General features: G+C 33.6%; 7 protein-coding genes across 8 annotated transcripts; 2 read left to right on the top strand and 5 right to left on the bottom strand.

Annotated features, from left to right (window-relative positions):
• Window positions 1–329: 329 nt before the first annotated feature.
• LOC125202369 (protein LIKE EARLY STARVATION, chloroplastic) lies at window positions 330–3,629 on the bottom strand. The gene is made up of 4 exons (XM_048100752.2): window positions 2,923–3,629; window positions 1,535–2,142; window positions 1,093–1,280; window positions 330–971 (listed from the first exon to the last, which is right to left on the bottom strand). Exons 1-4 carry the CDS (start codon window positions 3,443–3,445, stop codon window positions 587–589), a joined length of 1,704 nt encoding a protein of 567 aa, XP_047956709.1. The 5' UTR covers window positions 3,446–3,629; the 3' UTR covers window positions 330–586.
• Window positions 3,630–6,274: 2,645 nt separating this feature from the next.
• On the bottom strand, window positions 6,275–8,995 carry LOC125201845 (guanine nucleotide-binding protein subunit gamma 2-like). Of its 2 annotated transcripts, none has more exons than XM_048100110.2 (4): window positions 8,544–8,995; window positions 6,818–6,870; window positions 6,697–6,741; window positions 6,275–6,609 (listed from the first exon to the last, which is right to left on the bottom strand). In XM_048100110.2, exons 1-4 carry the CDS (start codon window positions 8,658–8,660, stop codon window positions 6,525–6,527), a joined length of 300 nt encoding a protein of 99 aa, XP_047956067.1. In that variant the 5' UTR covers window positions 8,661–8,995; the 3' UTR covers window positions 6,275–6,524. The 2 variants fall into 2 exon arrangements, with proteins under 2 accessions (XP_047956067.1, XP_088922304.1); XM_089066178.1 differs by lacking the exon at window positions 8,544–8,995 and adding an exon at window positions 7,707–8,517.
• Window positions 8,996–15,845: 6,850 nt separating this feature from the next.
• On the top strand, window positions 15,846–20,840 carry PKP-ALPHA (Pyruvate kinase family protein). The gene is made up of 6 exons (XM_048126426.2): window positions 15,846–16,523; window positions 17,764–17,854; window positions 18,200–18,393; window positions 18,863–18,984; window positions 19,334–19,812; window positions 20,215–20,840. Exons 1-6 carry the CDS (start codon window positions 15,999–16,001, stop codon window positions 20,514–20,516), a joined length of 1,713 nt encoding a protein of 570 aa, XP_047982383.1. The 5' UTR covers window positions 15,846–15,998; the 3' UTR covers window positions 20,517–20,840.
• A 15,160-nt stretch (window positions 20,841–36,000) lies between these two features.
• LOC125200835 (uncharacterized) lies at window positions 36,001–38,128 on the top strand. Its single transcript, XM_048098630.2, has 3 exons — window positions 36,001–36,891; window positions 36,978–37,170; window positions 37,294–38,128. Exons 1-3 carry the CDS (start codon window positions 36,514–36,516, stop codon window positions 37,782–37,784), a joined length of 1,062 nt encoding a protein of 353 aa, XP_047954587.1. The 5' UTR covers window positions 36,001–36,513; the 3' UTR covers window positions 37,785–38,128.
• An 8,827-nt stretch (window positions 38,129–46,955) lies between these two features.
• Window positions 46,956–50,119, bottom strand: LOC125202055 (GDP-mannose 3,5-epimerase 2). Its single transcript, XM_048100373.2, has 7 exons — window positions 49,962–50,119; window positions 48,749–49,159; window positions 48,402–48,495; window positions 48,188–48,317; window positions 47,935–48,067; window positions 47,406–47,613; window positions 46,956–47,329 (listed from the first exon to the last, which is right to left on the bottom strand). Exons 2-7 carry the CDS (start codon window positions 49,156–49,158, stop codon window positions 47,174–47,176), a joined length of 1,131 nt encoding a protein of 376 aa, XP_047956330.1. The 5' UTR covers window position 49,159; window positions 49,962–50,119; the 3' UTR covers window positions 46,956–47,173.
• Window positions 50,120–53,264: 3,145 nt separating this feature from the next.
• Window positions 53,265–56,500, bottom strand: LOC125200143 (GDP-mannose 3,5-epimerase 2-like). The gene is made up of 7 exons (XM_048097891.2): window positions 56,352–56,500; window positions 55,081–55,491; window positions 54,738–54,831; window positions 54,523–54,652; window positions 54,266–54,398; window positions 53,777–53,984; window positions 53,265–53,693 (listed from the first exon to the last, which is right to left on the bottom strand). The coding sequence occupies exons 2-7, from the start codon at window positions 55,488–55,490 to the stop codon at window positions 53,538–53,540; spliced, it is 1,131 nt and encodes a 376-aa protein (XP_047953848.1). The 5' UTR covers window position 55,491; window positions 56,352–56,500; the 3' UTR covers window positions 53,265–53,537.
• A 7,120-nt stretch (window positions 56,501–63,620) lies between these two features.
• LOC125201687 (3-ketoacyl-CoA synthase 11-like) lies at window positions 63,621–66,282 on the bottom strand. Its single transcript, XM_048099901.2, has 3 exons — window positions 65,840–66,282; window positions 65,374–65,745; window positions 63,621–64,665 (listed from the first exon to the last, which is right to left on the bottom strand). The coding sequence occupies exons 1-3, from the start codon at window positions 66,188–66,190 to the stop codon at window positions 63,883–63,885; spliced, it is 1,506 nt and encodes a 501-aa protein (XP_047955858.2). The 5' UTR covers window positions 66,191–66,282; the 3' UTR covers window positions 63,621–63,882.
• Window positions 66,283–71,679: the final 5,397 nt, after the last annotated feature.

Genomic DNA, 71,679 nt, shown 5'->3' with positions numbered 1-71,679 from the left:
CGAAATCGAAACCATAACTGCGAAACACCCTCGCAGCTCAGATCCGATTCAGCAGTTTCCAAAACCGAAACTGGCAGTTTCAGAACTGTGGGCATTTTCCAACTCAGTTTCCTTGGAATGAAAGGATTATTTATTAACTAATTTTTGGGGATAATAGCTAAATGTGAGTGGTAAAAGTTAGAGAAACGTAAGTGCTATTTTTTTTATGTAGTATTAGTTTTATTGTAATAAAATGTGAAAAATCTACCTACCACATATGTTAATAGTGAACCATAACTAGTAGTAACGGATGTACCAAAATAGCTAAATGAAGCATGTAATCGCAGGGCTAGAAAGTAAATATCTACTCTCACTCTATTATAAGCTGAGACCTGAGAAACAGGATGATCATATATCATATTACATGTATATATACGTAGGGTCCATTTGGTAGCTATATTTTACTAGGATAGAGGACTTATTCAGTTTTACTTGGGAATTGAAAATCTCAACCTAGGAATACTACCCATGAGATTGTTTATAAACTAACATGGCAAATCCCAAACTCAGCTACCAAATGGGGCCTAGTAAGGTAATAATAATGGCATCAACTGTTCTCCGGCCACTCGGATGGCTTCTTAACGCTGCGTAGCTGAGTTGAGTTCTCAAAGCAATGGTAGAAACCGTAATGTGGAAACCTCTCGTACCACGTATCTTGTTGAACATGAGTGTCCCAATGCTCACCACAGCTGCTCTTTCCATACTTGTGCACCCACCCCGAACCATTGTGGCCTTCACCCCATGTTCGGTTCCAACGGTCTCCATATTTCCCTTCCCACCAGCTCTCCCCTTGCTTCACCCCCTGGCTGTTTGCGTCAAAATTCTCATCCCATTTATCGCCCCATTTAGCCCATCCATCGCCCTCAAAGCGCTCAGCCCATTTGTCTGTGTATTTCGTGCTCCCTCCGTGTCCATCATACTTCTCACCCCACCTATCATGAACAAGAAGAGTCAATGAACTAAACATGTTATGTATATAGATAATCACACACATATGTCTCATGTCAGTTTCATTTAGTTGTTTCATGGAAGCATTTAGCCTGATTTAGGTACCTTTCGTGCCAGACGTGTGCATGACCAGCTTCTAAAGGAGTGTTTGGATCGATGCTGCACCACTTGTGAGCCCACTTCTCGGCTTGGCCTGCACCATAGTGCTCAAACCATTTCTCCTGCCACTCAGTCCCTTGCATATTGACTCCCCACTTTTCTGCTGTTTTCTCAAGATGGACAGAACCATCAATCTGCACGGTTTCACCTCTATTAGACTCATCAAAGACGCCATTAGGAACATGCATTTATCGATTCTTGAACCAAAAACTTATCCCTTAGAAAGAAGTAATGTGTGTTTCGTTTAAGTAATTGTGTACATTTTGAACGAATTAGTTTTGGTTCGTTTTCGGTTTCATATGGCTGTTATATAGTGTACTACGCAGTTTCAGAAGATATGGAGCTTCACAGATGATAATGGAATCACATAGATAATATAATGCCTAACCTCCATCATCGATTCCCTCCAGAATTCACGCCACACATTTCCTGCAGCATCCCGACCAGATTTCTCAGAACCAAGCTCCTTATAAGCAAGCTCATCAGCAGCTTCCCAGTATTTGTTTTCCCACTCAACACTTTTATCAGCACTAACGCCTCTGATCAGCGTCCACTTACAAACCACCCCATCGGGCCTTTGTTCTATGCCCGTCTCCTTCCACCACCTCGTTCCATCAGGGTTTACTCCCTGGTTGGATGCTTCATTCATTTCACTCAGCGCCTCAGCTGCCTCAGTTGCATTGGTCGAGAATTCAACATCCCGTTTCTCTACCTCCACAAAAGACTGAAGAGGGGGTATGGGGATAAGATTCTGACTTTGAAGCATTTCAGTCTCAAATGGAATCGACAGAGATTCCATGCTTCGCTCCTGTTCCAGTACAGGACTGCTTGGAGCTGAAAATGGAGACGCTGGCTTGAGTTTAGCACTGCCGAAAGAATCATCACCTTCACCGCCATCATCTTGTAGAGGAGGTGCCCAAGCCCAGAAACTTGGACCTGGCGTTCCGCTGGTCGAGTTACTAGACTGTGGCACCGAAATGCTGGCAATTTCCCTCCCTGGCCAAGTTAAAATATCAGAGCAAATCCATGCTACACCAAGAATAAGCAACAATTTCAAACTATTGAGAAACGCAAAGACAGAACGGCCATTTAGGTTTCCAGTGGTCCTATTGAGATAATGATTTTGCCAAGATTTTAACGATCAGCCATCTATCAGTAGACATTAATAACATCCTCGAGGACAAGAAGCCGTAACTGTAAAATGGTAACATATGACATCTAGGATCGACAGACGAAGAAAGAAGGAGCAATGTGTTATCATACAATTTGACATTAGGCGAAACAGAAGCTAGAAAACATAATTTGTCGACAAACTAAAAGGCAAGTTCTTGGATCAGAATCATACAATAATCATTAAAAACCACATAGAACTAAGTTAACGAGGAGTTCTTCACAATCACAATCAATACTCAATGATCAGAAGCTGGTCTAAGTGAGCAATCTCAACCACATTTTCAACTAAAATCTTGAACATATAATAACCTTTTTCAACTAAAATCTCGAACATATAATAAAATTGGAAGCTTGAAAAGAGTAATTAACGGATTAATTAGAATAGTACAACAAGTATTACATAAATCTTGAAATGAAATAGAATGATGCCAAAAATCAACAAAGTTGCAAGATACTATCTCATGCCTAATTTGTCTGAGCTTTCTCATCCATAAACAAAAAATACTGTACACTTATCAAATAAAATTGCAAGATGAGAAAATAAAATTGAGTTTTTTAATAAATAAAATAAATTAGAAATAAAATTGGGGATAAATCAATTACCCTCATCGAGATCGCCCTCCTCACCACCACTGAGAATGTCCAGCTCTCCGGTCTCCGGCTGCGGAGGCGCGCTGTCCTTGATCAACGCTCTGGTGGCCGCAATCGCCGCGGCGGCACGATCGATCACCTGCATTCTCTGCACCTTATCCCTCTCCTCCGGCGGAACCTCTAGAAGCTTCTCGAACTCTCGGCTCCTTTTCTCCAAATCCTCCGCGCTCTCCTCCCCCGAATCCTCCGCCGTTTTATCCGCCATTATCTCGAACTGCAGCGAGCTTCTCTCGCGCTCCCTCGCCTTCTTCCACATGTCCAAGTACGAGTCCGCGCTCTCATTCGCAGCCTTCACTCTGGAAAATCCCGCGATTCTCGAAATGCTCATCGCACTGTGCTGATTCCCTAAAATATGCACGGAGCGCCATGGAAGTGTTTTCTCTGAGATGGTGAAAAAATTACTCCCTCCGTTACGGCGGCGGAGGGCGGTTGCGGCGGTGGCGAGTGAGTGAGGTGGGTGGAAATGAGTGGCCATTTCTGCGGATTAACTGCAATTGGTGTTGATTTGGAGTGAAATTGAGGGTGGTGAAGGAGATTTGATTCGTTTTTCACCTTGTTTGGGGGGAATTGAAGGAGATTTTCGTGGAATTGAAGGAAGGTTTAAGATGCCTTGCTTCAAGGTTCGATAAAAAAGTTGCAGGATTTAACGGAAAATACCTGCCCATTCACGTGTGCTGTTGCTTTTCGATGAGTCACGTGGGAAGTGCGATTTTGCGAGGAATTGCAGGGAACTGTATGTGAAGTCGTGTAGGGAACTTTTCCGAGGTGAAGTTGTTTGCCTATTGAATTGACCTCAGTTTTTTTCATTAATCAAGACGACGTTACTTTATTTGTAAACCAATGTCTTTTTACGGAAATTGAGAATATTGTAGTTCCAAAAAAGAAAATATTTCAAGTGGGTGTGAAATGTAAAAAATTTCAGTGGACCATATGTAGATATGATGAGTTGGTGTGCCCAACAAATAATTATTTGACAAGTAGAACTCTATAAAAGTTAATATTCCAACTGTACATAATTATACATGGAAACTGTAAATCAACGTTCAATGAGTATTACAATAAATTATAGAAAATTTTCCAAAATATTTTGAACCTTTTTAAATATTCTCAACTACATATTGAATCTAATGGGAATAATATTTGCATACACATAATAATACATGTGTTTTGCAATTTTATTTTATAGTTTTAAAATATTCTTACATTTTTATATGCTATTAAAAAATTAAAAAAAAAAGTTGAAATTAATACATTAGTATGTTAACAAAATTGAAGTTAATAGCCACACTTCATTATTTATGTACTCAGTAGAACACACGTGATATTATATACACAAACGTATATTAACCTAAAATAAAAATTTTGGCTATTAATTTAAATCTTATTGATATATTATTAATTATTTCAACTTTTATCTATTTTTTGATAGAATATAAAAATTTAAGATTTTTTTTAAATTATAAAATAAAATAACAAAAAACATGTAAAATTGTATAAATATATTACTCCCACTAAATTCGGAGTATATATATGACATAAATACAAAATATTTAGATTTTTTCCCATAATTTAAAGTAATAATTGACTTTTAGAATTACATCTATTAATTTCTATATATAATCATATATAGTTGGAATATAACTTTTATAGAATTTCACTTGTCAAATGATTATTTGTTGGACATACCAACTCATTGTGCCAAATAGTATGTCTAGACTAGGGAATTTTTTCTCGTGAAACGTAAATATAAGTTAAAAAGACTATGAGAAAAAGTTGTTTATGTTGCTAGTATTTCTTGTAGAGAAATTATTTACCAAACTTAATTAACACAAATTCTTTACTAGCATGTTGTCATGCATGATATGATGAGACATACAACATCAAAAGTAAATTGACATATATGAAATGACAGATAAATTAGTTTGTCCCTCTGTAATATTCGTGGACGAATAAATACATCCTCTATTATTCAATAATTGTGTTAAGCCATGTCGGGGGAAAGACAAAAACGTCAAAACAAAAATATTGCTCTAATTTATTTTACTACTATCATTTTTGTAATTTCGTGACTATTTTTAACAACTTTCATTTTTTTTTCCCTTTTATCATGATTCACTGTTTGAGTATTTACTACTTCTATTTCTTGCAAAAACTTAATTAGTTAATTTTATTATTTTAACCGTAGTAAAAACTTCACGTTCTGAATTTGGGAAATTGCTGAATTTTGCAAAATTAATTTCACTACCTTGCCGGACAATGATTGGATGAAAAAAACAAATTCTATTCTATAATCATTCATGTTGCTGTCTTGTACCAAATCAATACTGTCGACTTCTTTTTCTCCTATTTTTCCTTGCATTTGATTTTCTTAGCCACATAAACTCGAGCAATTATCAACATCACTTTTGATGATCTTAATTATTGTTAACCTCTTGAGGGAATTAACTAATTGCATTCACAAAATTAGCACTTTCCATGTAATTTACCCCGAATTAGCAAATTTAAATATACATATAACAAAACTTAATAAATAAACATCAATTACAATACACACCATCTTTTATTAGTAAAAAGCAAGCCCATTTGAGCCCATGATGGGAGGTGGAATATCGGGCCGGGTCGGCTGTGGCGGGCCGGGCTCCGGGGGTGTGATTTCGGGCCCATGAGGGGGGACCACCTCGGGCTCCCCCGGTGGCGGTGGCACTTCGGGCTTCGGGGAACCGGGCCCGGACGGGACGGGTTCTTCCTGAGGGGAATTTGGGACGAAATCGGGAACGTCGTGGCGGCGTGGCACCTCGGACGGGAAGCCGGGATCGTGCGTCGGCGGGGCCGTGGGGATCTCCGGCGGTGAAGTTCCGGGTATGTATGTCGGGTCATGAGCAACCCGGAGTAAAGGTAAAGGGAAATTTTGCTTTGGAAATGCATGGAATTGTAGAGTGTTATTTGAGATTGAAGCATAGAGTGGGATGCTTTTCTTGAAGAAATTTGATGAGATTGAACCCAAAATTGTAGACATTTTATTTTTTTGAGTAGCTTAGGGTGATGGATTTTGGTTTAGGTTTTGCAAAGAGAAAAATAGATATAGATAGTGTGTGTGAAGGTGGCAATTAGGGAAAACACGTGGAGTTCATGCAGAGAAGAGTGGAGTTCAAGAATTCGTGGCTCTGAGATTTTTATAAGCAAACAAATGTAATAATTAAAATTAAATATGATTAATTGCATGTAAATGTAATTATATAGTACTCAACAAATTATGACCTAATTAATTTAGGTTGCAAGATAAGCTGAAGCTGAACACACAGAATGAAGTAAAACAGAAACAAGGCAATAAATACAGTGAGGCTAACATTCGATCAAATAGAGCTTTGGGAAATGAATTGAGGTTGAAAAATTGCATCTTTGTCTGTTTCATACATTTTTAAACATGTCAGTCGGAGGGCATTGCTGTTTTGGGGGTAATCGGTCACTCTGCATCGAACGAACGGTCTGGTGTTGATGTCGTTGCTGGTTATAAGACGAAGCTCATGTTTAGGGCTCGATTTCGTGGCAAGATATCACAGTATCCAGCACCTGCAGCCGGAAGACTCCTGTGGACCTTCAAACCATCTGTCCCAGGTCGGATTTATTGGCCCGATGGTCCTGAAACGAGAGCAAAGACGAGAAATGAGTCAGTAAGAGAAGTCGATTTGAGCAACTACCAAGGGGAAACAAGCAGAAGCTTCTTACTCTGGGAGTAAAGGATCTGGTCTTGTTTCGATGTTGATTAGCATCCTGGACAAGTACATTTCATGTTAGAGGATGATAACATACGAAACGAACGTGGAATCTAGTGTATCATCTTGCTTACTCTTTGCAAGCAGCCGAGGCGTTCTCCATTTTCTCAAGTTGTTCCAGTTCTTCCTGTTGAGCAATCATCAGTCATGAAATATCTTTTTATTTCGTTGAAGTTGCTTACTTAATAGAACAACATGGTTGTAGCAGAATCATGAATCATATAATAAAAATGTACTTCGAAATACAAGTTTTGACCAAGGAAACACGAAACCGAAGTTACTCCAGCAACAAGCATTCGTAAACATCATTTGACTATCAAACTGTAGAAAGTCCTTGAAAAATGAAGACTGCACCATATCTGTACAAGCTCATTTAAGAATATCCTCGATTCGACCAAGTTCTTGGAAAGACCGATGAAGCACATAATCTATAATTACTTATATCATAATCTTGAAATCCATGGTTGCATAGGACAGATTTTATGAATAAAATTTTACATGTTCCTCCATTTCTAACTTTATAAAAGCCCAGGTTTATGCAAATCAAAGATGTCGTGGCTGGTTTATGGTATTTGTGGTGGAAGGGAAAAACAGCAAGTGACATCCACTAATTTGGGACCAATGTATATAAGCAAAAATAAATGCAGCACCAAACTACTCTTAATGGCTATATTCACAACCTACCTCTAAATCGAACAAGGGAATTTTTAGTATACAAAACTAGCGTTGATAAGTTCCTGAAGCATATTAGTCTCATTTTATAGGGCAGCAAGTATGTAAAATCAACTTCATATCCTGTAAAGCACAACTCTTTATCATGTTACATGGAATTGGAAAAGGGAAGAACTAATAAACATGTGCGCTCTAAAAATGCTATGCTAAAACCTTGTCGGCCTAATAACTCAATTTCTAACTTCCTTTTTCTCGTTTCATACGACCCATCGCATAACGGTAGAGGCTAACCTGCAGTGTGCATGACACGGGGGATCTTAAAATAGCCTGTGTGTATCCGTCTAGAATAGTTTCAATAGCCACAAAATAATCAAGGTTGCATTCATAAAGCAACAAAAGACTCTTTTTTTCCCTCGGTAACATTAATTTCACAAGTGAAGAAACTTTAAGGTAGAAGAATTTCAGAAAGATCTTTTCCCCTTTTCATGTACTCAGCAACAAAATTTCAACAACAATGCCAACCACATCAAAAACACTCCAATTCCCTAAAAGGAGACCAAAGAAGTACTTTCCTAGTATCCATCTTATAATCATCAAAATGTAAAACAAAGACACACACACTGAGGAAGATATTCCTCCACACAAACACACACTGACACACACCCAACTTCGGTGTGAATTCACAGTCCACCCCCTTTCACACCGTATCACACACACTGAGGCAGATATTACTAGTAAGTAATAAGTGTTTAGATACAAAATTCAAAGCCAGTAAGAATCACAAGACAAGTCTTCAGATTCCACAGATGTCCCTTGGCTGAAAATTACCAGCTGTTGAGGTATTAAATTGACTAAGTTTAACGAACTAAGGTAGCCCCAATGTGAAGCTAAGCAAGAAAAAGACAACTGCACAACGAAAAGTCCACTGCCCAACAAATTAGGGCAGCAATTTTGTTCTCTTCCCCACAAACTAACAAGAAAGAACCAAAGACCAACCAAAACAGAGCTCAATCCCAATGCACCATTAGCATCAATTTTTCACAAATACACAAACAGGGCCTCAATAAAATCACAAAAACAAACAGTGAATGAAAAAGCTAAAATTTATGGAAGTCAACCGAAACATACCTCCAAGAAACGAATTTCTTGCTCGAGCCTCTTCAATTCAGCAGATATCCTGTGCTTCCCTCGAGTATCTGCTGCTCCAACGCCCGATCGCACTTCACCGGAATTCCCTGTTTGCATTTTGCTTCCGAATTGACGAATTTGGGGAAAGGGAGAAATAAAGGCCTCCGCAATTGTGGTTGCAGATTTATGCTAGAAAGGCATTCTGAGAAAGGGGAAATGCCAGCTTCGTGATCAGTTGAACTAGCATCTGAATCTGAGAGATTAATTGCAATCGTGAAAAAGGGATTGGGCTTTAGTGTTTGGATTTATGCGGGCGTTGTTTAAGGTTCGTAAAAGGAAAGCAAAAGGCAAGAAAGAAAGAAGCTTTGCTTTGGTTTCTTTTTAATTTGATTTTGTCAAGAATCAAATAATGAGAATGAAGGGAAAGGAGCTGCACTTTGTTACTGCTGTGGTCAAATGGATTTGTGTCTTTTTCTTGTCTTATTCTCTTCCCCATTGCTTTTTGGTGTTATAATAGTGTAGGATAATAGTTAAGGAATTATTGCTTGCCCCACTAATTTTCATGTTTTATTGGTGTGCTAATGATTTTTTTTTCTTTTTATTACTCCCTCCGGTCTAAGGAAGATGACCCATTTCTTGGACGGCACGAGATTTTATGCAAATTTATTTTGTATGTTGAGAGGATAGAGTGAAGTAAGAGAGAAAGAATAAAATAGAGATAAAAGTGTTTCCATTTTAAGTAATGAGTCACCTTTGTTGGGACAAACTAAAAAGGAAAGTGGGTCATCTTCAATGGGACGGAGGGAGTATTATTTAGGTACTATTACCCGATATTTTACTCGCGGATATATAGCTCAACTGGTCGATAAAGAGGTGATTGAGTATAAGGTTACGGATCTAAATCCCGATAAGGTTACAATGTGGGATTTTCACGTCTGATGCCGAGGGAATTGTCTTTTAAGTTAAGAATAAAGTTGAAGAAAAAACAAGAGTTAATATAGTTAAAACAGAAAATTAGTCATATAATTTTAAACGTCTCAAAAGAAATGTGAATGGAAAGAGTATTTTTAGAGAGGATTGTTTTAGAGGAGATCAAAGCGAAATGAAATTGGCATCATCGGAAACTAAGCTATTTTGAAATAGTACTACATTTGATCATAATTAAAATAATATTTACTTTTAGCATGAGTTTTGATAAATTGGTTGAATATATTATAAGTGAAATAAGTGGATATAAAGTGAATTCCACTTCTGATAATATTAGAGTGGAATGTTAATAAATTGGTTGAATATATATATTAGAATTGATACCTAAAAATGATTACAGTGGAGGTAGTATTATGGACCTTAGATATATATAAATTCTAATGAAGTGGATAATAACCCTTATCAAAAGTAAGGAGTAATAATTATGTGTAAGATATCAATTGTCAGCTGGTGGTGAGTGACAGTGTCATTTTCAAATGAAGATAAGATCTACTTTTCATTTTATAGGTTAGGCATGATTACTAAAATTAATTTAAAATATTGAACTTTTTAAAATATAATAAGTACTATAATTTTTAATGTTTGATTCGTTTACATTATTTTTTGGAAAGAAATGCTAAAATGGAGCTCGGAATAATGTCTTCTTTAAAAGTTTATAGAATAACAAATACTACTATTAAATAAGTCAAAAAAAATTATCATAGCAAATTCTACTTAATATAGACATGAAATACAAATCGAGCATCTAAATAAAAGTTTAGGTATTACTCTAGTGTAGGAATCCATTTATGAAATTCACTCTTCTAAATAAATTTAATAAATTATAAATTAGACACAATACTAAAACATGACAGCTATGGTTATTAGTATTTTGTTGTAAATGGCTTTTTAAAACTGGAACACCCTTTTGGTATTCATTTTAATTAAGTAAATTCGAGAAATTGTGATTCGGATTCTAGTGGAGGCCGACAGTTTGAAGGAAGATGAGTTGTGAAGAGGAAAACAATTAGTAAGTTGAAGTTTAATAAATTCTAGCCAGAATATTATAATCGCGAGATGATATAAAATTGAAAAATATAAAAAATTATAGTACTATTATAAATGAAAATGATGCAAAGTTGGTGAATTCTCCAGTGATAAACCATTCAATTCGAAATTTCGAATGATGCGTATGTCACAACTCCCCGTGGAGGTCAAGAAGAATTCTAAAACAACTTCACTTTTTGGATATCAGGATAGTCCGTAATTCATAGGTTGTTCTAAATAACGCGCTAAATTTAAAAGATTAGGATTAGAAATCTTTAGCCCGAAAAAATTATAACCTGATTAGCCCGCAAACCCGAATATGGCTAACTCGAAAACTGGATCACTGGCCCAAAAATCCGATAAAATTTATGTTATTCTGTTTGTTTGACTCTTAATTGACACTTTATTGATTATTTTTATAATATAAATAACCGATCAAAATAACCTTCAATTTTAGATTTATTAAAAAATATTAAAATATTAAAATACTTTAAAATTTCACAAAATATATTTAAGTTTTATTTTACTTATTCAAACGGTAAAATTTTGATCATATTTGAGTTTAAGCATATATCTCAAATTTATTATAATTTAATGTTTTACATCCTATAAATATAACTAATTTTCATCATTATGTATTAGATTGATCGTATGTTAATTTTATCGGCAGTAATCCAATTAGCCCGGTGAGTTAGCCCAAAATCCAAACCTTTAGGTCAGAGTTGAACTTTTATAACTCGATTAGCCCACACCCGATCGACCTACAACTCAAATAGGGTGGCCTGAAATCTATGGGCCCAACCCGATTGACATCTCTAGTATTCTAATCTTCTAGATAATTCTTCAATTTAATGAAGTGTAAGTTTATTAACTTAAAAACCAAAATCTTGGAGTTATCACTATGGTACTAAAAGTGTTTGAATTACATTATACTATAGGTTCATTCATTGAATACAAAAAATATTTTAGCCAAAAATTTTGAATTGCACTTTGTACTATCAAAACCGAAATTAAATTTGGTCCAGTGTTTAACCTCCCCCTTCACTGAATCAAAAACGAATATAAACTATGGATTACGTAGAAAAAAATAGTAAGAATGTTAGCCTTTTATTTCAATGAATCATTTTTATTTGTTTATTTTAAGTTTTTTTTAAAGATTTAAATGATTGAATTGAACTCCTACCTTTGAGTTTCCGTGGAATATAACTTATTTCAGAGAAAAAAAAACCATACATATAGCAAAACAAATTAGAACTTTGAAGAAATATTAAATCTTCAATATCAAGCACTCATGTACTTTTAGAATAACTTAATTTTCTTAATCTTTTTCACTATATATAGACTAACTTTGCTTACATGTTACTAAGGATGACCTACATTATTTTGTTTAATTTGCTAGTAGATATACCAAATTAATGATCATATGTAGAAATGACGTGTCTGCCTTTTACTAGGAAGCAATATTATTGGGACAAAAATAGAATAGAGAGTGTGGTTTTAATACAGGGGCAAGTCATGAATGTAAGATAAGCATATTGATTATGATTCCTAGTTTGAAGATTCTTTCGTCGAATAATCGGTTCGATTACTAATTGAACTGATCAATTAGCAAGTCCTACATATATGTATTAATTCATGTATCGTTTTTGAGTGTGGTTAAATTCACAATTAGTTTTTTGTTTGTTGACAATGATAGGTCGACTGAATTGGGTAATGGAGCAACAAAGTCTTTGAAAAATATGACATTTCTACAATAAAGCAAAAAAAGGTGATTCATCAGCATACATGCCAAAATTCTCACCATACACGAAGTAAAAAATCTGAAGATAATATAAGCTCACCATACATGCCAAAATTCTCCAGAGAACATATGATAATTTTTTAATTACTACTGCAATCTAAACTAAATCAGTTTTACAATGGTTGGTTGAAAAAGCAATACATTAACATGCAATGATCAATATAAATTACAATGCACTGATTTAGCGTCTCAAAAAAGTTTTGAGCATTTTATAAATACCAGTATACCACAACGCATAAAATCTTGTGAACTAGTAATTTACCAAGTCTGTCACTCTTTACTCTAAGCTATTTAATATGCTTAATTATTCATATTTTTTGACATGTTTCTCATTTACTTCAATTTTTATCTTTCTCAGTTTTTGTCTTTTGTTTAAATACAATATTCATGACCTAGATTAGTATATATTGAGTACAAAAAATATCACGTAGAAAAAACCGCGCAAAAGGAGAAAAACAGTGAGAAGCTATGGCAAGAAGAAGACACCAATACCTCATCTGTAAAAATGGTAAGGGTCCATTTAGTATACGGAATTGGAATTCTATGGAATTAAATTGGAAGGAATTGAATTATAAATTTGAATGTGTGCAGTGCGCGTGTAAGATGTGTGTGATGTGTGTGTGCGTTTGTGTGTGTGTGAATGTAATGTGTGTTGTGTGTGTGCGGTTGTGTGTGTGTGAATATGTGTTGTGTGTGTGTATTGTGTGTGCAGTGTGTGTGTGTGTGTGAATGTGTGTGCTGTGCATGTGTGTGATGTGTGTGTGTGTTGTGTGTGTGTGTGTGTGAACGTGTGTTGTGTGTGTGCGCGCCAAAAACTTGACTTAACTTATTTTTAATACAAGTATACCCGCAAGTGTACGGGGCTAATGTAGCAAATAGTAAGCAAAGAGTATCGTATCCACAGAGACAATGAATGTCAATCTAATTACCACGAACCAACCTCAACTACTATCTAGATGAATCGGAAAATTTTGGTTTTTCTAAATCTACTTAAAAGCAAGGTAAAAACAATTTAAAACAACTTGAGAACTAAATGCAAATAAGAGAAAACGGATGTAGATCAAGGATGAGAAGGGTTCCTACGGGATCGATAACAACTATCGTATGCTCAATTAACTTCCAAACTATGCCAACAAAGGGTCTCAAGGGTTATTAAGCTATCACAGATGTAAAATTATATCTTCTCCCGAAGCATACAATTTGTAGATTACTACCTAGAACCGAATTGTCCTTCCTAAAACTAAGGTAACAACTCCTAAAAGCTCCTAAGCTACTTAGCTTCATTCAAAGGCTCAAATTTATCGATTATATTGGCAAAGACGTCAACTTCTCTTCTTTCAAATTAAACTACTCATCTCCCGAGTATTGTAGTAAAATCCACATGCATTTATAAGGTGATTAGTCAAATAAATGTATAAGCACAAGAGAAGTCAACATAACCACATGAGCCAAGTCATAGAAAACGGAAATTAATTAAACATAAGAATCATTGTATTTCCCCCGTAGAACTCTACGAGGATTTAGCTACTCATGTTCAACACAAAAGTCAAAGAAATATTCAAAGGAATAATAAAAAACATTGTTTGAACAAAGCAAAACTAAAGATAGAAACTCCTAGAATTGGATTGGGCGGGTTGGAGGTCTCGTCTTCAATCTTGCGATGAATACTCGTCCTCTGCTCGTTCTTATCTTCTTCCTAGGTGAAAAACTGGTATTTTTGGGGTAGGAGGCGTGTACGTTGTGTTTGGAGGCGTTTCCTAGGCATATATATACCTAGGGTTGACTTTGCGCGCGAAATAAACTGTCGGACGAAGCTAGTGGGTCGCCAGGTTGGGTGTGCGTCGAAGCTGGCGAGTCGCCAGCTACCTACGGCGTTTTTCTCGTGTTTTGCTGGCGGGTCACCAGGTTCGTTTGCATGCGAACCCGACGGGTCGCCAGATATGTCACTGCTCCGCACAGTCTTGGTAAAATGGCCATAAATTTTTCTACCGAACTCCGATTGAGACGTTTAATATATCCATGCGAAGCTCTTTTGAAGACAAAGAGAATGGTGTGCATTATGGGCGAATCGAACTTCAAAATCTCCAGAAAAACTGTCTCGAACCAAAGCTGCTGCACATCCACATATTTTGTATATTTTTCTACACATTCTTCACAAAATGGTCAAAATACCAACACAATAGAGAAGTAGATACAACCATGTCTCAAAGTACACACTATATGATCAAAACCAAGTAAAACTACCCTCTAAAACCATGTAAAATCCAAATGAATCAGCTGTGTGTATGAAGTGTGTTGTGTGTGTGTGTGAATGAATGTGTGCTCTGTCTGTGCGTTATGTGTGTGTGTGTGTGTGTGCGTTTGTGCTCTGTGTGTGTGTGTGTTTTGTGTGTGTGTGTGTGTGTAAGAATGTGTGATCTGTGTGTAATTTAATAAATATTTGGAACTCCACTACTTTTGATATGGAATTCAAATTGTGGAATTGGAGGGGGAATTGAAATTCAATTTCAAATCGAAGAACTTTTGTGATATCAAACACCGGATTTGGAATTGAAGGTTCCAATTCTAATTTCATACCTCCAATTCCATGTACCAAACGCAAAGGGTGCGTTTGGAACAGAGAATTGGAATTGAAATGGAATTCAAATTCTATGGAATTGAATTGGATGGAGAATTCAATTCCAAATCTTGTGTTTGGTAAAATGAAGTACTAATTGATATGGAATTGAATTTGAAGAATTTATGCATACACACTATATACAAAATACACTCAGACTCACATTACAACAAAATACAAACACTACACACATTTCATACACTGCACACACTACACGCATTTCACACACTACACGCACTACACACACTGCACGCATTTCACACATTTCACACACTTCACGCACTAAACACACTACACACATTTCACACACTACACGCATTTCACACATTTCACACACTTCACGCACTACACACACTATACGCATTTCACACACTACACATATTACACATATTTCACATACTTCACGCACTTCAAATGACGATTCAAACACTAGATTGGATCAATAAATACCCATTAAATGTTACTATCTACTACTAGTATCAATTAAAACACACCCTCAATATATCCCGAAATCATCCATGCACAATTCAGCTACTTGCACAATTTAGCTAGCAAATGACTTCCAAATTCAAATAACAAACCAATTCACATTAAGAAATTAGAGAAGGAAAGAGAAAGATATGACCATTTCCTACAGAAATAGCAGAAATCGTGGGCTCAAAACAACTTCAGAGGAAGAAGAACAAGGAAGAAATATTGAATTTGCAAGTATAGAAATAACAAAACATTCATGTTGACAAGTCTAGGGCCTAAATATATAATTACTCGTATTATTTTTATGGGTCAGAGCAAGTATAAAAGATTAAAAATAATACTTCAATAGAATAGAATATTCGTGTAAAAAATAAATCTTCGTATCATATCCAACGAGATTTTCTAAGTCGAACATCGTTTTCTCCGCCCCCTTCCTTTATTACTTCCAAATTCTCCTCCAACTCAACTTCAATCTCTCCGCCATTGTTCTTCGCCATCAACGGCGGCGCTGCGCTTCTAGTTGAACTCACATCAATTCAATCACTCACCAATGGCGCAGGCACTCAATTTCTCCATTTCCACCCCCTATTCCTCAAAACCCCTAATCTCTCACCGTTCTCACTCCATTTCCCGCTTTACCCTCCTCAAAAACCCTAGCAAAGCCTCGCTCTCCATCAAAGCGTCCGCATCCGACAACGGCGCCGGCACCACCGTGCAGGACACCGCCTCCTTCTTCGCCGCGGCCGTCGATTCAGCTGGCTCGATCGAGGTCGATGCAGTCACGGAGGCGGAGCTCAAGGAGAACGGATTCCGGAGCACGCGCCGCACCAAGCTCATCTGCACGATCGGCCCCGCCACGTGCAAGCCGGAGCAGCTGGAGGCGCTGGCCGTCGGGGGGATGAATGTCGCCAGGCTTAACATGTGCCACGGCACCAGGGAGTGGCATCGGGAGGTGATTCAGCGTCTGAGGAGGTTGAATGAGGAGAAGGGGTATGCCGTTGCCATTATGATGGATACTGAGGGGAGTGAGATTCACATGGGGGATCTTGGCGGCGCTCCGTCGGCCAAAGCTGAGGTACTGATAGAAATTTCATGAGCAGTGGTTTTCTTTTGAATTTACATTGACTCAATTGTTAGTATTTCTCAAGGACAAAGAATTTAGTTGACTGTAGTTATTAGTATTAGTAGCAAGTAGAAGATTTTGTTAGAGGTTTAGGAACAATGCTGTTACTATGGGACTACTTTTCCACTCAATAGGGTCATTGCAGATAAATGGAACTTAGAAATATTTCTTCTTGCTTAAGTTTGAGGAACAATAAGGTATTTGTTGGTGGAAGGATGCAGTACTTTTCAACGTGGCTTTGGTGTTTGTATTTTCAGAACAATTAACCAGTTACTTACATAAATTACATGTGGAAAGATGACTGACTCCAGCAAATAAATTTCAGGAACCCTCTAACTTTCATGGGATTGTGTTGTATTACAATGTCAGTGTACAATTTTGGGAAAGGAAGTTGTATATTGTAAAAAAAATAAGAATCAAATTTACCAAATGATATTGTTGTTGAATATGAACACGAATATCTATTAGTTAAACTAACCAATGATGAGGTTTTTGTGCTGTAGTAGACTGAACGATGTCAAATTTTCTTGTACATGGCAGTCGATATGTTTTTAGTTACTGTCTGGAAAAATATCCTCATATCTTTTCAGGTTTTGTGATATATAAATTGTTTGGTCTATCTCTGGCCAAAGATGGGTCCTTTATTATCTAAATTGTCAGGAACAAATATCTTATTTCCTAGAACTAAGGAGTCTCTTTCTTGAAGTAAACCTCATTTGAGGGATATTGTGAGTCCAGTATCTCTAAAGTCTAAATACTGAATCTGTGCTAATGAAGTCAAGTTTCCAACTAAATATCAAGTCTTTGACTTTCTTCTGAATCTTGACATTGATTGAAAAGATGGATATTTGAGGTTGATGTAGTAGATTAATTGCATGATTTATGATGTATTTACATTATTCATGGGACAATAGCTATACATTTGATTAGTGTTGATTCATAGAATAAAGGATTATAGTATCATACACAATACAAGCCCAGTGCTTAAATCTATCTACACACCTTAAGATTGTAGTGAGATAGCGCATACCGTCTTTTAAATCAATGGATAAGAAGCTCAGATTTTCAATAAGCAAGTATTTCGGAGACATGCGTGGAACCTTGCATTTTGCAAAATGGATTGATGATTTGGCTGTAAGCATTGCAAGCACATATATCTAGAGCTAAATCTGAGATTTTGTATCTTCTGCAGGATGGTGAAATATGGACTTTCAGTGTTCGAGAGTTTGATTCTGGTCTCCCTGAACACACAATTATTGTGAACTATGGTGGCTTTGCTGAAGGTTGAAAACCCATTTCTGTACAGTATTATATTATACTCCCTCCGTTTCCTAAAAATAGAAACTCTTTTCTTTTGGTCCGTTTCCTAAAAATAGAACCTTTCCATTTTAGGAAATGAACCCCAGACTCCTAACACTAATTCCACTAATTTTTTCCTTACTCTCTCTGACTTTACCCATTTTTTCTCTTCCTCTCTCTTGCTTTACCAATTTTGTATTAAAACCCGTGCCGTTTCTAAATTTTCTATTTTTGGGAAACAGAGGGAGTATTACTTATTTTTGTCTCATTTGTAGTGAACAAAAATTGATTTATCTTGCAATAATAAAATTCGGAATCTTGCATTGCAGATATAAAAGTAGGTGATGAACTTCTAGTTGATGGTGGAATGGTGAGATTTGAAGTGATTGAGAAAATTGGTCCAGATGTCAAGTGTCGCTGTACGGATCCTGGACTTTTGCTACCTCGGGCTAATCTTACATTCTGGAGAGATGGGAGCTTAGTGCGTGAACGTAATGCAATGCTTCCCACAATATCCTCAAAGGTATGTCTTTCTCTTTGGACTTGGTTTCTCAAAGTTTGAACCAGCCAAATTTTGTGCTATTAAACCATTTATGAAAAAGACTTCATCATATTACTTTGCTAGGAATAGAATTAGTTAGCCATTGTGCTGATATATACTCCCTTCGTCCCGGATTAACTGAGGCAGTTATTTTGGGCACAAGAATTAAGAAAAAGATGTTTAGTGAGTTGGATTGGAAGAGAATAAAGTAGGAGGGAGAATAAAGTAGTAGAGAATAAAATAGGAGAGAGAAGAGAGTTAACTTTTGCCTCAATTAAACTGGGATGTCCCAAAAAACAATAGAAATCAATTAATTTGGGACGGGGGAGTATCTATTGTTATAATCACCATCCTTATATTTTGTGCAATTTATCTGTTGTTTGGAGAGTATTTACTCTGAGCGCTCAGTTGTGTTTGGATAATTGGTCTGACTCTTAGCATCACTTGTTAGGATTGGCTGGACATTGATTTTGGGATTGCTGAGGGGGTTGATTTTATCGCTATATCATTTGTTAAGTCTGCGGAAGTTATAAAGCATCTCAGGAGCTATATCCAGGCACGGGCTCGTGATAGGTGAGAAGCATTCTCACTATATTTCAGATTTCTATATTCTGTTCTAGAAGCCATTATATCTGTCAGGCTTCATTAGCCAGAATTATTTGCATACTCTTGGTTTGCAAGTCCTCTATTCATTACTCCTAACTTCATTTGGTCTTTACGTGATAACCATCTGAAAATCATGCTCAACTTTCACATTGCTGCTATTTTGTTCATGCACTCAAATCTCCAGAGAAAATATGGAAATCATGCATATTCTTCTGAATCATAAAAACTGCATCTCCCTGATTTATTACTATTTTTTCTCATTTTAAGATATGCAAAAGTATCTGCGTCAAAGTAATAAAGTGATCCTATGATGCAGTGACATTTCTGTGATTGCAAAAATAGAAAGTATTGACTCATTGAAGAACTTGGAGGAGATCATTATAGCATCAGATGGAGCTATGGTGGCAAGAGGAGATCTCGGTGCACAGATCCCATTGGAACAGGTCCCATCAGAGCAACAAAAGATTGTACAGCTCTGCAGGCAGTTAAACAAGCCAGTTATTGTTGCCAGCCAGTTGCTTGAATCGATGATAGAATACCCAACACCAACAAGAGCTGAGGTAGCTGACGTTTCTGAAGCAGTTCGCCAGCGATCAGATGCCTTAATGCTTTCTGGTGAGTCTGCCATGGGCCAGTTCCCTGACAAAGCATTGACTGTTCTCAGAAGTGTTAGTCTAAGAATAGAGAAATGGTGGAGAGACGAGAAACGCCATGAAGCTATGGAACTCCCTGAAATCACATCCTCTTTTGGAGACAGAATTTCAGAAGAGATTTGCAACTCTACTGCTAAGATGGGTAAGAAGTGCTTGCTTTTTATTCTTTATAATTTGTTTTATATTCTTTGCCTCAACTAAGGAGGCCATGCTACTAGATGCTGTTAAGTACTAGCCCCTAACTTATTGAAAGAGGGAATCATGACATAATTGCTCCAGAAGACCAGAACAAGGCTATTGAATGGAAACCTTGTAGTAGTAGTTTACTTCTTTCTCCCGCTTCTCAGATTTATAAATGTGCAAACATCTCAAATATGTAGGTGTTTTGGTCTATCACCAACTTCGTGCTTGTTAATCTAGCATTTATTTCTCACAATTTATGAATTTCTGGTTAGCAATACATATTTGGAGCTGTATATACATATATTCTACGGATCTTATATATTTATAGTGCAAGGTGCTAATACGTGATTTTATACTGCAGCCAACAATCTGGGTGTGGACGCTATTTTTGTTTACACTAAAACAGGTCACATGGCATCTCTCCTATCACGCTGCCGCCCTGACTGCCCCATTTTCGCATTTACTACAACGACATCTGTACGCAGACGCCTGAACCTGCAATGGGGTCTAATACCTTTCCGCTTGAGCTTTTCTGATGATATGGACAGCAACCTCAACAAGACTTTCTTTTTGCTAAAATCCCGGGGAATGATAAAGTCAGGAGACCTGGTTATTGCTGTCTCTGACATGTTGCAATCTATTCAAGTTATGAATGTCCCATAAAAAATCCCATTTCCATGGAGGGATGGCTCAGTTCACCATGATCATTTTCACATCTTTACTGGTGTTTGTGGCATTAGCATTTACTAGACTTCGACTGATGATGCTGAAGAATGAGACGTGTGTTTGCTGGATGCTTGTCAGCCAAGAGGCAACTTAGCCTCGAAGGAGAGCTTTTCTTTCTAGAATATAGAGTGATGCTAGGCTCTTGTATTTTCTGTTTGTTTACATTGTGCTGAAGGATTATTAACAACTGGGGTGTATGTTACTAGACTTTTTTATTCGAAGCTTTGTTTTGTGCTATACAATGTTTAATATTCGGACCAAGTAGCTACAGCTATCTACGAACAACTGTCGAAGTTGTTCTATCATGTAATCGTTTTTGGCTCTTTCCCCTTAACTGATTTCAGTGATATAATCTTTGCAGTTTGACAAAGAGCACCATATGTTGAGGTAGAAGCAATCTAGAAGGAGTGGAATTTGCTTGAAGAAGGTGATTCAGACAGGTTTGGCGTTTACCTCTTTTGCATTTTCTCGTACGGCAATATTTATGTGGTTTATTTAATCAATGTCAGCAAAATAAATGGTGGTGACACCAATTTGACCTTTTCAATTCATTGAGCATACAAATAGCTTCACATGAAAAATAGTGAAGTAGATGAGGACTGTTCATTAATAATGGTTCCACATTTATCTCTGTAACCGTAGTGGCTTGAATATTTTACTTGTTCGTTGGAGGAGAAGCGTCTTGCCGACGTATACATACCCCTTCTTGAATTACCTGTCAAATAGGATGACTTGAGCTATCTGGTAAACCTTCTGATATTGACTATACAACTGCATTTAATCTTGAATATTGTCATTGACCCTTAAATTATCCCTCATATTGATCCTCCATTCCCTTTATATTGTTATTTTAGTACTACTATTATTATTCCAGTGGTTGTTAACTTATTGTTCATCAAGATTGTTTTAACCTCTAATTATTCGAGTTATAGAATTTACCAAAAAGTGACATAATTTACTACCTATTTCTCAGCCTGCACCTCTTGACTTTATATCTATTTAATTGGACATGACACGCTTTCTGTCTAAAAATATTTCACAAAAAAACAATAATAGTGATGATGAAAATGGCATCTAAACTTGTACCCAAAAAATGCATAATTACTCCATGGGCCCTAATTTTCGTCATCGTTTTCTGTAGTTGAAATAATCTCAGAGAAAAAAGGTTCACAGAAAAGAGACCTCTCCCACTAGCTTTGGCTTCTTCACAAACACACAAACACTAACACAATTTATGCATTGAAAACTTTGGTATCAAATTGATTGGAGACTGACATATGGTTTATGTAGCCCCAATTGGATTGTCAAGAATCATGATTGACATATTGAATGATGGGATATATTTTCTCTACTAATAGTATGGAGATATGATCGATCAATTTGAAGATACAAGGCTTCCAAAAGAGATTTCTTAAAAATATGACGTACAAAAATATTTATTTGTAGGTGCGTTCATATTTGTACGATTTTGATTTCTTCAATATATTAAGGTTTGGTTTCTTAGAGCATCATTAACCCTTGCCCGGATTCAGGCCCCAAGTTCTCTCCATATCATCATTCCCCTAAATTTGAGTCCTGGCCCAAAACTCCTCTAACCTTGCAGGCCCCAACTCGGGACACAACTATTAAATTGCACTATTCACAACTCCAACCTATTTTACTCGTAAAATAGAATACGTTGAACACTTAAAACCGAGAAAATTCATTGTTCAGTCGAAAAAAGAAAATTACAAATCCTAGAAAAATATTTTCCAAATCTGAGAAATTTTTTTTATTAAGACCTAGAAAATAAAAATTGCAAGTCCTAGAAAAAATATTGAAATAATTTAAAGGATAGAAATGGAGAAATTGGTGGAAGAATCTTGAAGAAATGGGTATAAATAGGCAAAAAAATCAAAAAAAGAAAAAAAAAATTTGGGGTTTGCGGCCCGTCCCGCGTCGCGTAACCCTGAGTCAGGCCGGACCCCGGGAGCAGCCCAGGGACGCAATTGCGCCCCGGAACCGTCCCAGGCCGTGACTCTCCTCTGTCTAACGCATGGCCCGGGCCGGGACTCGCGATTTGCGGCCCGGCCCCTAGCGTTAATCATGCACTTAGTAAAATGCACCTAAAGCAAAATTGTAAACTATAATATAATACTCCCTTCGTTCCAAGAAAGTTGAAACAAAACTTTTGGGCACGGAAATTAAGAATCTATATCTATATTAAATACATAGGAGAGATGAAAAAAGTAGGAAATATAAGAGAGAATAAAGCAAGTGATAGAATAAAGTAAGTGTGATTAGATATTTTGTCTTTTGTTAAAAAATGAAATGACACAACTTTATTGGGACGGACTAAAAAGGAATACGACTCAATTTTCTTGGGACGGAGGGAGTAATAAAAAAAAGTTATGATAAATATTATCCTTCCTTTCCAAAAAAATCCTCTTATGTGGCTTTGTTTCTCCTACTAAAATTAGTCTAGTTCTATTTTTTTTTTAAATTCACCACACAATACACTACTAATATGTGGCTCCTACAATATTTTAACTATTTATCTTTTTTTTTTTCATATATTACCAATTTCGTATTTAAATTTATATTATCATCAAATTCTCTTTTTTAGGGAACTGGGTGAAGTATTATTTCTAAAATAAAATTTTAAAGTTTGGAACATTTGATAAAAAAATATGTTAGAATTAAATTTGCTTTAATACGTATGCTATATGTTTTTATTTGCATGAACTATTTTATAATAGTATGTTTTAAATAGGGTGAATTACAAAAACCAAAATATGTTGTTAATGATTGCAATTTTTTTCAATAAAAATACTAGTACTTCATGAGAGATCTCTGAGCAAAAAAATTAATCTTATTTGTGGTTTTTCCACTTTTGTATTTATGCCTTTTAGCTATTTCATTTTCTTTAAAGGTAAATGAATATAAATAAACATGAAACCTTTGGTATTTGCATATCGTTCTACCATTTGGCCAAGTCACACAAACCTTCTCTTTACCTTTTTTTGCCTTTCGAAGCTATTTTAGTCATTTTCTCTATTATCTCTCATTTATTTAATTTCTCTGTCATCTATTTTCTTTTCTCTTTATTTTTCTCTATTTTTTTTATATAGAAAACATTTTAGCTATCACATCGAGAGAGAAGGACAAATTAAATAAATGGGAGATAGAAAAATTGAAAGAGAAATTAAGTGTATGCATAAAGATACACTAAAACAGTCTTTTGTCAAAAAAGAAAAATGTGCAAAAAATTCTGAAAACGGTAAAAAGTATCATAAATGAGATTATGATTTTTTGTATGATACCTTGGGCGATATTTAAATTTATAACAAAAAGTACAAAGCCATTATTCAATAACTTTTATGGTTCGATCTATTTAATAAATATATGGTACATATTTTCCAATACTTAGTCTAGCTATCTAAAGTAACCTGAATAATTCACTCTTATTAATAATAAAAAAAACCAATAACAATAAAAAATAAATAAAAATGATTTCGAGGAAAACATGGAGAAGATGATAATTTTACTTAAGAGACACTTGATTTTTTTCAAATAAAAAAATATTATAAACAACATGCCAATCGTATGGCTTAAAAAATATGTGATTTCGAGTTACTATATGATTTTAAAAATACCTAGATCTAATGGCTTAATTTTATTTTCCATTTTTAATAGCATAAAGTTTTATTTATTTTATATTCAAATTACTTTTTTTAAAAATATTATTGGTTGATTAGCCGGCCTTGCCATAGTGCACCTCAAACCACCATTCATTCGACCACAGAAATGTTCAACCAAAATATTCCTCAATCTTAAAAAATGGTTTACATCATCACTATACAATTCATGTGAGCAGTCACCTAAACCTCAATTTACAATGAACATGAACTAAAATAGACAATGATGATGACATCTTATACCATGGGTTTAAAACCACTCCCACCCAATACAACATTCCACACAAAATAAAGAGGAAAAGAAAACAAGAAAAACACTTTATGTGTGTGTTTTTCAATGATAAAAAGGCTAATTCATTACCTCGCATGTTAGAATGCATATAAATAGAAATACACATTTTGAAATCCTTAGATACATTCAATGTTTTAAAGAGAATACAAAAGAAAGAAATTAAAAGATGATGTAAAGGAAAACAATGCCCATCATTTCATAATCTTATCAAACACCTTTATGTTGTCATCCATTATTACTAACAATTTTAATTTGACAAACGTTTATGACACCATCTTTTGTTAAAATCGGTACTTATCATTATCAACATGTCTAATCCACTAGTGAAATTTAACATAGAAATGAAAGAAAGGCAGAAACCATAATTAGTTTTTAACATTTTTTGGGGTGAAATAAGTTCACTAGGCTTCAATGTAAAACAAAGCTATCTTTATGTTAAATTAAATGTTTTTTGGGACTTGGATGGTGAAAAAGTCTTGTTGATTAAGATTGCTGTTAGAATTGTCTTCTACTAATAATTTAGTGGTTGAATAATCCATCTCTTTCGTATTAAAACCTTGCATTAATCGAGGTGCTGAATTGCAAATCAATGGTGATAGGGATCGAGGTTTAATATTTAGGATTATTAATTATTCTAAAGATCTAAATATATGATATTTTATGATATTGATTCAAAACATTATGATAACTTTGAATTCTTAATATTATGTTTTGTTACATTATTGTTCTAAAAGTGACGGTGTGTTTATATTTAATGGTCAAAATGATTTAAACCCGATAAGATACTTAAATACTAGTAGTACAAATAATTGCACACTGGATTAAATTAAAGACTATTTTTGGCCTTAAATATATTACTAGCACTTTTATATTCTGTGTCTTAAATATGGACATTTTGCACTTTTGGTGTATTTGCTAGTTTTTAGTCCTGAAAATATAAATTTATTTATATTCTGCTAAGAATTGATGGAGCCTTAAAGGAAATCAACTTCATTTTTACCCAAAAACAATCTTATTTACATCTCTCTCAATTGTAAACTGCTAAGGATAAAATATGGCTACCTTCAATAACTGAGTGACTCTTTTAGCTTTCAGTCAGGTGATATATTATTTTTAGACTGAAAATTTATAATCCATTTAATGATAATAAATTGCTGGAGATTTAATCAAATTGTTAGTTAAACTAGCAATATCTCTTAAAAGTCAAGAAATAAGAAAGTCTTTGTCAAATTGGAGATCAATTGTTTCAATTCTAGTCTGAGTTCTAATTAAAAAAATATGCTACTAGTACATATATAAATATATACTTCCTTCGCTCATAAAAATGTCTTATATTTCTTTTTACTTTGTCCCACTAAAAATGTCACATTTCCTTTTAAAAAAAGTTTTCTCACAATAATATAGTAGACATATTCTCTCGTTCCGTCTAACACACACAACAAAATTTCCTAAAATCCCGTGTTGTCTCATAAGTGGAACATTTTTTGTGGGACGGAGGAAGTCCTACTATTATATTGCCAAGTTTATAAAATTTTGATTATTTTTTTATTTGGTAATTTTTAAAATATTTGGATATAGTCCAGACATCAAACTGCAAGAATCGAAAGCATGACAACAAAAAGTTAAATATGAATTGCTAAAAGAAAGAAAAGACTTTGTATAGAGGAAATTCCTATGTTCAATTAATTGGACATTTATAGACAATTACGAGGCGAAACAACACATCTTCGAAAGCCAATTTAATAATATTTGATAATAGAGACATCTGTATAGACAAATGTATAAAATAATTGCGACTTAATCAATTTTTCCATTTTTTATAAAATTGTAGGCAAATGTATAAAATTTTTGCGACGTAATAAAATGCTCTGCATTTTTTTATAAAATTGTTACCCTCATCTAAATTCGAAACAGTAATATATTCGTTCTTTAGATATATGATCACGTCTGCAACTTCTCCAATTAGTTCGACAAATGTGAATGATTAAGCGTAACATGAGTTAGTAAAACATTTTTTCTATAACTGAAACTTCATTCTTCTTATAAAAAATAGATATTTTTGGAATGACTCAGATTTTATTGCACAATTAGCAAAGTGAAAGAAAGATAGAAAAAAAGTAATTATATTATTAGTAAATAATGAGTCTCATTTTTATCTCCGAGAAAAAATTGCAGAAATTAGAAATGAACTATTTTTATGGACACACCAACATAGAAAGAATGTCTATTTTTATAAGGCGGAGGGAGTAAGTCTGAAATTTGAGTCACCATAGTTACGAGAGCAAATGAAAAATTATATAGATTCTTTTTGTGAGCACTTCCATAAGCAATATATATGATGATAAACCATATGTAACGCATCGGTCCCAATTTAAGGTATCTAAAAGAAATACGGAACTATGTGTGTGTGTGTTGGCCTATTGGTAGTTAAAGTGAGATCTGAAGTATTCCCTCCGTTTTATAGTAATAGAGTCATTTTGCCATTTTGGTACGTTCGATACTAATAGAGTCATTTCCTTTTTAGTAAAAGTCAACACATTTTTTCACACCTAACACAATTTTTCTTAATCTTCGTGCCGAAATGAAACGCCTCCATTACTATGGAACGGAAGGAGTAAAAAAATATTAGGTTTGAATCTATAATGACGTAATTTTTAAAATTTCCATCAATTTATATATGAAGAATATACACATGATATATATATTAAACAATGGATTATATAATCATGAGCTCTCGTGAGGAATAATTAGTAAGAAAAAATGCTAAGGTTTTATTGATAAAAAGACATATTTAAAATTCAAAGTAATAAAATGCCAAGCAATCAGAGAAAATAAAAACCAAGCAATTCACTGAAAACAAGGATAGCAATTAAAAGCCTTAATAATTTTAGCCTATCTAGCTAGCTAGTATTAATAAATATATTAGATGCAGCGAATTCTGTTTTTTGAAATATTTTCAATAAATAATTTATCTATATATCATTTACTATTGTTTAAGAAAATTGAATATATCATCACCACAATTGGGTATGGAATCTCATGAATTAATTCTAGAGGTCCCAAACAGATATACATATGTGCAGTTATATAGAATTAACTTATAGTATTACTGTTGAAACAGTGACCAAGGACAAATTTTTTCCTAAAAGGACCAAATTCCATTCCCCACATTACTATGTGTACATTACAACTTTTTAAAAAGAAAATCATGACAAAGAACTTTTGAGACAAAGCTGAAATACCATACGAGAAAATGTTTTTTCCGTTGCGATCTGAACTTTTTTAACGGTATACTAAAGAAATTTTATTGTTGAAAAAAATATTATGCTAATATTTTTTTTAATCTTAATTTTGTCTTGTAGGTCACACGGGATAACAAGTAGTCCCGTAGCGGACATAGTTATCTTCGCTTGAAGGGATCGATGTGTGCTATGCAAGGAAGAGCCAGAAACCACTGAATATATCATCTTCAATTGTAAAGTCTCTAACAGCCTTTAATACTACTGTTGCAAGCAATAAAATTTATCTATTTGTTAGTTTAAAGAGGCAATGTCGTGTCTTCTCTCGTGGTTAAGTTCTCCTTTTCGTAAGTTCAACAAAAAGATCTGGATCTTCATGTTCGATAAAAGGAAGCGTCTCCTTTAATTTGGCGGCTTAATGCGCGGATCAAAGGGTGATGTCCATACCCTCCTTTTTTTGGGTCAGATTACTAAGGATCTAAGGAGTGCATGAGGATGGCACGGAACTAGGACGTTGGTAAAGTTGATTTGATCCAGGCGTGTCGCTCGTTTCTCTTGTTGTTGGTTTGTTATCTAGCTTGTTATCTCCGAGCTTGGTTTAAAGGGTTTTGTGTGTTGGAATGTTTGTTATATCTATGTTTTCTTTTTGGTGTTGTCTATCTGATTGTCTAGTAGTGCCCCTTTAAACGGACTCGTTGTTCTCACATTTTTTTGTTGTTAAAGGGAAATGTTGTTGGTTTTGTATTGCTCGATTACTATTGTTTGATTTGTCATTTTGTGACTATAAAATTCACTATCTTAAATGAAACAATAGCAAAAGAATTGCTTTCAAAAATTCGGATTAAATAACTGCAAAAATATAAACTACGTACCTTATAAAGATTAAACTTGTCCCTAATTATAATAGGTCCACAAATTTGTTAAAAGGAGACACCTAAATTTCTAAACACAACCCTATTATGTAGCAACACACACTGTTTTCCAAATAACCTGATAACAAATCATGCATAGAAAGCCTATTTTAACTAACATAGAACTATTCCTTTTAGTATTTCCTCATCATAAGCGATGACTAGTCTACTTAAGTTTAGTGCAAACCTAATCAAAATAAAGCATGCATAACTAAAATTGGGAAATTAATTAGAACACACATTATTGGTGGGCATGCAATAATTGAGTATATAGGGACCATGGTGAATTTATCAATGTGATGGGAAATGTGGTTTAGAAGTACTATCAGAAATGTCAAGTGGGATTTGGATGCATCGATCGTTTGCCTTTATATAAAGATAAACAAACACATGCCCCACATCACAACTGCACCCATTAACAAAACCTAATTCAATTGAACTTTGATGGGAAAATGACATTGATTTTATTTTGAACCCACTCTATCCTGATATATCAAACTCAGAAAGTTTTTGGTGCTTTTAGAGTAGGACTAAAGAATTTGGGGGTTCTTTTAGTATTTGTATCTCCGACAATACAGAACATCAACGAAGTTAGGTTATTCTTAGCATGACGGAATGAAATAAGGGTGCAATGGAATGACAATTATTTTGCTTGATATCCACAATAAATATGAAATTAATGAAATCATTATTCTATAATTGATTTTATTCCTATGTTTACTAACTATAAAAATGAAATAAAATACACTCACTATGCATACACACTATACATACATTTTACACACACAAAATATACACAACATACACTACACAAACACAAAACACAAAATATAGGTTTATATGATACTCTTTCTATCTCACAATAGGAGCCACATTTGATGTGGGCACGAGTTTTAAGAAATGTAAAGAATATTGGGTTGGAAAAGTTAGTGGAATATGTAGCTCACTTTCTTTTATTAGTATTATAATAAAATATGAGTAAAACAAGTTAGTGGAATGTGAGACCTACTTACTATTAATAATTAAAGTAAAATAAGACTATTATTTGTGGAACGGGACAGGGGGAGTTTATGCTTTTGAAGGATTATTATTAGTCTACGGATTAAAGATTACTATGTTATATGCCCAACTAGCTTTAATTCAACAATTCTTAAAATATCTCCATTTCATTTAATACTTTTAATTTGGAGTAAAAAAATGAAACACAATCTTTATGGCATGTGAATGGAATGAAGTCTAGACTAGGAATTACGCATAGTTTTAAGGTTCGGAACGTGTTATGAGCTAGTATGTTTCCTTATCTTGTGAATTAATCAGTTATCGTGTGTATTGATTAGATTTCATTTGTAGTTTTTTAGTTTGTCATAATCCATTTCTTCTTTCTTTATCTACTTTACGTAACACTCCAAACATTCATTTCTTAAACTTCATGTCAAAAAGAAATGTCTCAACTAAGAAAGAACAGATGGAGTATTTTTTAAGATAATAATGAAATTTATTGTGTTAATTTGATCTTAAAAATTTTTGCTCTAAATTAAATACAATATCATTCTTCTCCATTGATTTTATGGATTTGTGAAGTGTTAAGACTTATGTACGGACTAATTTTTAATTATGCACGTCATTTAAAACATATATATCCAAAACCTAAAATACACGATTTTTTTAATGGGAAGTTTGTGTATTTTGGAAAACTAGAAAAAGAATAAATAACCAACTAGTAGTCCAATGGAAATTGCCATCAACGTCTTCAATAGGAAGGAAACATTGTAGTGGGATTGTTTAGTTTGATTGATGAATGAATTTGTTAAAATTAGGTTGGGTTTGATATCTACCCTAAATGTGTGCACATGTATAGATAGATAGATGTACATAAATATGAGTATACGTAATTGTGTATAAAAGAAAGTCATTAGAGATGCATATATAGACTACCAACCTTTTCATATGTTATGGAGGATTAGATTAAGGTCTATTTTTTGTTATGAATATTAGGGCCGATTTTAGATTTTTGTATAGCAATATTATCTTTAATAGCATTTGATACTCAATGATATGTATCGCTTAGTTTAAGCCTACAAGATAATGGATTTGTTAAATTTTAAAGTTTAAACTAAATTTTAGTCCATTTAGTCATTTAAATCGACACTCAACATTATACTTTTTGTTAAATTGGTCCTATAATACGTCTACTTTTAAATTTTTTTTACAATATAGTATTTGATCACATTGACAAATAAATTTATTAAGTGTTTTTTAAGTAAATAAATTACACTACATATTTAATTATGAATGCGAAAAAAAATCGAACGAACTAGGGGAAATATCATCTAAAATCAGGTCACATTTAACGAGTCCCTTGTCCGCATAACACGAGGTTTTGACGGACTCGACCTCGACCAGGAGTTCCTGTCTCTATCCATATCAAATGGCCAACCTCGACTAGAAAACTATTAACTAATTCAATTTTTGGATACCGTATTACATATGATAGCAAACAATTTGGCATGAATTGAACCTACAATACAAAAAAATCGGATATATAAGAACACTTTTTAATGCTATTAAGGACACTAATTTATGTGTCAAATCATACCATCAACACTTCATAAAGTGTCTTATCGTTATTGTCCAAACTAAAATTTTTAACACAAATAGCAGCGTCCTAAAAAAGCAAAATATTAAGATACCCTCAACTTAGGGGCGCTTTTTTTTCGTCCTAAATTATGATTATTTTTAAAAATTTCCAAATACTATTAATTGCGTCTCAGTTTTTGTGTCTCTAAATGATAAGTTTTTTGTACCGCTAATTTAATTTGCATATGATAGTATAAATACAAATTTAAATTTATACTGCTCTCCTATCTCTCAAAATACAAAATGATACTAACATACACAGCCACAACATTAGAACTTTTCTTATTAGTTATCTTCAATGGTTGCTTGTTATTAGGTGTCACATCCACCTTAAGTGTAAAATACAAATAGAATTTTTACATAAAATAAGAGAATAAGATGTTTTAGTATATGTTAAAAAAGGAAATATTCAACTTAATTAGGACATTATGAAAAGACTACAACTCAACTTATTTGAGAAAAAAAAAATTGAATAGCTTTTAATATGTACTCTAGATTTTGAATATTATGTGTTTACAATGTATAAAAGGTGCCCATATATGATTGATGAGCTCGATTATTTTTTATTTTAATAAATTATATACTCCATGATAGTATGTTTTATTTAACAACTTATTAGGAGTATTTTAATAGTATATGATGTTAAATAATGGAGGCTTGTGATTTGTAATTGACTTTGTCACTCCATTACTTGAGGAGGGACGCGAGTTAGGCCATCTGTTGTGAACTGGCTGGAATTTCGAATTGAAGTTCAGGTCGAGATCGAGGTCGAGGTCGAGGTCGAGGTCGAGGCCGAGGTCAAGTCTGTCGAAACCATAAGTTCTTATGGTGCGGATGCAGAACTCGACGAATGCGGTTTATAAAATAGATATTTTTTTTCCCTTAAATTATTCAATACTTTTTGCATTCATAATTAAATATATTATACTAGTATAATTTATTCATTTTATTTCAAGATATATATGGTGTAAAGGAAAAAATGAAATAAAAGTAAAATTATATTTTTGAGGATTGATTTAATTGACTAGGGTAGTGTTCGGTTTTCTAGATAAAATAGTAGTACCAAGATATAATCTAAGATTGAGAATTGCGAGATTATTTTAGTTTGAGGGAATTAGCTATGACTAATTATCTTATGATTATCCATCTAGAATTGAGTCATGAGATTGAATCTTATGAACCAAACACACTAATATTTAATCTCGAGATACAATTTTGCAAACCGAACAGTCACTATACGGATTAAATCTGACTTGGCTATTAAAATTAACGGCTTAGTCACGTTTTAAGCTAAAATGAACCAATATGAAATGTCGAGAGCCATAAGCTACCAAACACAATATTTTGGACCACAATTAAAAAATGGTTATATATTTAAAATCAAAATTAATATTTAATCTTTATATTATTGAAGAACCTTTTATTATTGTTCATGTTTGAGCCGAGTCGCCCGAGCCTAGTTGGCTATTTAGCCGATTCATATTCGAGTTATGGAAGGATGTTTTTATTTTTTCCTATAAAAAATAAAATTGAAATATAAAACAAATCCTGCTTTTTTGTTTAGAATTAAATCAAGAACATTAGTAAACTAGGCTGTCAATTTATGAATAAACTGTTAGTGCAATAATTAATACTATATATATATATATATATATAGGGGGACCACGCGTAATGCTAGGATTAGGACAGCCTTTTCATAAAATTGACTCTTTCTTAGGCTTTGTTTTCCAAATAAATGAATTAATATTTCTATTATATTAAGCGAAACATAATCGCCCCAATATTTTGAAAGTGAAATCGATGACATTTAACTTTTTATATAAATAAATTACTAATAATATATGTGGCGCATTTGCGTGCAAGTATGGTTGTTATGTAAAATCAATTGAAAATATTAATCGAATTTTAGCTCCTCTGATTTTGATTCAATTCTATTTAGGTTATTGACTAATTAAATTGAAATTCTATCGAATTAATTTTTTTTTAAATTAAAATTTTATAATAATTTTTTAATTTCTAAAATTCCTACATTTATAATTTATTTTAAAATAAATTTATTTGGCACACGAATACATAAATCCAAACACAACTAAGTATTAATAATATAATAATTTTTTAATTTCTAAATTAGCTGATAATTCAGACTCAGTTTTTTTAATTTCGGGATGCACTGAGATTCGTAGTAGTGAATACTCATAGTTAATTTATTTATTGCATTTAAACTTTGTAATTATAGATTAATAATAAAAACGTAATTTTATTGTGAAAAAATAGACAAGTATCATGAGTCATACCCACAGGGACACTATTAACAAATATATTTATGTTTTGGTCCGTTTACAACAATATGTACAAAGCTATAGTAACAACTTTATATAAAGATGTGCTTGTATAGTTGTATTACGAGTCAAGATTAGGTGAAGAATCATAATTTGTACTAATGTTGTCTTTATACAAAACGAGAGTAATTAACAATTATAACAAAATATTTTATTTTATCGTGTTTCAATTTGTATATCAAATATCTAGCATTTATTTGTTGATGGAGACACACAAGAAAGCAACACCATATATATGTGGTCATAACCTAATTAGTTAGTTATTGTATATGTGCAATAGAAAATACAAAGCCAAGAATAAGTTGCAATTGTTTGTCATACAAAAATTGCCTTTGGGATAGTATAATTTAATTCGTTGTAGCACGCGTCGAAAAAGTTTGTTTGTAAAACTATAATTCATGAATTCATAATTAAATTCAAACACAAAAATTTAATTAACATATAAAAAATACCAATAAATATAAACGTAATAAATATAAAAATATGTGATGTTTTGTCTTTAATTAGCAAAAAAAATGATGAAAAAATACATGATTTCTATTTGGAAATAATGAGATATTTTGAGATATATATAGTTGTGGATAGGCTGACAATATTATTTTCGAATCAAGTAGGTGTACACTAAAATCAATTAATAAACTCAAACCAGCAAGTAGTATAAGTATGCATTTCTAACTTTCCTACACATTTCCATTATACTCTGTATGATTCACTTTAATTTTATATACTCCTAGTAGCTATTAATTATATTTTCCAAGCAATATGTTGATAGTAATTTAATTTATCTTTAAACCTTTTAGACGTTATTTTATGACTTTAATCATAGTTTAACTGAGAGATACCTAGATAGTTAGACTTAAAAAATTTCATAATTTTTTATTCACAACTTTTGTATACCAAAACTTATTGAATGGCAAATTGCCGTAAAGAATTAAACATGACTAAAAAAGATCAATGTAATAAGAAAATTTTGATATATTATGAAATTAATTTGAATATTGGTTTAATTCTCTTATACCTTTCTCCTTTAAAATCTATCCTTCACTGCAATATCAAATTTGACTGTCTATGTCTTGGGATTTTAAAAATAATTTGCATAATTCCTAATTCAATTCTTTATACATGGCATTTGATTATGAACAATCATTTTTGTTACCATTCAAACTCAATTATTTTGACACATATACAATTATTGAATAAGAGTTTCTTTTGATATACGGTCAAGAAAAACCTTCCCCATGCAATATTAAAGTTTTAAGTATTTTAATATTTAAATATATTATAAATCTCAAGCTTAATTAGTCGCGCATTATGATATGGATGAGTTGAATTTGGGTAGTAAAGTATCACACGGTACGCGTAGATTAATCAAACAGATTAAATTTTGAGAAATGTTTAATGGATGAGCATCCGATCCATTTTCAGCCCTACTCTCGTGATTCCAATTTTCTTTAGTGTATAAGCATAATTCATATATACACCCATACTCATTACTCTGGTTCATTAGATGAATGACTCTTTTTCTAATTTATTTTATAAATTGCAAGTGCATTGAATTAAAACACGAACTAATATCATTTTTTAAATCTCGTGCTAAAAAGATGTTAATTGCTTGCAGTGAGAAGGAGAAGTATCACATTTCAGTGTCGGAAATAGATCCTCTATTGTGCACAGCACCTGTTGTGCTATCTCCTACCCATACAACTAAATAAAAGAAAAAGGATAAAATCAAGTGTACTTGCGTTTTATTCACAAGATCGATGTTGTGTTTTAAACACAGCCCCCTACTGTGCACGGCAGGGGATCCTTCCCCTTCAGTGTCATCAATCCCTCGAGGTAGAATGTGATTTTGCATAGATACCAACAACTATTTTGATAGATTCCATATCCATTTAGATTAAGAATATCGCTACAAGTTTATCAATCAAGTCTACGATTGTAAAATAAATTTTTGTTTCATTATTTTCTAGAATTAAGCACTACTATTACACACTATTTTTAAATTTCTTATTTTAGAAAAATTTAAATTCTGCTTAAAAAGTTACGTAATTAAAATAAAGGAAAAATTACATATTTAAAAAAAATCATAATTAAAATACACGAATGAGTAGAGAAGATAGGTCGTGTATATGAGATCTCATAAGATGAACGACACGTGTCTTGATCGAAGCAGATTGAGATCACCCTGCACCAACGTCCGTCATAGCAGATTGTAGCCCGGATTTCAGGGTAACTCTACGCCACGCGTGACTCCACGTGGCAGTGAGTCCAAATCAGCAAGTCCAGGTGCCTATATAAACCCCCATCATTTTATCTCACAAAATAACCATAAATACTGAAAAAAAAGAAAAAGGAAACCGCAACCTGAAAAAGAAAAAGAAAAGAAAAAACTAGAAACTTCACAGAAACATTATCAACATCCGATCTCCGACGATGGAGCTCCGCCGGAAAATTAGTTTTCCGGCATCTGATTCCGACTCCCCCCGCTACACTCACAATGCTCGTCGCTCCTATCATCGCCGCCACGTTTTTCACGAAAAGCAATAACCGAAACCTGCTAAACACCTCATTTTTCTCTCGGTTGAATGAAGACGACTGAAATTTCCTCCATCTTTTTTGTTTAATTTTCTCGCTGAGTAAATATTACTGTGAAAATTTTGTTCTGACGTTTGGTGTTGATATTGAGTGTTGTAAGGTTGAAATGATGTTTGGAGGAATTTGAATTTGAAAGTTTTGGAGGAATATTCTGTAAAATTTTGTGAGTCAGGTAGTGTTTTTTGAGTGACAGAGGGTTATAGGTCTAAGTATAGCCTGTGTTTAGAGAAATTCAACTTTTCCGATGAGAATCCAGCCGATCGATTCGATCCCTAGCGATGCCGTGAAGCCTCCGGTGTTTAGGTCTCGGCTGAAGCGGTTATTTGACCGTCCGTTCAACGGCGTCCTCCGGATTTCTTCATCTGAGAAGCCGGTCGCCGGAGGAGACAAAGATGGCGGTGGCGCTGCGGAGTTCGAGCCGAGCTCTGTGTGTTTGGATAAAATGGTTCAGAATTTCATGGAGGATAACAACGAGAAGCCTTCCGCCGCTGTGAAATGCGCCCGCAACCGCTGCAATTGCTTCAACGGCAACAGCAATGATAGCTCCGACGACGAGCTCGATTTCTTCTCCGATTCAATTTCCGCGAATTCGTCCTTCAGCGACCCATCGGATACTCTCAGGGTACAGAATTTTTTCAATTGGATTATTTTCTGTCGATTTCTCTTCCTATTGGTTGATAATCTGAAGTTTGCGCTTTGTTGTTGCAGAGTTTGACGCCTTGCGCGACTGTGGCGGAGAGGAATCTATTGGCAGACGTTTCGAAGATTGTCGAGAAGAACAACAAAACTTCCAAAAGAAAAGACGATTTGAGGAAAATTGTCACCGATGGTCTAATCTCCCTCGGTTATAACGCCTCCCTTTGCAAATCCAAATGGGATAAATCCCCCTCAATTCCAGCTGGTAATTTTCTCAAATCAACTTTTCCACTCCAATTTCCCCTAAATTCTCCTAGATTTTAAAAATCGGAGTAGATTTCGTTTCTCAATTCAATTCTCATCAATCAAACTGGTGTCGATTGCGCAGGCGAGTACGAATACATCGATGTGGTGGTGGAAGGCGAGAGAGTGATAATCGACGTGGATTTCCGATCGGAGTTCGAGATCGCCCGGCCGACGAGCAGTTACAAGGCGATCCTGCAGAGCCTCCCCTACATTTTCGTCGGAAAAACCGACCGGCTCATCCAGATCGTGGCGATCGCGTCGGAGGCGGCGCGGCAGAGCCTGAAGAAGAAAGGAATGCACATCCCGCCGTGGCGGAAAGCCGATTACATGAAATCGAAGTGGCTCAGCCCTCACCTCCGCCTCGCCGCCGACGATCATCGCGAGGAGGTGGAATTGGAGCGCGAGGGAGGAGAATTGGACTTGATCTTCGGTGAGGAGGAGCCCTCATCGCCGGGAAAGGAAGCTCCGGCGGCGATGACGTGGCAGCTACCGGCGATCAAGCCGAAGAGTTTTGAAAGAGGGAATAAAGCGGTGGTCACCGGATTAGCCGCTCTCCTCAAAGAGAAACTGTGATGAAGAAATTTTTGTTCCCTTTTTTACCCCTAGAATAATTAATCTAACTTTTTTTTTTACTATCAATTTTCCTTTTTTGGATTTACAAAAATCAAATATATAGAGATGTTTATCTTTCTATGCAAAATTTGAATTTTGTGGATAATACAGTAGAATTGTTAGGTGTGGAGGAAACAGAGGGAATATAAAAATTGAATTTTGTGGATTGAAATAAACATTGGGAAGAGTGGTGAGGGATGATGAAGGAGGCCGTGCCATCTCGGAAGGCGTTCACTTGAAAAGTGTGATATTCTCTGTTTCTGGGTGTTTGCTAATGTCAGATTATTGAATATTTTCAGGTTAAATCTCCATTTTTATGAGTTTGTTTGGAATTTGTGACGTTACAGGAGCGTCTTTGCTCTTTGGTGAAGTGCAAAAACTCCCCTTTTTCTATGACATGAATATTTGATGTTACTATAGTCTCAACTTGTGGATTTTGTTATAATTATGCTAAATTCGTTTTTGTAATTGTTGTTTGCTGAAATTACATCTGAAATAACGAGCGATCGTAACAAAATTTGAGTACGGTATAATAGTCGCCGGTGGAATTCTAGCGACGTGCAGTTTATTGTTCCTATTTGTCGAAATTATACTTGAAATGATGATAGGTTACAATGAAATTTGAGCATAGTATCTTGCACGCTTGTTGATTTCTAACATTTAGTTCGTCATCGTCGGATCAGAGATGGGATTGGAATTGCATTGGAACACTAGTGCGAAAATGTTGACTTTTAAAGTCGATTCTGACAGCTTATCTACTGCTGACAATCTCTTTAATGCGGAATGCATTAGATTCGAATATCTGTATTTATTGGTGATTGTTTTTAATTTCTAATTTTAATGAAGAACAATGAATGTCATAACTTTAGAACAATTGATAATTTTAAAAGTTGAAGCTGATTTTTAAATAAAATAAAATAAAAATTTTAAAAGTTGAAGCTGATTTTTAAATAAAATAAAATAAAGTTAAATAGATACTCCATATGTGACATATTGTAAAGTAGGTCTTAAATAAAGATTAAATTGATTGATTATGTATTTCAAAGGAGGAATTGATTGAAGGACCAAGAAACATGGACAAGTGTTACGAGGTTAAAGAATCAAATATTTTAGGTTTAGTGAAAAACTATTACACTAATTAAATGGAAAACACATGATATATTTCGAGATCGAGGTCAAGTGATTGAGCCCACTCTTTAAGAAAATAAATAAGGATTTTATATTTTTCTTGTTCTAAGATGGCTGCTTTAAAAGGCTCAATGTATATTAATCGTGAACTCCAATTTTCTTGCTTTATTTAACTCTCTCCTATTTATTTACACTCGCATATTTATTTATACTTTTCTCTGTAAGCCTTTTACTTTGACCAGACAAGAGGAAATGGGCAGTAAATAAATGTGCACATAATAATATGTATTGGGAAAAGCTAATTTAAAGAAGCTTTCAACGTGGTACGTAAGCATTGGTTGTGGTAAAAAGTAAAAAGTAAATAAAGAAAAAATTAAAGTTTTTAAATATAGAGGCCCCAAGCAAAGAATATTTGACTTTCTTGAATTTGTGTGTTGGCTTGTAGTCACAGATTAAGAATTTAATCAGGTGATTAGCCCTTTTGTTAAATTAATCTCATTTATGTAGTTAAATTATTGTAAATGGGAATTTACCTAACGTTATGAAAGTAGAGATAGGTACTGTCAGCTTTTCTTTTTTGGTACAAAAGAGTTAAAGATTACAGGTTTTTAATCATTGTAATCGCTGACAAAAAAATTATTTTGCAATTTTACTTTATTGAACTTTATACAATCTATTTAAATATTTGAAATGAGTGGAAACTTGGCTACGAAATCTGATTTTTCTCCTTTTATCAGGGGGAGATTTATTTGTTTTAAGTATTTTATTTGTAATTACTTTTATGTTTGCAATGACACGAGATATTGGACTATAGTACATAAATATGTAGATTAATTAAAAGTTTTGTCCCTTTCCTTGTATTAATATTTAATATTGAAGTTACATTTGCAGAATACCTAATATTGCAGTACAGGACTTGAATCGGAATTCAGTCTGCAACAGGCAAAAAATAATGGATTGGAATTTGGATTTCAAGGTTTCTAACTAGATTTTTATTTGTTTTTGTGGAGGAATATTCATCGAAATTTATTGAGAATTTATGAGTGGGCGCGTCTCATGTAAATTTCAAGGAAATTTCATTTTTTAAACTGATAATTGATGGATTAAACATTTGCAACAAACCACATTTAGAAAATTCGTAAATTTGATTTAAAAAATATTAGTGACATTTTAACTCACAATTATTATAAGCTCGTCCAATTCATACTGAAAGTAGCATGTAAGTAAAATCATTATACTTTTTTTAATTTCTACGAGTTGATTTTAGGCCAAATGATTTAAAAATAGGAAGAAATTGTGAAGATTCTCAATTTTGTATTTGGTTCTAACTTCTAATTAAGTTATTCATTACGAATAATAATATTGACTAAAGAAGCTAAAAAATCATGAATATACGGAAAATCCACATAAAATAAATCAAAATAAAATAGATTATGAAACATCATTCAAAGATCTCACATCAATTAATAACCCCAACATAAAAGTTATGAATCTTTTCAATTTGAAGCACTATACTCACAATAAAGCTGCCTATTTTGTACATTAATCACTATTTATTCCCATACTGCAACTTTTTTGTTCCCCAATTCGTATATGCCTCTGTTTGGCTACATCTTCAAAATAGCATATTCTCTGGATATTTTTAACCCAATTAATCCACCAAATTAAATTCATCCAATCAGTGCTTAAGTTGAAACCACTCCTTACTTTCACTTTTTTCTTATCTCTAACAATTAATTAAAAAATAATCTGACACCCAATTAGAATAGAGCATGTTGGTCAAAAATCTATTAAATCCAAAAGACTCCAATAATTCAGAATAAAATAGCTCCACATTATTTTTAAATAATTGGATTATCCAATCATACATTTATTCATTTAAATACTTCATCATTTGGAATAGTATTTTCTTTTCTTGTGGATTTAAAAATAAGGAATAATGATTTATGTGTGGGGCTTGTGTAATCCATTATATTGTCATAGGCAGAGTGGGGTGGGCCCCAAGTAGCCAGGGCTAAATTAGGAATTGTGGGGTTATTTTCTCCTATATTTTTTTTCTATTTTAAAATATAGTGGTGTGGGCCCCCTTTTTCTCTATGTTACCAAAGCAAATAATAAAAACAATTCTCTAAAGTTTGACAATAATAATGTCTTTAGGAAAGCAACCCTTCACCTTCTATTTCCTGAGGTTGCTTGTGAAGTGTAAATATGATATTAACAGAGGGTTTGCCAAGACCACAAGTAACCACAGGGATTTCAACTGTAGGGAACTTATGGAAGAAGCTTGGAAATTATATTTTGGTCACACCTCTTGTGGTACTAATGTTTGACTATATAATAGTACTAGTTGATTACTTGTTTTAACTTTTTTTGTCAAAATTAATTAGCTAATAATCTACATCCACAAGGGAGTTTTTGGAAAATTTTATAATAATGTCATTTTCATATTTAAAACCGTCACATCGGCTATAATATTTGGGGCAGCATGGGCAGTATATTAAGCACTACTAAGGTTGAGCTTCTTTTATTAAATTCATGAATTTTGGGTTATTATAAAATATTTAATATGGATTCAACATTATAGATATTTAATTGATATATTATGTCAAAACTGATTCAAATTATAAAAGTTATTACTACGATTTAGAGTTGAGGATAAATAACATTTTTTCCTTTACACTCCTTTATCAATGAAATAAAATTATGAAATTTTTAATTATTTTGCTATATTTTAATTCAACTTTCTATTTTGGCTTAGGATATATACATCGAAACAACGTCGTCATAAGATGTCTAGTGCAAGTATGACAATATGAGGCCTACCTCTTACTATATTTGTGGTTAATATTTTCTCTTATAAATTATTATATTGTTTTTAAATGACTCGAACGGTAAAGTTACTTGTTAGGGGAAAAATTGTGTTGATTTAGCTTCACTTTCTCATTTGCGCTTTACGTTATATATTGAGCTTATTTGTTTGTGAACAAATCCAATGAATGAATTTTGAAAATCTACTGACTATAAGGTGAAACGCCTTGTTAATTTAGCTATATTTTGTCGTTTGTGCTCGACGTTACTGAGCTTGTTTGTCATTTGTGCTTTACGTTATATATTGAGCTTGTTTGTTTGTGAACAAATCCAATGAATGAATTTTGACTATAGGGTGAAGCGTCTTGTTAATTTAGCTATACTTTGTCGTTTGTGCTCGACGTTACTGAGCTTGTTTGTTTGTGAACAAATCCATTGAATGAATTTTGAGAATCCAAAATTGGTGACATGATATAACTTATTCATTTGTGGTGAGTAGTTTTCATATACGAAATGAATTTTTTAAAGGATAAATTTAAATGATAAAATGAGAATACTTGTTAAAGATGGAAGGAGTAGAATTTAAATGGGGCTGCTGAATAGCAGGTAGCACAATTGAATTTGGATTGGAAAATTAAAAAATTGATCTAGGCAAACATGAAATAAAATAGTACTCCTGTGACTTGGATCATTATTGAGTTGGAGCAAATAATTAAATGATAATAGGCCTTAATTTAAACAAATAGAGGGGCTTGATAGGTACAATAATTACTACAATTTACAATTTCTTGTTCACTCATTTACTTGGAGAAATTTTTATATTTTTCTTGAATTTGGGATATTGTGATTTGAATGTCGAAATACTATTAATCGGATATATTAATAATTGGTTATCAAGTTTTTATGTGATGGTAGTAAATTGCTTAAAGATATAATTTGCAATCATAATTTACCAAGAATTGTGATGATACAAACAATACAAAATTCATGTCAAACCAAAAGAAAAATGAGAATAAGAACTAATCAATAAACAACAAAATTACATGACAAAACAACTTTAATAAAAGGATCGAACTAATCAACAAACAAAAAATAACACAACAAAACAACTTAAGTAAAAGGATCGTGTACTCGCACCAAACGGCATATATAAACAATACTCACACTGGAAAATCTTCTCAAACAAGTAAACCGAATAAAGATCTGATAATTAAAAAAAAAAAAAAAAGCATGAAAACCACGACGACAAACAACAAAAAAAAGCAAAACTTTAGCCTAGATTGAGCAACAATTTACAAGTATTTAACTACAATTTATACTATGCGAGGATTGAAATTAAGTGTATGATACAAACTTTAGTAAAATATTTATTAATATTTTAATGAAAGTGGTCCCACTATATCGCATTACATGTGAGTAAAAATGATTTTTGATAAATAATGAGTGGTTATTTGAAATTTGTAATTTTAATTATTGATATACTTCAACTTTTATACTAATTTTCAAAGTTTTAGAACAATACAAGAGGAAAGTTTAAAAAATAGGGAAAAAATGGGAAGAAGCTTTGGAGGCGTTTACTCAAAGGTCTCAGGTTCGAGATGCGCCCTTTAAATTTATGTTCATTTAACCATTAAAAAAATATAAAAAATAGAGTGATAAAATATATAGTATAGTTAAGAATTTATGAATAATATGATTAAATAAGCTGAAAATTTATTACTACTACTAAATCAAAATAAAGTACCACTAGCTAGATTATTTTTATTAACTCATCATATCACTCAATTTATATGGAGTACTACATACTTGGTATACTCATTTTTTTTTATCTCTTAATTGGTATTTTAATGTTTGCAGTCTTATTCTCTAGTGTGGCTGCGTGAGTAATATATGCAATAATTTTTAAAGAGTGTGGAGTAGGTGAGATTATGCATATTATTACTATTATTATTTGTAATTGAATAGATGGAGAATTCACAATCTCAGACGCAATGCACTAAATTTATTTGAATAATCACAAAAATAAGTATATTATATAGTAAATTTTATTAAATTAACAATGACGTAGTGTAGTATGCCTTTATGATATTTTAAACATTTGTAATAAATATGACAGTTCCTATTGTGTAATCGATCCTTCAATCTAAGTATTCATATAAATATAATACTTAGAAACATAATTTCACTTTAAAAAGTACGACAGTATGATCATTGATTCGTGGCATAACTAATTTAATTAGACAGTATGATCATTGATTCGTGGCATAACTAAATTAATTATTAAAGTACATGTGTGATTATAATAGATATAAATATGTCAATATGATCGATGATAACATGGGTGAATATTAATTAAGCCTTGCCATTTACCAATCTAATTAAAACCTGTCCTCACCCCCAAAATCAAGCTTTAGTCGTAACTGTTACGTCAATTATTTGGGATTTTGATTAGATACCTTGATTTATTAATAAAATAGTGACAAGTTGATTAAGATGTGTATATAATACTAAATTTCAAGATAATCAAACATCAAGCAAAGTACACTAGGGGAATAAACGGTAGGTGTCGTAATAAATTAAGCCCTAATCCATGGTGAAGTGTAGGATAGGATTAACTTGTTCAAGATAATATATAAATAATTACACGCCTCATTATTTTAACCTTTTTACGTATGAGATATAATCTAACCTAGTCTAAGATAATAGTAGTATTTATTTTTAATTCTTAGAAGTAAAATTTTGAAATTGAAAGTTATATTCAATATTTAAATTGAGGTGACGGGTATGCTTTCATTTATTGATGCGTATCTGATATAGAAAGAAGTTTATGTATCGATCACAATTCAATGAATAAAACCGTATGGAGTACTATCTAGCCTCCGTAAAATCAACAACTTTAAGGAGAAAATCGTACATTGTGAACAATTTAATTATTTTGTTTCCTTTTATTAAAAGGTAAAAAATTGAGTTTAAAACAATTTTCACTAGAATTGAAAGGATTTATTATGTAAAATCGACGGTCCCCTACAGGTCATTTTCTAAAGAAGATAAACATAAAAAATCAGGTTTAACGTATAATTAACTAAACTAATTGAGATTAACAAATAATTTTGTACTTATCTTGGGGTGGTTGAGAAAACTAGAAAAAAGGAAGGTATATTTAGGTTCGATATCTTCACCAACTCTGAAGTAACTAAATAGTTGTTAAATACACCAAATTCAGCCAGTAGATCATCAGCAATCATTTAAGTGCGAATTAATTAATAGGGTTAGAACTTATTTGATAAGCCAACTCTGATTTAAATATATCATGAGCAATTAATGATTGATCATATTTTATATCGCAACTTTACTCCGCAAGTGTGACATATAAAATTGGATTTGATCAAATGAAAATTTTATTTGATTAATTAATCCAAACTAATGGTAGTACTATATTTTTAACAACGAGTCATAATTAAGCCTCTTTTTTCTTAATAATGCATAGAGTCATTAATTTGTTATTTTTGTAGAGGGAATAGTCATTAATTAAAATCTTGATAGCATATGTAGATTAATTTCACTTGGCAATTTACATTTTAAAATTCCATGGCTATATAGATACTAGTACTATATTTTTCCTAATTAAATCACTTTTTTCCAATTTAAAAGTCATTGTTGATAAACACGAGCTATTATAAAAGTAAGTCGATTGAATTTGTTATGCTTAACTTTATCTAGAAAAAAGTCGATGAATATATTTGATTGTCATATGATCTTGAATGACGGAACAAAATAAAAAAAATTCGAGTTTCAACATGTGACAATCTCTCATATATGCATTCAAATATGTTCAAATTGTAATCAAATTAAAATTTATATCTTTGCAAACAGTTTCATTAAATATAAAGTAAATTTATTTGATATAATTGAGCAGCAGATTTAGTGATTACTTAAGTTAAGGATTTTATTTATAATAAACAAGGTTTAACATAACAAGTTCATTTTGGGCTTCATCTATTAGGACCATAACCTTTTTGCTTTCTTTCTTACACAAAACTGAAACAATTAACCATTCTTAGCTAACAGAATTTCTTCGTTCAAAGATCTAAACTTTTTTTTCAAATCTATTAGTTTTCACAGTATTAACAATTGAGTACAACAGTGAATTGTAATATAAATAAGATATATAAACTGTAATAATTACTCAATTACTATACCGACCAATTTGCATTAATTTGTTGCTTAAGTCAATTTAAAGATTCTTTTTAAAAAGTCAATTTAAAAAAGACCATATATATCTATAGCACCTTGAAAGTTTATCCATTAATTAAAGTGGATCATTAATTGGGCTAATCTCAAAAGGGCCTACTCTAACATGCTTGTAGCTATCCAGTCTAGTTAGATCCACCCTTCTTTACCCAACATTAATTAGGATCTACTAATTAATCCTCTACGACGTCGTTTGGTTTGATTGGTATTTGGTAGACATACTAATTAATTAAATAATTCAACTTTACCAGATGTTTGATTTTGTCATTGTCGATCTACACCCTAATCATCGAATTTAATGGTTATGTTTATCACCCTACGGTCAATCAATTATTTAAGAGTAAGTATGTCTTATTAATTGGGCGTTTACCAAAAAAATGTCCCACTATTTTGGGTGACTATCATTTAGTACTGGTCGTTTCATTTTTAGGAATAAAATTTTCTGTGCAGAATTTCTAGTACTCAGAATATCGATGTGACAACCAAAATGACACGTCAATCGAATAATCGATGTATAATTTTGGGACATCGATATGTAATTTTGGAAAATCGACGTGTAATTTACGTTGTCACATCAATATTCCAATAGGCAAAAAAAATTTCAATCTACCTTTACCTATATTATTTAATCATCCTCCAATCTACTATAACACAGAATTCCAAAACTACATCCACACACACAGTGTGTGTGTGTGCGTGGGTGTCAATATGCCACATCTAGATCTTCAAAGCCTTATCTAAACTGAATGGCTCATCATTCATCAAAGTTGCAGTTTCTTGGACCACTCTTGATACATCAACAACTTCACTATCAACATAAAAACTTTTACCATTTATGGACTATGACAGCTAACTACTAAAACCATCTTTAGAGAGAGTGGTGAGCAATTAGGCATTATGTGTACCAATCAAGAAAGCAACTATTAAACAGCAATAGATTCAATCTTCAGACAGCAGAGAAAAGGCATTCAATAGCATTGAACAACAAAGAATAAACCAGTAGCAGCTTAACAGTACAAGCATATCATGGATTATTAGATAGAAATGCACTGAATTCGAATGGCAAGAACGAGGATTCAGGGCCTGAAATACGACTAAAGGGATACAGCATACGGAATGAGAATGAAACAAATGGGGTGGGGCGATTTCTCGCACCTTCTGCTTCATTCTTTGCCATCAGCAGCACGAAGCGAGCCAAGCTGAACAGGAGCTTGCGTCCCCACCACTTTGGACGAGCCATAGGTGGAGAGGTCGATGCCCTTAGCTTTCTCCTTCTCGAGTTGCTCCTTGATCCAGAAGTATGTGATTCTCAATCCATCCTGTGGAGATGTCGGGGATGAGTAACGTGATAAAATGGAAGTCGGTCGACAAGCAAGAAAATATGGACAATGGTACCTTAAGTTTCATAGATGGTGCCCAACCAAGTTTTTCTTTGATTAGAGTGTTGTCTGAGTTTCGACCACGCACACCCTCAGGCCCGGGAATGTGATGGATTGGGAGCTTCTTATCATCAAAGCTCAGCACAATCTCAGCCATCTCGTTCATGCTCACCATCTCATCGCTTCCAATATTGACAGGCTCCCGGAAGTCAGATTTCGTTAATCTGAAAAGAATCGATAAGATAAGCAACTCAGACCACATAAACAATCGATATTCCAACTGAAACCTCTAGTAAATGTAACATGAAAAGTAAAAGTAGCCATTTTATAGATAAACACTAACTCCAAACACCAAAACATAACAAATGAACATGTACCATCTGAGGCATTTGAGGGTTATTTTCTCCTTTCAAGCAATGTAAAAGAACAAATAAATTCTCTACCCAGCAGCATTATTCAGTTTTATGGTATAACAAACCACCACATTATATTCAGCAGTGAAATTTAAATGCAACAAAACTCCACTTATTGGGTAAATTTCATACCTTAAAACACCCTCAACACATTCATCAATGAAGGTAAACGATCGTGTTTGCTTTCCATCTCCCCACATCTCAAATTTATCAGTAGCAGTGAGTGCTTTCCTACAGAAAGCAGCTGGTGCTTTCTCCCTCCCACCTATGGCAACAGATGAAATAGATATTACACCACTCTTTTTCTTTTTTGTTTAGTTTCTCATTTTTTTGGGGAAGGGGGTGAAGTTAGGGATCAACAACAATAATTAGCATTCTAGTCTACCTTTCCATGTCCCGAATGGGCCATAAATATTATGGAACCTTCCTATGCGGCACTCAATACCAAAGTCCTTGTTGTAGTGTTTACACAACTCCTCGGTAGCCAACTTCTCTAGCCCATAAGCATCTTGAGGCTATGCCAATCACCAAAATACAGCTTATGTTGGTCATGGAAAATACAAAGCAAACTCAATTTAGTCAAGATAGGAGATGAAAACCTCTGCAGGCCATGCATCAGCCTCCTTCAAGCTCACGTTCGTCTCCAACTGCTTAAATTCAGGATAGATACAAGCACTGGAGGCATAGAAAAACCTAAACACCAAAATTAAAATCCATTTCAGTTCTTCACTTCAAATGTGTATCTTAGCGCATCAATTTTCACAAATGAAACCAACACCAAATAAGTCAAAGAAGGGAAGAGTTTAGTTGTACAAGAATCTTTTGGTCTATAACAAATGGATCTAGAATCACATAGCAGAAGTTGAATGTTCTGCATAAAAAAAATGATGATTATTTACTTCAAGTTACGTTCTATGCGAAAGATATCAGTTTTAAGAAAGAAGACCTTTTAATCCCATTAATCCTTGCAGCCTCAATCATGTTAAAGCTGATCATTGTGTTGTTGTACATGATGACCGAGTGGTTCGACTGGATGAATCCCATCCCGCCCATATCAGCAGCAAGATTGAACACATGATCAACTTTTTCAGTAACTTTCAAACAGTTATCCATCACCCTCAGATCCACGAGATGGAACTCATGACAGAACATGTCCTCAGGCATATGCTCATTTTTCTTCCAGTCAGAAGCAATGATGTAATGGCCCTCGCTCTTCAGACGCCTAGCAATATGAGAAGCAATAAACCCACCAGCTCCTGTTATTGAAATCCGGAGCTTCTCCGAGGGCCAGTAGGGCTCCCTCTCCAGCTCTTGGTAGGTGTATTCCCCGTACGTGGTTTCACCAACAGTTCCCATTCTGCAATCAGGACGGACTAATATTTACCAACCAACCCAAATAAACAAAGCAAGATAAAAACTCCACAACCAAATCTACCAAAAGAGGAGACATTGTGAACAGCCAAACTGTGCTGATACCGAATAAGTCAATCCACGAAAAATATAGACAAGCAAAATGAACGAACACCGAATAATCATAATCATAAGCATAACAATGCCACATCATTAGACTCGATCCTTCAAAAAATCGAACCTTAGGTGGGAGGATGTGGCTCACTTCCTACAGGGAATGGAATAAACATAACAAGAAACATTAAAAATCATTGAATAGTTGTTAACTCAAACTTATTATCTCTTAAGGATCAAAGAGAAACCTAAGACATATCCAACCAATATGATTCAAAACAGAGAGAATAAATGATGAATGTTTGGCATTCAACTTTACATGTTGATAGATTACAAAGAATTACTCTTACAACATAGATAATGCATAACAACAGAACTCCATTCATCAACAAAAATTGGACTTTGTTACTATTTGGCAAGAAACACAGCATATACACATAACAAAAATGCTGCTCAAATTTCAATTACCAAATTCACTCAAACCGGTATGAAAAAAAACTACTGGAATTCTAAGCCATCACTTCACACATTAATCAAAAGAGAGGCATGAATTTTACAACACCTAACTCAGAAATTGAGGTTCTCAGCCTAATTAAAAAACAGATTAGCACGTAAAATGCATGAATTTTGAAAACAAACAACAAAGCAAATGAACGAGAAACTATTCAGGAATTAAATGGGAAAGAATCAATTACCTGAGGATGATTAGAGTAGAGATGCGAATAGAGGAGAATTCTGCAAATAATTATCTTTGAATTTGAATAGATATGTGCTCTATGATTGCGCTATTTATACATACAACAGAAGCTATTTTCTGAATTTGTGAGGACATAAAATGAAGGGGGCCTATAAGGATATGATTTTGGTTTTGAAATAAATAAATTTATGTTTTTTTTCTTCTTGTATTTTTACCTGTATATATCTTGCTCAATTTTCCAGAAATTCAAATATGTGAGACAATTTAGAAAATTATCAAAGTTACTGTCCGTTCTATAAAAATTGTCTCATTTTGATTGGATACAAAAAATATAATGAAAAGTGAGTTGAAAAAATTAATGGAATGTGAGTCCTATTTTTATATTATTAGTTTTATAATAAAATGTGAGTAAGAATGTGTCAGTGAAATATGAAATGAGACAAATTTTGTGGAAGGGACGGAAATGGAAAAATGAGACAATCTTTGTGGAACAGATAGAGTATGATTAATCGGCCATTTTTCGGAGCATCCTACTCCACTTAGAGCTGCCCACGGTTCAGGAACCGACGGTTACGGTTCGAAACCGCCGGTTCCGGTTTTAGAAATTGTTGAACCGGAACCGAACCGCAAGGGCGTTTCGCGGCTACGGTTCCAAAACCGCCGGTTTCGGTTTCGGTTCCGAACCGGCGGTTTTTCGGCAGTTCAAAACCGCTGGTTTTTTGCGGTTCCGACTTGATTTCACGGTTTTCCGGCGGTTTTTGGCGGTTCCGGTTTGAAACCGCCCGGAACCGGCAAAAAATTTTGAACCTGAACCGAACCACGGTTCAAAAATCGACGGTTTCGGTTCGGATAAATTCTCACGGTTTCGATTCGGAACCGTAATCGACGGTTACGGTTTCGGTTTTAACCGCCGGTTCGATAAACCTTGGGCAGGTCTAACTCCACTATTCCTGTACCATTCCTACTTCATCACTCACAACAAATAAAATAACAACAAAATAAAATAATCTTTAAAACATGTAAGTGATGATTAAGTGATGGTGGGATACTTTTATTTAGTTGTGAGTGTGGAATAGGAATGATGCAAGAATGATGGAGTAGGAGATCCGTTCCATTTTTAAAGCCTTGTGATAGACCATAATTTGACTAAATTTTGTAGTTTTTTTTCGCTATTTGCCTTTGAAATTATTGGTGATTTAATAAAACTATTTCACGCTATTAATAGTTAATAAAAATACTTTGAGTTATTGACATAAAATTAAAATGAAGTACGAAATAATAAAACACGAATCTGATTTATACATAATTTAATCTCGATTTACACGAATATAAAGGATAAAATTAAAGTATAGTTTTATAATGAATCGACTCGATAAATACATAAATCTAATAAAGCTTGACCAAAAATTATTATTTTCGTGCATATTCGTATCGTATCGAAATTGTAGGCCGTTAGATTTATCCAATGGGTATTAATAAATTGAACAATATATATCTGATATTGTAATTATCAATTGTTTTGGGCATTTTTGATAGTTTGAAATAGATAAAGAGGATGTTGTGTGGTGCGCATGACTGCGCGAGCCTATGGTGCGCTCCACAGAAAACAAGAGAAATTAACAGGGTAATCAATACTTAAAGGCCATGATTAATGCCATAAATATTACAATTAATATCATTAATACCGGTAGTAAATATGCGCGGATAGATGTGACAATTTTGTTTTATTTTAACAAAAAAATTTTACATTATTCAATAGCAAGTATGCCTTTCACTCGAAAAGGCCAGTGGAAAAATCCAATAAAATGCTTTATTACATTTATTTTTTACTTTTTTATTATTCATTACTGTATTACATTTATTATTATTTCTAGTTTTGCTTTTAATAGAATGTTAATATATGGAGTATGTGTAGTGATAAAAAGTAAACTCTAAGTAGGGGTGCTTAAACGGTTCTCCGGTTCTCGGTTAACCGGAATTGGAATCGGAACCGAATTTCCTAACCGAAAACCGGATTATAATTCAATTTTATTTTTTTATAATTAATATACTAATAAATCTAACTTAATTGAATTAATTTTGAATTAAAATAAAATAATTTGAATCATTGAGTGATTTTTAGATTTAAAAAGTGTTAGATTTGCGAGCTCTGTTTCTGAAGTATTTAAAATGTTTAAACCGTGATACTTTGAATCTACAATTATTTCCCCAATCAATTTTTGATGAACTAACTACAATGAGTAGGACATCATAAGTTTGTTTTTAATTTCCAAAATAACTTATACAATTACAATATCATTTCATATGATAGAAATTTAACTTTATAACAAATATATGTAACAATTCATTTAACATACGCTTTTAACATGTTTGTGAATAATTTATTAACTGTTGCGTTATAAACCAAAAAGTCACAACAAGATCAATTAGTAATATTAGAAATTCCATTGAATATTTGTTTAGCCAAAAAGGGGAATTGAAATTCAATTTTAAAACTTATTTTTTAAAAAATTGCTAAAGTTTAGAACTCCTATTTTTTTATTAAAAAATTGCTAACATAAACTAGTCCGACCTACTACACTTGACATCACTCTTATCCATATATGAATATTATTGTATTGTTGGTTTGTACTTTTGTGTATTTACTTGATTTTTTAGGTATTATTTGTTATATTTCTAGATGTTGGCTTATTATTTTTTTAGTGTTGAACTATTTAAAATTATAAATAAATTCGGATTAAAATTACACATCGGTTCCGGTTCCGGCTCTGGTTTCGGTTCTAGGATTTATGAAAATTTAAAACCGGTTAACCGGTCAACCGGTCCGGTTAGAACCGGAACCGGCCGAATAAGCAGGCCTAACTCTAAGTATTATACAAACTCTAAATTATTATCTGAATCGTTAGAAACAAAATATCAACAACAGAAAATGTCAAGCACACCATCAATTGTTGACACTGTGTTGACATTTTTTATTACTACTCTTTATTTTATTATCTGTTGATATTTTCTAACTATCCAAATCATAATTTAGAGTTTTGTAGTACATTATTTAGAATTTGCATTTGGAGTTTTGTAGTACATTATTTAGAATTTGCATTTGATTGCATCCCTATGAATTACTCGTATTATATATAGTATTATATATTAGTGTGTTAAATCTCAGATTATCAGTGTCTTCCATAATGCATCGACTTAACCTTTTAAATATTCTCAAACCTGTAACAAACTCACCTTCCATATTTTGCATAATACATGCATAGTGAAATCGTAGCAAACAAAAAGCATTGAACAAATCAAGAGCAATAAAGCAACTACTATATAACAACATATTCAATGTTCATACAGTAGAGCAAGACATTTAATAACATTGAACAACAAAGAATGAACCAGCAGCAGCTTCATAATACAAGCATATCATGTGTTATTAGATGGAAATGCACTGAACTCGAAGTCTCAAACGAAAAGAAGGCGGATTTAATAAGAGCCTAATAGACAAGTAACGGAATACAAAATACGGAACGAAGCACACACACATGGGCACATGGGATGGGTGTTTTTTGCAGCTTCTGCTTCATTCTTTGCCATCAGCAGCGCGAAGTGAGCCAAGCTGAACAGGAGCTTGCGTCCCCACCACTTTGGACGAACCATAGGTGGAGAGGTCGATGCCCTTAGCTTTCTCCTTCTCCAGTTGCTCCTTGATCCAGAAGTATGTGATCCTCAATCCATCCTGTGGAAATGTCAGGGATGAGTAATATGTCGGATTTGAGATGCAACGGAAGTTGATAAGCAAGAGAATACGGATAATGTTACCTTAAGTTTCATGGAAGGTGCCCAACCAAGTTTTTCCTTGATTAGAGTGTTGTCTGAGTTTCGACCACGCACACCCTCTGGCCCAGGAATGTGGTGGATTGGGAGCTTCCTGTCATCAAAGCTCAGTACAATCTCAGCCATCTCGTTCATGCTCACCATCTCATCGCTTCCAATGTTGACAGGCTCCCGAAAGTCGGATTTTGTTAATCTGAAAATAGGACCAAAGTTACATACAAATACCGTTTTAAACATATCTAGAGTAACAGAAAATTACTCCATAAGATAAGCAACTCGGAACTCATAAATAAACGAACCACCTGAATCTTTAGCTTAAAGTAGCATGAGAAGTAAAAGCCTTTTTTATAGTATCAAATTATGCAAACACCAACTCTAAACAATAAAAAGGAACAAATAAAAAGAAAATCACACCATCATTCTGAAGTGAAATATCAATGAAACAAAACTCCACTTATTGGGCAAATTTCATACCTTAAAACGCCCTCAACACATTCATCAATGAAGGTGAATGATCGTGTTTGCTTGCCATCTCCCCACATCTCAAATTTATCAGTAGCAGTGAGTGCTTTCCTACAAAAAGCAGCTGGTGCTTTCTCCCTCCCACCTATAGCAACACATGATTAGATCTTACAAAACTTTTTTTCTTTTTTGTTTAGTTTCTTGTTTTTGGGGAAGGGGGAGATGAAAACCTCTCCATGTCAACAACAATGATTAGCATTATAGTTTACCTTTCCATGTCCCAAATGGACCATAAATATTATGGAACCTTCCTATGCGGCACTCGATTCCAAAGTCCTTGTTGTAGTGTTTACACAACTCCTCAGTAGCCAGCTTCTCTAGCCCATAAGCATCTTGAGGCTACGCCAATCACCAAAATACAATCATGTCAGTAATGGAAAATAAAATGTAAACACAATTTAATCGAGATAGGAGGCGAAAAAACCTCTGCAGGCCATGCATCAGCCTCCTTCAAGCTCACGTTGGTCTCCAACTGCTTAAATTCAGGATAGATACAAGCGCTAGAGGCATAGAAAAACCTATACCCCAAAAGTAAGTCCATTTCAGTTCTTTGCTTCAAATGTGTATCTTAGCGCATCAATATTCGCAAATGAAACCAACACAAATTAGTCAAAGAAGGGAACAGTTTAATTGTACAAGAATCTTTTTTTCTATAACAAATGGATCTAGAATCACATAGCAGAAATGAATGTTCAGCATTAAAAAATGATGATTATTCACTTCAAGTTACGTTCTATGTGAATAAAATCAGTTTTAAGAAAGAAGACCTTTTAATCCCATTAATCCTAGCAGCCTCAATCATGTTAAAGCTGATCATTGTGTTGTTGTACATAATGACCGAGTGGTTCGACTGGATGAATCCCATCCCGCCCATATCAGCAGCAAGATTGAACACATGATCAACTTTTTCAGTAACTTTCAAACAGTTATCCATCACCCTCAGATCCACGAGATGGAATTCGTGACAGAACATGTCCTCGGGCATATGCTCATTTTTCTTCCAGTCGGAAGCAATGATGTAATGACCCTCGCTCTTCAGACGCCTGGCAATATGAGAAGCAATAAACCCACCAGCTCCTGTTATGGAAATCCGGAGCTTCTCCGAGGGCCAGTAGGGCTCCCTCTCCAGCTCTTGGTAGGTGTATTCCCCGTACGTGGTTTCACCAACAGTTCCCATTCTGCAATCAGGACGGACTAATATTTACCAACCAAACCAATTAAACAAAGCAAGATAAAAAATCCACAACCAAATCTACAGAAAGAGGAGACATTGAGAACAGCCAAAAGAGCTAACACCAAACTCAGATCGAATAAGTATATCCGCGAAAGATATAGACAAGAAAAATGGACAAACACCAAATAATCATAACTCATAAGCATAATAATGTCACATGATTCGAACCTTTGGAGGATGTGGCTCATATCCTACAAGTAATAGAATAAACATAACTACAAGCATTAAAAATTATTGAAAATCTGTCACAACTTCATTCATCATCAAAGGTTACACAGCTTCTTTCCTAAGCATCAAACTAACATGACTAAGAAAAGGAAATGATAAACGATGAAAAGCTTCGACATTCAACTTTACATGATGATGGAAAACAAGGAATTGCTCTTGCTACATAGGTAATGCATAACAACAGACTCATAACAGCTTAAACAGCTTCTTTCAATACAATACAGAACAAGAAATGAGTGCAAAATTCCCAAATTTCATTCATCTCAAAGGTTCAGTTAATAAAAATTGGACCTTGTTATGTTCACAGCATACACATACAACAAAAATCCCTCTCAAAATTCAAATGCCAAATTCACTCAAACTGGAATGAAGAAAACAACTATTGGAATTCTAAGCCATCGTCACTTCACCTATTAATCCAAAGAGAAACGGAAAAGGCCTGAATTTTACCAAACCCAACTCAAAAATTGAGGTTCTCAGCCAAATTAAGAAACAGATTACCATGTAAAAGGCATGAATTTCGAAAACAATCAACCACAAAAATGAATACGAATTAAAGGGGCAAGAATCAATTACCTCAAGATGATATGCAGATACAGGAACAAACAATTATCTTTGAATTTGAAAAGATATGTGCTCTATGATAGCGCAATATATACACACAATATTAGCTATTTTCCAAAATTGTGAGGTCAGAATCTGTACGGGACCTTTAAAGATATGATTTTGATTTGGAAAAAAATTATATTTATCTTTTCGACTTTTACTGCTACCACGTTTATTTCTATTCTTCTATTCTGAATTATTAGCGATTTATAAAAAATATTTTCACGCTATTGATGATTACATTTAATTACATTAATTCTTAATAAGTGGAGTACAAAATACTTTGTATTATTGATGATTAAATTAAGTTAAATACACTTATTATGTGAAAATCGAACAGTTTACTTGTTGAATCTTAGATAATAAATTGTTTCGGACTTTCGGTATATACATATTTTTGTTCATTTTCAAATAGTTCAAATAAGTTACTTAATTATTAAATGTTTTAGATGATTTTATTGAATGACCGAAAGCTTAGAATAAAACTTACTACTACAACTATCAATTTTACTAACTAAAATTGTGCTGTGACAATTTCCCTTTTATTTTATCTTTGAAATAAAGTGTCGGTTTTCCGACAAAATGTTTATTTTACATTTATTATTACTTTTGCTTTGCTGTAAATATAATGCTACATTAACATTACTACTACATCATTATCACATGATACCGATTAGAGTGTTTGCTTACTTTCTATATCACCAATTGTTTCTTTATTTAGCCACATTTACTTATATTCACATTTCACAAATATCACTATTATGTGTGTCATTAATATTGTCTTAGTTCACAATCAATAGTTATATTTTACATTTTGAATTAATCCTAAAAATTAATCACTTTATGTTTTAATTATAATTTTATATAATAAAGCGAGTCTTAATTATCTATTAATGCTTTCATTTTTGCTATTTTATCAATTTTATATTAAATTTTATATCAATAGTTATATTTTACATTTTGAATTAATCCTAAAAATTAATCACTTTATGTTTTAATTATAATTTTTTATAATAAAGTGAGTCTTAATTATCTATTAATGCTTTCATTTTTTCTATTTTATCATTTTTGCATTAAATTTTATATCAATAGTTTTATTTTACATTTTGAATTAATCGTAAAAATTAATCACTTTATGTTTTAAGTATGATTTTTATAATAAAGTGAGTCTTAATTATCTATTAATGCTCTCAAATTTTCTATTTTATTAATGAGTGAACTGCATAAAAGGGCCATAATTTTTTGGCTTGTTGCACTGTTAACACCTAACAAAAAAAATCCCACTATAGGGGTCTGACAAAATATAAAATCACAAACCAGGTTTTTTCGGATAATAACACCCTTATGCCCTGAAAGGGCATTCTCGCCTATTTACCGACGCCGCCTGTGCAGAGCTGTCTGCATACGCCTGTGCAGAGCTGGCTGACATCCACCCAATGATGTGATTGAAATGTCATGTCTTCTCTCCTCTCTCTCCCTTGAAAATAGACAGACACTTGGCTTCCCACAAGCTACCTAGTGTGTACCTGAATTGATATTCTGTAAAAAATTAAATCACATATTTTTCACTTCCCTCCTATACACTAGACAACAAATTCAAATTCAAGTCACTATTAACACATAAGTTAATGATTTTCATATTTTAATGGAAACAGGTAGGTGATTCAAATAGCTTGTTTGATTTTTGACATCTCTTACACATCAGCTTGTAGTCAAAGTGTAGGTGTGCAGAATTCTGAAGGTTTGAAGAATAACTAGACTAAATTGCCCTTCAAGCCATTTGGGCATTTTCGTCCAGAAAATGGCAAAATATGCAAGGTTTGTGATTCTATATTTTGTTAGACCCATATGGTGGAATTTGTTTTTGTTAGGGGTCAACGTTGCAACAAGCCGGTTAGGACCCTTTTATGCAGTTCACTCTTTATATTGTCTGCTATTAAAATTATTATTTATGTATTAGTTTTATAATAAAATGTGATTAATAATGAATTAGTGGAATGTGAGATCTACTATAAAAAAAATGATAAAAGTGCTATGAAATTTTTTTAGGAACGGATAAAAATGAAAATATGTAATAAACATGTGGATGGAGTATTTGTAAGATATTTAAAAAGGAAGAAGTTATGATATCGCACTTCCAAGCTTCGAGTAGTCATTCAAATTGATTTGACGAACAATTAACAACTTTGACAATGATTAATCTCACCAAATAATTGTCCTTTTAGAAGTAAAGACAAAATTTCCTCATGCAACAAAACTTTGAAAAAAAAAAACTAATTTTCGTGATGTAACCACGTCCAATATAAGATATCTAAATGCTCTTTGGGATCTTCTACAGGATATAGTTGGGGTATCAATATCATTGTTTTTGGTACGATTGCGAAAGTCTATTTTATAATTAATTAATAAAAAATTTGAATCTAAGAAACTAAACAGTGTACCTTAAATCAGGAACAAATAAACGAATTTAGGCAACCTTAGCGGTAGAATTGGCTCACGAGTTGATTTAGAATTTTTTTAGGCAATCTTGAATTGCTCAAAGATTAGTTCGGTTTACAAATTTTTATTGAATTAATTATAAAATTTATCTCCAATTTTGAATCTTATTAAATCTATATGAACACTTTTTTAATGGTACTATGTACAATCAGTTTTTCTATTATAATTGGTCACATCTTTAGTTGAATTGGACTTGTCGATAAAGGACGACATATTTTTTCTCTAGAAAACTAACATGTACATGTGACCAAATAACAGGTCATCATGTTGTGTATATCACATATCACAATTTTGTTGTCGGAAAATAAATAAAATTTGATAAGTTTGAAAAGTTAAATTATAATCGATAATCCTACTATCTTATACGAACTAGCTGCCCTGTGAATGATGGGACTTAAAATATAATGTAAATTGTTGGAAAAATTATAAAATTTAGCTTAATTTTGATGCACTATCCTCTAACTTACAAAATCAGTAAAAAATATTAATAACATTTAGATCAATTCTCTATTCTAAGTTACAATATTTCACGATATTTCACGATATTGTTTATGTGTAATGTATTGATGATACAATATTTCACGATATTGATTTCTTTTATTTTGTTTATGAATAGATGACATTATTAACTCATTGGTGGTGATGTTTACATATGATATTTTTCATATTTTTTGCGCTCTTATCATATAAAATTTCACCTAAATATTTTGCCATGTAATAATTAATAATAAATTCAAAACTTTTTTTTCCGGGTAAATTTAAAAGTTGTGGGATGAACCAGAATTATTCAATATCCATGAGTTTGAAAAAAATAAAGTTATTTTCCGAGTTTAGAGACCGTCTGACACTCTGACTATTCGTTTGATGAGTTAAATATTTTTCAAATAATCATACGTGTGGTCGCCCACCAATCACCATGCGTGCCAGTTAGATTGGCCATACCCTACTTAAGCCCGACCCAAACTCGACCTCAACCTGACCATGGTCCAATACGATAGTTCATCTCATGATTCAAATTTCAAACACATGATCTATTTCATAAAATTAACAATTATTACGAAAACAAATAGTAACAATTATATAGTGAACTATATATGTACTATATATGATTTTGACATTCGATTATGAATATTTTTTTTATTGCCGGTCTTGCATTTGCTTTCCAATGATATCATAGTTGTTGGGAAACTTCGAATTTGTAAAATTAAATAAAGTAGGAAAGTGAGAGGACAATCCAACATCGCCCCCACAATAATGGTGAGGATTACCCTACCACGCAGATTCCGTATACGACGTCGTGTCAGTTATGGATTATGATTCACGATGGTATTTAATCATTAAATTGTTGATAATCTATAGTTTTATATAACTGATGACCACATCCTTAATTATTGATGTTAGAATCTTCACCTGATCCCATTGTTGAAAGTATTCCTATTTTATTCTTCTTTGTACGTAGGTTCAATGTTTGATGTGTGTAAATTATTACTATTATTATAATAACGACTTATGTTTTTCAAAATGGTGTATAGTTAGCGCGGAACGAGTTTTAATAAGGGTAGAGTTTGTGAATGGACAAATCACCTATTTTTATTCGTTATGAACAATGTCAAATAAAGTTGTAAATAAGTGTGAACTAATTTCACTAGAATTGCCAATACATATTTAAATATGTCTCGATCAATCTCTAATTTAACACTCTAAAAATATATAAAAACAAATTTTTTTAAGTAAGCCAGAAATATTGAGTAATCAGATTCAAGACCCATTTTTTGTCAAAAGATAAGAGTTCTAAAATTTGAAATTCAATTATTGGACCCAATTTGGGCCTCTTTTCTATAGAATTATTTAACCCAAACAATAAAGCCCAATTTTCAAGTTCTGAAAATGAAGAAATGCTATCTTAATCCACCTCTAAACTATAAAGATGTGAATACAAATACTCCATCCGTCCATCGTTTAAAGGTTTATTTTGATTCAGCACGAATTTTAGAAAATTACCTAACTTTGTGAAGAAAAATAAAGGGAGAAAGTAAATGGAATATTAGACTCATTTTTATATTAGTTTTATAATGGACCATGAGTGTAAAAAGTTAGTAGAATATAAAATCCATATATAAAAGTGGAAAAAAAAAAATTTCTTTAAATCATGGACATCCTCAATTGACAAAATGGTTATTTAAATGGTGGATAGAGAGAATATAACAAATGCATATAGATGCATGTATTGATAAACTACTACTCCCACCGATTTTCATTAAATGTCTCATATTTTTTTTTATTTTGACAGTCCTCAATATATGTCTTATTCCACTTATTTATTCCACTCATATTAGTAATATTATATAAAATGAGATCCACGTTCGACTAACATTTTCCAATAATTTTTCTTTATAAATTCAAATAATTTCTTAAAATCTGCGCCGATTAAATATAAGATATTTAGTGGATATCGAGGAATAATTATTCATCTACATGGTGTCACTACTACTAGATGCAAGGGCAATGTGCTTCACCGCCATTTGCAGAGACTTGTCCAATTTCGAACATTCAGATTCTCAGACCAACCCAATGGGCTAACCGGACTAAAAGCTAACGAAGTAACGATGATAATATTTATTTGTGTACTTTTAAATCTTAAATCCTAGTAACGATGATAGTATTTATTAGTGTTATTTTTTTTTAATTACCAAGGATACCCACCGGTATTTTTAAATCTTAAATCCTATATCATCTTGGGCCAACCCGTCCGGTTACGAGTTAGCTATCCTCGATTAATTACGGACTAATCACGTACGAGCTAACCAACCTTAACCCTTTAAATTTATCGGATTAGTCTGCCGGTTTCAAACTACATTGACGCATCCCTACCTATATAGAGTATATATACATGCAAAATATCACACCATTTTTTTGTTTAGAGGTCAGTGACATGCCTCCCAAGACATGCAGTTCTGCAAGTCAGTTTCAGAGTTCTTCTTTTATTAGTATTAATTTCTCTTTTTTCGTCTTTTGGCACTTAATTTTTGTGGGGCACAATTTTGAGTGAGAAATCAATGTGGATCAGAGGAAGCTTGTTAGCAGAGGAAAATTTTCATTTGGAATTCCTCATATAATTCATTAACATAAATAGGCAACCAATGTACTCCCTCCATTCCGCCAACTCTACATTATTTTCTCCTTGATTTACTCTTTCTTCACTTTAAAGTAATTATTACTCTACTCCCCCGTTCCACAAGAATATGGACTATTTCTCTTTTAGTCCGTGCACTTTCTAAATTTAGAAATTCTTTTCTTACTAATGAAGTAGGACCCATTCTTCACTAACAAAACTTTAATTACTTTTTCTTTCTACTTCTCTCTTACTTTACCAATTATGTATTCCGTGCCCAACCCAAAATGTATATTTTTGTGGGACGAAGAGAGTATTTTTCCAAAACGAGTGCAGAAAATGAAACGTCTCTACCAACATGGAACAGAAAGAGCATATTTTAACAAACAAACATACAAGTCTTATCATAGAACACAATTGTTTAAGAGGGATGCTTAAGAAATAAATACTTATGTGATTTTCACTCCATGGAAAAGTAAAACCCATACAGTGAAATGAAACCAGCATCATGGATGATATGAATTCAATCAATATGGCAGAAAATGGAGTGTTTGGCTTGGAAAAGAAAGCCTAGGCTAGAAGCAGTGGCACATTTAGGGATCTAGGGGGTGGCTGTCCTAAGACCACCACACGGGCCTAATTATCCCTTATAGTCGGCTAAAAATGTCATGGCCGCTTTGGGTTTGCAGTATTTTTTCCTTTGAAGATATAAGACATCAAACAACATCGTTTCGAGATACTCTCTCCGTTCCCTCATAGTTGTGTCATTTTTCCATTTCGGGAAGTTCCCTCATAGTTGAGTCATTTCCATATATAATAACTTTTTTATCTTTCTTACTTTACTCTCTCTTACATTATTTTCTCTACTTTATTCACTTTTTACTTTATTTTCTCTACTTTTTTCTCTTTCTTACTTTTTTATCTATTTATTTAACATACTCAACATTCCTTTCTTAAACTCTGTGTCGAAAAGTTTCGCTTCAACTATGAGGGAACGGAGGAAGTACTATATTTTTTTAAATTGATATTGTAAATTATAATCATACCCATAACTAAAAGGAAAAAACTCTCCTCCACATCTTACTATTTTCTTTCATTTACATCGGACCCCCTAAAAATAAGTTGTGGATCCGATCCACCACTAGTTGGAAGGTTAGATGAAATTGATGAAGGGTAACATTAACATACATAACCATATTATTAATTGCATGTCGATCGATGCTACTTGCTAGGTCTAGTCATAGTTATGTAGAAATTCCACCCTACCCTACCATCGCATCCACCGACCAGCATCTAATGCATCATTTACTTCTTCCATCCAAATGCATTTCTTCACCTACACAAATATACATATGTACAATTTTTTCCAAGGCTAAGGATATATCCACATTCATGATTTGCTTTTTTCCTTCTTTCTCTCTTTGTTTTTGTCTTTTTAGACAAAGTAGTATTCATTTTCTTCTACAATTATTTTTCTTTTTTCATCACAAATCATAAGTAAAAATATATTATCATGTGGTCTGTCCATTCAATCAGAATTACAGAAATAGAAAAAAGGAGATTAATAATATTTCTGATATGTCCGAACCATTGAAATTTTACTCCAGAATCATTCCCAAAACAAAATATTGAAAAATTAACACCCACATTTATATATAAAATCAATTTGCAAGAACATGGTACTTTCCCAACCCTATGACCTAACATTTCCTTTTTGTTATCTTAACAAAGGGGATTCTATCAACTTGTTCCGAGACCTACGATAATAAGCTCATAACCGCGTCTTACTTCATCATCAAGAAACGAAAAAAGACAAGAAAAGGAACACAACCACATCTCTTAATTTGATTATTAAGTAAAACCAAATTTTTCTAAAATTGAAGACACGAATCAAGGTCGAAGAGGGCTAGTCACGGGCACATGAACCGGAAACTCATCGATCTCGTCCATCCACGGGCTCTTCTCCTTAGCCGGATCAACGGTCCTCAGTGCCCTCCACACGCCACTATTGCACTTAAAACCCGACCCGAACGCAATCTGCCACACCCGATCGCCCCTCTTGATCCTCCCCTTCGCCTCCGCGTACGCCAGCACGTACCAAAGCGAGCTGCTCGACGTGTTCCCGAACCTATACAAGGTCATTCTAGAAGGCTCCATGTCCCACTTGCTCAAATTCAGATTCTTCTCGAGCTCGTCCAGCACGCCCCGCCCGCCCGTGTGGATGCAGAAGTGCTCGAACGCGAGCTTGAAGTCGGGCACGTAGGGCTTGACCTTCATCTTTAGGAGCTTCTTCGCGATGAGTGTGGCGAGGAAGAGGAGCTGCTCGGACATGGGGAGGACTAAGGGGCCGAGGGTGGTGATGTTGGTCTGGAGGGCCTCGCCCGCGACGGTCATGAGGTCGCGGGAGAGGGAGATCCCGAGGTGGCCCTCGGGGTCCTCCTCCTGGACCACGCACTTGTAGGAGCGGTCGTCCGCGCCCTTGTGGGTGCGGAGGGTGTGGGAGAGCTCGTATTTGGAGCGGCGGCGGTCGGAGGGCTTGTTGGAGAGGAGGACGGCCGCGCCGCCCATGCGGAAGAGGCAGTTGGGGAGGAGCTTGGATCGCTCCTTGCCGGCGTAGTAGATGTGGGTGTTGCATTCCATGCTCATTACTAGGGCGTATGTGTTTGGTTGCACCTGTTTTTTTCCACAACATAATTAGTTAGGTCATGGCTTGCTATATTTGGTTGTAGAGGTGCATAAATATAATTTGAGATCATAATAATATATCCATTCCCTTCGTCTGTCATTAAATATCTTATTCTGCCATTTCGATCTGTTCGTCATTATGTCTCATTTAATTTTTACTATAATCGATACATAGATCTCACGTGCATTCTACTACCTTATTCTATTCACGTTCATTTCATTCACATTTTTTTAAATCAGTATCGATTCAAAATAAGACAATTCTTTTTTACAAAATTTACAAAATGGTAAAAGGAAAAAAACGATTTGAATCCAAATCATTTTCGGAGATTTATTCCGATATGAGAAAAAGGCTCGAGGCAGCATACAGCTAGGTTCGTGACAGTCATACTATTGCAGAAACATAAACATAAAAAAACAGATCTTGACTTTGGAGTCTCACACAATTCCTATGTTTATAACAAGTTAGGTAAAACATGCTCTATATTAAAAACAAACCAAACATTGACCCACTAATAAAAGATCTTGTCCTCACTCAAATCAAATTGATGCAAACAACCACCCTAAAATTAATCATATACACATTCCAAAATGGGCCTAATCCTAGCCAGTCACATCTAATCCCATGAAAACGCATCCTTCATTAATCATAATCTATAATTAATCATCGGATGCAGAAAAAAATATCGATAGTACCTGCAGAAGGCGCTTGGCAAGGTCAATCGAAATGAGGCCCGCGCTGCAGCCCATCCCGCCCAAATTGCAGCTGACGATATCGCCCCTGAGCTTATACCGGTTTATGATCATCGAGGCCAGCGACGGAATCGGGTTGAAGGAGGAGATATTCACCACCAAAATCCCTATATCCCTCACATTCACCTTTGTCTTCGCAAATAGCGCGTCGATCGACCCAAATATCACCATCTCCGCCTCCTCCTGCGCGCACTCAAACGGCCGTTTTGGCGGGAAGTCCTTGAGGCCGAGGGCGTAGGTCCGGTCCCCCAGCCCAGACCTCTCTAGAACCTTCCGGATGAAGGCCGCGCTCTCATCACTGACAATTGCGGCCACCTGTCAATTAAACAGAAATTCATGTCATCATCTAATGATACGCAAATTAATAAAAAAGAAAAAGTTGAGCATTTAAAACACGACAGTAGGAGACCTTTTCAGCCACCATGTGGCGGGTGCACTCGAGGGAGGGGTCGGGCTTGTAGCAGGCGAAGTCGACGAGGTAGACCTTCCTCGGGCAGCTCATGAGGTAGATGGTGGCGAGGACCGCGATGAGGGACGTGCTGGCCAGGACGGCCAGCACGTTGTAGCGGAGGTGGTAGCTGAAGAGCTGCTGGAGCTCCTCCACCTGCGTCATCGACAGCTTGGCGGCGGCGGCGAGGAGGAGGGGGATTGTGAGGAGATACATGGCGTTGGAGATGAGGTAGTGGTAGCCTAGTTTGACGTATTTTAGGCGGATTGATCGCCGGAATTTGGCATCGTCGACGGTTTTCTCTTCTCCCATTTCTGCTTCTTCTGTTACAGAGTGAGTGAGTGAGAGAGAGAGGGAGTTGAGAGAGGTAATGTGCTAAGTTGAGACAGGGGAGCTTTATATTAATGGGGATGGCTTGATTTTCATGTCACATTTCGTTGAATTTGGGTATTTTTAATGTCACATGTGTGTATTCAATACACATTGATGATATGTAGGGAAATAGGAAGGAAATTTGTTTCATAGTATTATGTTATATACATAGTAATACATAGACTTATATCAAGATGAATGTAGGCAGGGCAAAGTCCTAAAATTCCATTACATTCGGTCTTTCGAGTGGTTTTTGCCGATCTCACGACTACAATGTCTCTGCCCCATGTACAACACCTATACATTCCCTACTTTTATTTTTTATACTACGACTGATTTACTGGTTAAGATCACTTAAATACTCGAATACAAAAGTTTTGATGTGGTCGTATGGATGCGTGCGTCTTAGTTTATTTGTATAAGGAATTGTTGGTATATCTGCCATATCCATAATCATCTTCACCATTGGGTTACGTGTTGTTTGTAGTGCTAGTGCTATCTTCGGTATCACCCCCTTCAATTTTAGGTGGCCCATGGACATGACCTTGAGCCTCATTGGCGTCGGCAAAAAGTTAGGATCAGCCTGTCGCGTTTGTGAAAAAACAAAAGCTTCTAACAACATACGATGTCATCGACGACTTTTATTATCTTAACCACGAGTTATATGTTCTGGATCTGCTACTGATAGTATATAATAGTTTCAAGTTCTCTTTTCGCTAGTGTGAAATATTTTGTTTGTTTTATTTGCCAAACAATTGCATATATAGTTGTTTTTTCCTTTCAATTCTATCTTGATCTGCCGACTTTAACCATATATAGTTGTTTTTTTCTTTCAATTCTATCTTGATCTGTCGACTTTAACCATATTATTACGATACACCTTTCGATAATAATTTGAGTACTTGATAGTTTAGTAGGACCGTCACAAATTTTACATGGCTTGAAAAGGAAATACATGTGTAAACAGACGTGTACTATTTTCCAATGAAAACAACATTGGTGTTTTGGAGTTTTGGGACCGAAAATTTAATTAAAAAATTCGGAAGACTTAGCTTAGAATTTAAAATTTTAACCCATTTTTACATTGTATTTCCACATCACAATTCTACTTAATTACTCTTTCAATTAGGCTTATAATTTGAGTTTTAATAATGAAAATCGATAGCTCATGCCTATACAACTAACTTTTAATCATAAGATGAGCTAATGATTTTTATAAATCAATAATAGTTTAGAACATGTTTAATAGAAGAATTCTTGTTTGTGGATATTGTAAATAAACATTGAATTTAATAGGTGATGGTAGGGCAGGTTCTTGCACCTTTCTAAAATGAAGCCCTCACCAATACTAGTAAATGGTTACACAGTGATCACATGGTCCCTCTGTAAAAGGTTTCTTTAATATAAATACATTATATATATATATATATATAGGCATGTTAGGGTGTCATCACCTCTTAAAATAACACTATACCACTATTCTTACCCAATCATTTATACACGTGGACGAATAATAAGCTGCCACGTGGAAAAAAAAATCTGGAAAAAGACGGTCAACAATTTGTTGGTCTTTATCCAGCAATATTTCTTGTCCAACAATATCCGACACACTATACAACAATCTATAGATTGCTGTGTAGTGTTTGTAATATTGTTGTGTAGCGTTTATAATATTGCTATATAAGCGGTGTCACGGTGTCACATAAACCTATATATGTATACGTATTTTTATAAATATAGGACCTACCTCTTCTCATATATGTAGGTGAATTTACTTAAGTTCGTTGAGGAATAAATTCGGAATGGTACTATCGATGTCAAGCTCGTTGGATGTTTTTAAATAATTTAATTATATGTATGGGCGAATTTAATTTTATATGATCTCAGTAACAAATGTAACACTGTCTTCAAGAATGGGCATTAAAAGTACAATTGTGATTTCTCTTAAACTTGAATTGTTTCTCTGTAGATGTAAGAAAAGCATTTAATTCTCGGCAACTATAGTTGACTATAGAATTTGATCATAAACATATAGGTAAATAGTCGATGATAACTAAAATTGCATGTCGATTGATAATTTTTTTTGAATGTTTTATTTTAAATGACATGTTTTTAAAAATATATACATTACTCGATCTACTTTTTCTCGTGTTGTATTCTTTCTTCATTCAACTTATAAAACAATTCTGGTTGTCAAGTCGATTTTCTAATTTATTCCTAAAATACAAAATGATAAGTATTAAATGATAATTATCTTAATGGTTGTACATTTTCAGATAAATGCCCCATATAATGGACAAAATTGACAATTAATCCTAAATATACATTTAAAAGAAAGTAAAAAAAAAAAAGACAGCTAGCGGATGAAATGCATAAAAAATGAGATATTTTTATTTATTTATTTCCCGAAATATAGAAAAGATTGGACTTTCGCATTCAATAGCGTTAGATGTCGCAGTCAAACAAGAAAAAAATGGAATTGGATTTTTATTACTTGTGCAATTATGGACAAAGAGACAGAATAATATAAGGAACAGACATAATGATCTTTTAAATTACTCTGTATTTTCGTATCTAATAATGTAAATATCGGGGCTTCAAATCGAGTAATCGTTAGGTGTCTCAGTCTAATTAGGTACTTACCGTACTTTTATTGAGATTAAAAAATTTCATGTTACTCTATTTGTGGGTTGATGACAACTTGCCTTGTATAATTACACTCGATTTGTAATGTACAATATGAAACAAAAGTCTTGCATTTAATAATTTTAATTCCTGCAAGGAAGATAATCAAAATCATTTTACAGAAAGGTTTCATTATGCTAGAGTCTGCTAAAATATTAGTAATAATTACTAGTATAATATAAAAATATATAATTTTATAGTATAATATAATTCACAAATATTATGAAAAGTTAGATGATAACTGTTTTTGCCAAATAGCGATGTTCTAAAACCATAAAAAAAACTACTCACATTATCATTTTTTGAAAATTTCTCTTTATTTAGAGCATCTCCAATGGTTCATCGGCCAGAAATCGGCCAGAAATTGGCTAGCAGTTTCTTCCCCTGCCACGTCAGATTTAGGCCAGCCATAGGCCAGCCGCAATAAAAATAATTTAAAAAATACTACATTTACGGAATTAAAATCACAATACGGAATTAAATTTACTACATATATACGGGAAAAATTCGTTAATTTTATTTAAATAAAAAAAAGTACATTAACTAAAAATCAAAAAAATTACATAATAAAGAAAAATCCGGGCTTCCACACACGAGCCACCGCCCCACTCTACTCCTCACTAATTTATTAAAAAAATACATTAAAAAATGTTAGTATGCCTTGAATCTGTTATAGTTTGCCGCTAGCCGAACGGGGGTCTCACTGTCTATAGTTTCCCGACGGTATGACATGTTTCTGTTTTAGTTCTTAATTTTGTATTGGGCCTAGTTGTTGTTGTCCATCGTTAGATGTTGCTCTTGTACAGAAATTTAGAGAGAGAGAAAATCGCGTTTATATAGGTTTAAAAAAAAAAAAAAAAATTGAAAATCGGCGCTGGCCAATCGGCACGCCACAATGGCGGCCAGCGCATCGGCTAGCGCCGGTCGATCGGCCAGCGGACGTCGATATTTTGGCCGGTTTACCGCTGGCCGACTCCAATGGTTCGGCTAGCCGATCGGCCAGCGCGACGAATCGGCTAGCCGGTCGCTAGCCGACCATTGGAGATGCTCTTATATACAATTAAGATATCATTTCTCCATTTGTCTACCATTCTATTTCAAAAAACTTTTTCAGTAAGTTTCATTAAAGATTAGATTATACTACATAGTACTATATGCTATAGGAAGAAAAGTTTTTATTCAGTCTTCCCTGTTCATGTTCATAAGTGGTTTAAATAATAGTACTTCCTCGATCCATGAATAATAGGTTCAGTTTAATTAGTCATAATTTCTAAAAATATAATGAAAAGTGAATGGAGAAAAGATAGTAAAAAATGCGTGGTAATTTTATAATAAAATGTGACTGATATAAAATTTATAGAATGCGAGATCCGTTACTAAAATAGTAGTAAAAGATAAAATAAGATATTTATTGCCGGACAAACAAATATGACAAAATGGAATGATTATTGATAGACTAAGGAGTATAAACTTGAATATAATGATCCATGCTACAAAATGTCATATTTTTTTAAGATATCTATTTCGTGATTTATTTATAAAAATATATAATTTAAGGCATTGATTATAATTACAATTATAAGATTTAATTGTGTTAGTCTAAAGATAATAAAAAAACATATATAAATTTCAATTAAGTTACTAAAGAGGTAAAAAAGCATATATAATATAAATTTTAATTGAGTTACTCTAAACAGTAAAACATAAAAATATCATATGTGTGAAATAGACATGAGGAATGAAAGATATGTAAACTTATAGAGGGATAGTGTTAAAAAACTAAACTTATAGAGATATCAATATATATAAATGGTAATTTTTGTTTGAAGCGGTCAAAACATATTGGTAATGGCTCAAATATCTAATAAGTACCATTAAAAGAAAGGCTAAAAACTAATAAAACAAAGCCCTACATAAATGGTAATGGACTCAAATATCCCGTAAAAGAAAGGATAAAAACTGATCAAACAAAGCCCCATATAAATGGTAATGGACACATATGTCTAATGAAAGAAATGCTTATGACTAATAAAATAAAGCCCAATTGCTTGGGCTCTGGCTAATAAATGAAAGTCCAGATAACTAATAAAATAAAATCCAAAAGTTTTGTCATCTGTAACCTTTCATTCTCACTAGAGCTGCCCAATGTTTCTTGAACAGGCAGTTACTCATGAAACCGGAACCGCTGGTTACGATTCAGAACTGGAACCACAAGAATAAACATGAAGTGAAACTGTGAGTTTTTCGGACGCGGGCCTGCATAATATGAAAATAATGGAACTGGAATCGTGAGCCCAATAAGGCCTTTGAATGCTAGTTACTTGGGTTCCGAATATGTTTTTCTATCAAGGATCCATTAGTTGTACTTTATCTCTCCAAGAAAGTTTGTCGTGTATTTTTATTTTCGTCCTTTCATAAAGTTTTTACAATGTGTTCCACATTCCAATGATTCATTCATACTCATATAAAAATAGTACTGACACTTGACTAATTTTTTCAAACCCATTCAATTATATTTTATAAAATTCGGGCCAAGTCAAAAGGTGACGAATTTGCAGGACGAAGGGAGTAGTGTAAAATAGAAGTTTACGCTCTTTATAGCACTCCCTCCGTCCCTTTATAGTAGTGACATTTCTTTTGTGCGCACTAGATTTAAGAAAACTGTGTTAAGAGAATCTCCAAGGGAAGAGGTAAATGAAGAGATAAAGTTATACAACTATTCTATTTACTTTTTTTTCATGAAT

Source organism: Salvia hispanica, chromosome 2 (assembly GCF_029641045.1).
Source record: "Salvia hispanica isolate PSC_SH4W2 chromosome 2, Shi_PSC_v1, whole genome shotgun sequence".
Classification (NCBI taxonomy): domain Eukaryota; kingdom Viridiplantae; phylum Streptophyta; class Magnoliopsida; order Lamiales; family Lamiaceae; genus Salvia; species Salvia hispanica.
This window is presented reverse-complemented; position numbering and strand designations above follow the sequence as displayed.

Excerpts from the sequence above, each read along its gene's own strand:
- LOC125202369 (XM_048100752.2), bottom strand. The coding sequence starts at position 3,445 with ATGGCCACTCATTTCCACCCACCTCACTCACTCGCCACCGCCGCAACC. Across the intron at positions 1,281-1,534 it reads GGAGGGAATCGATGATGGAG|ATTGATGGTTCTGTCCATCT; the intron begins GTTAGGCATTAT and ends GAAACCGTGCAG. Across the intron at positions 972-1,092 it reads GCACACGTCTGGCACGAAAG|GTGGGGTGAGAAGTATGATG; the intron begins GTACCTAAATCA and ends TGTTCATGATAG.
- LOC125201845 (XM_089066178.1), bottom strand. The coding sequence starts at position 7,838 with ATGTTACCGAGGGAAAAAAAGAGTCTTTTGTTGCTTTATGAATGCAAC. Across the intron at positions 6,871-7,706 it reads CCGTGTCATGCACACTGCAG|GAAGAACTGGAACAACTTGA; the intron begins GTTAGCCTCTAC and ends ATTGCTCAACAG. Across the intron at positions 6,742-6,817 it reads GCCTCGGCTGCTTGCAAAGA|GATGCTAATCAACATCGAAA; the intron begins GTAAGCAAGATG and ends GTACTTGTCCAG.
- PKP-ALPHA (XM_048126426.2), top strand. The coding sequence starts at position 15,999 with ATGGCGCAGGCACTCAATTTCTCCATTTCCACCCCCTATTCCTCAAAA. Across the intron at positions 16,524-17,763 it reads CTCCGTCGGCCAAAGCTGAG|GATGGTGAAATATGGACTTT; the intron begins GTACTGATAGAA and ends TATCTTCTGCAG. Across the intron at positions 17,855-18,199 it reads CTATGGTGGCTTTGCTGAAG|ATATAAAAGTAGGTGATGAA; the intron begins GTTGAAAACCCA and ends CTTGCATTGCAG.
- LOC125200835 (XM_048098630.2), top strand. The coding sequence starts at position 36,514 with ATGAGAATCCAGCCGATCGATTCGATCCCTAGCGATGCCGTGAAGCCT. Across the intron at positions 36,892-36,977 it reads ACCCATCGGATACTCTCAGG|AGTTTGACGCCTTGCGCGAC; the intron begins GTACAGAATTTT and ends TTGTTGTTGCAG. Across the intron at positions 37,171-37,293 it reads ATCCCCCTCAATTCCAGCTG|GCGAGTACGAATACATCGAT; the intron begins GTAATTTTCTCA and ends TCGATTGCGCAG.
- LOC125202055 (XM_048100373.2), bottom strand. The coding sequence starts at position 49,158 with ATGGGAACTGTTGGTGAAACCACGTACGGGGAATACACCTACCAAGAG. Across the intron at positions 48,496-48,748 it reads AGGATTAATGGGATTAAAAG|GTTTTTCTATGCCTCCAGTG; the intron begins GTCTTCTTTCTT and ends TTTGGTGTTTAG. Across the intron at positions 47,330-47,405 it reads CACCATCTATGAAACTTAAG|GATGGATTGAGAATCACATA; the intron begins GTACCATTGTCC and ends ACATCTCCACAG.
- LOC125200143 (XM_048097891.2), bottom strand. The coding sequence starts at position 55,490 with ATGGGAACTGTTGGTGAAACCACGTACGGGGAATACACCTACCAAGAG. Across the intron at positions 54,653-54,737 it reads CTGATGCATGGCCTGCAGAG|CCTCAAGATGCTTATGGGCT; the intron begins GTTTTTTCGCCT and ends TGATTGGCGTAG. Across the intron at positions 53,694-53,776 it reads CACCTTCCATGAAACTTAAG|GATGGATTGAGGATCACATA; the intron begins GTAACATTATCC and ends ACATTTCCACAG.
- LOC125201687 (XM_048099901.2), bottom strand. The coding sequence starts at position 66,190 with ATGGGAGAAGAGAAAACCGTCGACGATGCCAAATTCCGGCGATCAATC. Across the intron at positions 65,746-65,839 it reads GCCACATGGTGGCTGAAAAG|GTGGCCGCAATTGTCAGTGA; the intron begins GTCTCCTACTGT and ends TTTAATTGACAG. Across the intron at positions 64,666-65,373 it reads TTGCCAAGCGCCTTCTGCAG|GTGCAACCAAACACATACGC; the intron begins GTACTATCGATA and ends GGAAAAAAACAG.